The 72,089-nt window shown below is 37.4% G+C and overlaps 2 protein-coding genes across 6 annotated transcripts; both read right to left on the bottom strand.

The window, feature by feature from the left end:
- Positions 1-12,648: 12,648 nt before the first annotated feature.
- On the bottom strand, positions 12,649-40,715 carry SDR9C7 (short chain dehydrogenase/reductase family 9C member 7). 2 transcript variants are annotated; one of them, XM_074269942.1, is made up of 7 exons: positions 40,399-40,715; positions 37,994-38,239; positions 33,649-33,852; positions 29,227-29,621; positions 24,850-25,108; positions 23,237-23,400; positions 12,649-13,766 (listed from the first exon to the last, which is right to left on the bottom strand). In XM_074269942.1, the coding sequence occupies exons 4-7, from the start codon at positions 29,525-29,527 to the stop codon at positions 13,546-13,548; spliced, it is 945 nt and encodes a 314-aa protein (XP_074126043.1). In that variant the 5' UTR covers positions 29,528-29,621; positions 33,649-33,852; positions 37,994-38,239; positions 40,399-40,715; the 3' UTR covers positions 12,649-13,545. The 2 variants fall into 2 exon arrangements, with proteins under 2 accessions (XP_074126043.1, XP_074126044.1); XM_074269943.1 differs by having other exon boundaries at positions 29,227-29,403.
- Positions 40,716-53,113: 12,398 nt separating this feature from the next.
- Positions 53,114-61,472, bottom strand: RDH16 (retinol dehydrogenase 16). 4 transcript variants are annotated; one of them, XM_074269940.1, is made up of 5 exons: positions 61,358-61,472; positions 59,365-59,681; positions 55,384-55,642; positions 54,683-54,846; positions 53,114-53,578 (listed from the first exon to the last, which is right to left on the bottom strand). In XM_074269940.1, the coding sequence occupies exons 2-5, from the start codon at positions 59,675-59,677 to the stop codon at positions 53,361-53,363; spliced, it is 954 nt and encodes a 317-aa protein (XP_074126041.1). In that variant the 5' UTR covers positions 59,678-59,681; positions 61,358-61,472; the 3' UTR covers positions 53,114-53,360. The 4 variants fall into 4 exon arrangements, with proteins under 4 accessions (XP_074126041.1, XP_074126042.1, XP_074126040.1 ...); XM_074269941.1 differs by lacking the exon at positions 61,358-61,472 and adding an exon at positions 59,988-60,116; XM_074269939.1 differs by lacking the exon at positions 61,358-61,472 and adding an exon at positions 59,784-59,922.
- Positions 61,473-72,089: the final 10,617 nt, after the last annotated feature.

The following is a 72,089-nucleotide window of genomic DNA, read 5'->3' as shown; positions in this document are numbered from 1 at the left end:
ACATATATCGTTACAACTGTCTTCAACTACCCATCTGTAAAAATAATTATATCACTTTAGAAATCTCAGGGGCATCCAAGGAATCCCAATAGACTTTGGAAAGAAAATGCCACTTGTATCCAGAAAAAGAACTATGGAGATTGAATATAAATAAATACATTCTATGTTCACTTCCCTTTTCTGCGGTTTTTTTCTCTTCCCATGGTTTTTCCATTTTGTTCTGATTTTTCTCTTCCAACATGATTCATAAAGCAATGTGTTTTAAAAATAAATGAATTTTTAAAAATCTCAGGGACAATGCTGGGGAAACACATGCATATTTTCTATTTACAATATTATATTATGTAAGATATATAATATACAATATTTTGTAAAGATAAAGTATGGTATAGTGGAAATAGTGATGATCATGAAGTTATCAGAATATGACATAGTTCAAATTCTTATAAAATTTTTTCTCGACTTCCGGCCAAGATGGTGGCGTGGAGGCAGACAGCTGCTTGAGCTCCTCGTTTTCTCTCAGAACTTACTTCATGACAAGCCTCTGACTTAATGCTTGACCCAGAAAGAAATCCACAAATTATCACCAAGAGAAGGCATCCTTGAAAGTCGCCAGAAAAGGTCTGTGTTTGCTCGGGGGAGGGTCAATCAGACTGGGCGCAGACTGAGGGCAGACAGCCAGAGCAAGACAGGCAGCTCACACAGCTCAGACAGGAGGGGGAGGGGTGTGATCTCTGCTGTTTCTGCGAAAGGGCTTTTGCCCCAGTGTGGATGCTCCGTCTTGGCAGCAAGCCAGGAGCAGCAGAGAGGGTGTAAACACCTGAGGTGAAGATTAAAACCCCAGAAAGCCAGCGTCTCTCAGAGCCCGGCCACCCCCAACACCCAACTGGACTGACTCGGTGCGTTCTCAGAGCCTCAGAGCGCAGACTCAGTACAGTCATTGCTGTTCTGTTAGTGGCTCTCTGCTGCCCTACCCCCAGTCTGTAGAGGAAGCCCATTAATAACATCAGCCCTATCCCCCGCAAAACAGACCAATTGTTTCTCTTGTCAGTTTGTTTTCTTTGATTCCTACTCTGACAAAATGAACAAAAAATTCAAAAGGGCTCTAACCATTGACAGCTTCTGTGTGGAGAGGGAGCAGACTTCAAATGCTGAGGAGACTAGGAACAGACTGTCCCCAGATGTATCCCCTGAGAGGGATATAAGCTGCTCCTCAATACAAAAGAACCTCATAGAGGAAATCAAAAAGGCTCTCACAAGAGAGCTGGAAGAGAAATGGGAAAAGGAAAGGGAAGCTTGGCAAGAGAGCCTGGAGAAGTCATCCCATGCATTCAAAGACAGAATGGATAAAGAAATCAAATCATTGAGAAACAAGATTAGTGAGCTGGAAAAGGTAAACAACTCCAAGGAAAACAGGATTAGTGAGCTGGAAAAGGTAAACAACTCCAAGGAAAACAGGATTAGAGAGCTGGAAAAAGAAATCAGCTCTCTAAAAAATAAAATGGATAAAATGGAAAAAAATTCCATAGAAGATAAAAACTCAATTGGACAATTACAAAGAGATATAAAAAAAGTGAGTGAAGAAAATACATCATTGAAAATTAGACTGGAACAAGTAGAAATGAATGACTCAAGGAGAAACCAAGAGGGAGTCAAGCAAAACCAGAGAAATGAAACAATTGAAAAGACTGTCAAGTACCTTACCAGAAAGACAACAGACCTGGAAAACAGATCCAGGAGAGACAATTTGAGAATAATCGGACTCCCTGAAAAATGGGAGGAAAAAAAGAGCTTGGACACCATTTTCGAGGAAATTATCAAAGAGAACTGCCCAGACGTTTTGGAAACAGAGGGTAAAATAGACATTGAGAAAATTCATCGATCACCTACTGAAAGGGACCCTAAAATCAAAACGCCAAGAAATATAGTGGCCAAGTTCAAGAACCATCAGACAAAGGAAAAGATATTGGAAGCTGCTAGAAAAAAACAATTCAGATATGGAGGATCCACAATAAGGATAACACAGGATCTAGCAGCGTCCACATTAAAAGAACACAGGGCCTGGAACATGATATTCCGAAAGGCTAAGGAACTTGGTATGCAGCCAAGAATAACTTACCCAGCAAGAATGAGCATCGTTTTCCAGGGAAGAAGATGGACATTTAACGAAATAAATTAATTCCATCTATTTTTGATGAAAAAACCAGACCTACATAAGAGGTTTGATCTTCAAATACAGAACTCAAGAGACTTCTAAAAAAGGTAAAAAGAAATCTTGAGAACTATACTTCTGTCAAAAAAATATGTAAAGAACATATGTACAATTTGTCTTAGAAACTAGAGGTAGAAAAGAGATTATATCATAAAAAAGTATAAAGTGGTGGTACTACATCTCATGAAGAGGCAAAAGTAACCTATTATATCTGAGAGAAAGAAAGGAGGGAGATGAACATAGCGTGTATCAATAGACATATTCGATTTATGGTGAAACTTCTTCCACTTCATTGAAAAGTGAAAGGGAAGGAGTAAGCTAAGGGGAAGGGAATACAGTAATTTCGAGGAAAAGGGGTAAAATAAGGGGAGGATCTTTAAGGTGGGGGAGGGATCCTAAAAAGGGAGGGCTGTGAAAAGCAAGTGGTGTTTACCAGTTGAATACTGGATAGGAGGGTAAAAGGGAAGGAAAGGGGAAAAGCATAAGCAGGGGTTAATAGGATGGCAAGCAATATAGAATTAGTCCTTCTAACCATAAATGTGAATGGGGCAAACTGCCTCATAAAGAGGAAGCAGTTAGCAGACTGGATTAAAAGTCAGAATCCTACTATATGTTGTTTACAGGAAACACACCTGAAACAGGATGAGACATTCAAACTAAAAGTAAAAGGGTGGAGCAGAATCTATTATGCTTCAGGCAAAACCAAAAAAGCAGGAGTAGCCATCCTCATCTCAGATCAAGCAAAAACAAAAATTGATCTAATTAAAAGAGATAAGGAAGGGCATTATATCCTGCTAAAGGGAAGCATCAATAGTGAAGCAGTATCAATATTAAACATGTATGCACCAAGTGGTGCAGCATCTAAATTCTTAAAAGAGAAATTAAGAGAGCTGCAAGAGGAAATAGATAGCAAAACTATAATAGCGGGAGATCTCAACCTTGCACTATCAGAATTAGATAAATCAAACCACAAAATAAATAAGAAAGAAGTCAAAGAGGTAAATAGAATACTAGAAAAGTTTGATATGATAGATCTTTGGCGAAAGCTAAATGGAGACAGAAAGGAATATACTTTCTTCTCAGCAGTTCATGGAACCTATACAAAAATTGATCATATACTAGGGCATAAAAACCTCAAAATCAAATGCAGTAAGGCAGAAATAGTAAATGCATCCTTTTCAGACCATAATGCAATCAAAATAACATTTCATAAAAAGCCAGGGGAAAATAGACCAAAAAATAATTGGAAACCAAATAATCTTATACTAAAGAATGATTGGGTAAAACAGCAAATCATAGACATAATTAATAACTTCACCCAAGAAAATGACAATAATGAGACATCATACCAAAATGTGTGGGATACAGCCAAAGCAGTAATTAGGGGAAGTTTTATATCTCTACAGGCCTACCTGCATAAAATAGAGAAAGAGAGGGCCAACGAATTGGGTTTACAACTAAAATTGCTAGAAAAGGAACAAATTAAAAACCCCCAGACAAACACAAAACTTGAAATTCAAAAAATAAAAGGTGAGATTAATAAAATTGAAAGTAAAAAAACTATTGAATTAATTAATAAAACTAAGAGTTGGTTTTATGAAAAAACCAACAAAATAGACAAACCCTTAGTAAACCTGATTAAAAAAAGGAAAGAGAAAAAGCAAATTGATAGTCTTGAAAATGAAAAGGGTGAACTCACCACTAATGAAGAGGAAATTAGAACAATAGTTAGGAGCTACTTTGCTCAACTTTATGCCGATAAATTCGATAACTTAAATGAAATGGAAGAATACCTTCAAAAATATAGCTTGCCCAGATTAACAGAGGAAGAAGTAAGTAGTCTAAATAGTCCCATCTCAGAAAAAGAAATAGACCAAGCTATTAACCAACTTCCTAAGAAAAAGTCCCCAGGACCAGATGGATTTACAGGTGAATTCTACCAAACATTTAAAGAACAACTAACTCCAATGCTATGTAAACTATTTGAAAAAATAGGGATTGAAGGAGTCCTACCAAATTCCTTCTATGACACAGACATGGTACTGATACCTAAACCAGGTAGATCGAAAACTGAGAAAGAAAACTATAGACCAATTTCCTTAATGAATATTGATGCTAAAATCTTAAATAAGATATTAGCAAATAGACTTCAGAAAATCATCCCCAGGATAATACACTATGACCAAGTGGGATTTATACCAGGAATGCAGGGCTGGTTTAATATTAGGAAAACTATTAGTATAATTGACCATATTAATAATCAATTTAATAAAAACCATATGATCATCTCAATAGATGCAGAAAAGGCATTTGATAAAATCCAACATCCATTCCTACTAAAAACGCTTGAGAGTATAGGAATAAATGGACTATTCCTTAAAATAATAAGGAGCATATATTTAAAACCTTCAGTAAACATCATATGTAATGGTGATAAACTAGAACCTTTCCCTGTAAGATCAGGAGTGAAACAAGGTTGCCCACTATCACCATTACTATTCAATATAGTACTAGAAACTCTAGCCTTGGCAATAAGAGCCGAGAAAGAGATCCAAGGAATTAGAGTAGGAAATGAAGAAATCAAATTGTCACTTTTCGCAGATGACATGATGGTATACTTAGAGAACCCCAAAGACTCTGCTAAAAAGCTATTAGAAATAATTCAGAATTTTAGCAAAGTCGCAGGATACAAAATAAATCCACATAAATCCTCAGGATTTTTATACATTACCAACACAATCCAACAGCAAGAGATACAAAGAGAAATTCCATTCAAAATAACAGTCGATAGTATCAAATATTTGGGAATATATCTACCAAAGGAGAGTTAGGAATTATATGAGCAAAATTACAAAACACTTGCCACAAAAATAAAGTCAGATTTAAATAATTGGAAAGACATTCAATGTTCTTGGATAGGCCGAGCGAATATAATAAAGATGACAATACTCCCCAAACTAATCTATTTATTTAGTGCTATACCAATCAGACTCCCAAGAAACTATTTTAATGACCTAGAAAAAATAACAACAAAATTCATATGAAGAATAAAAGGTCGAGAATTGCAAGGGAACTAATGAAAAAAAAGTCAGAGGAAGGTGGTCTAAGTGTACCTGATTTAAAGCTATATTATAAAGCAATAGTCACCAAAACCATTTGGTATTGGCTAAGAAATAGACTAGTTGATCAGTGGCATAGGTTAGGTTCACAGGACAAGATAGTGAATAAAAATAGCAATCTAATCTTTGACAAACCCAAAGATCCCAAATTTTGGGATAAGAATTCATTATTTGACAAAAACTGCTGGGAAAACTGGAAATTAGTATGGCAGAAACTAGGCATGGACCCACATTTAACACCACATACTAAGATTAGATCAAAATGGGTCCAAGATTTAGGCATAAAGAACGAAATCATAAATAAATTGGAGGAACATGGGATGGTTTACCTCTCAGACTTGTGGAGGAGGAAGGAGTTTGTGTCCAAGGGAGAACTAGAGACCATTATTGATCACAAAATAGAACATTTTGATTACACCAAATTAAAAAGTTTCTGCACAAACAAAACTAATGCAAACAAGATTAGAAGGGAAGTAACAAATTGGGAAAAAATTTTTACAGTTAAAGGTTATGATAAAGGCCTCATCTCCAAAATATACAGAGAATTGACTTTAATCTATAAGAAATCAAGCCATTCTCCAATTGATAAATGGTCAAAGGATATGAACAGACAATTTTCAGATGATGAAATTAAAACTATTTCCACTCATATGAAAGAGTGTTCCAAATCACTATTGATCAGAGAAATGCAAATTAAGACAACTCTGAGGTATCATTACACACCTGTCAGATTGGCTAAGATGACAGGAGCAAATAACGATGAATGTTGGAGGGGCTGTGGGAAAACTGGGACACTGATGCATTGTTGGTGGAGTTGTGAAAGAATCCAACCATTCTGGAGAGCAATCTGGAATTATGCCCAAAAAGTTATCAAAATGTGCATACCCTTTGACCCAGCCATACTACTACTGGGCTTATACCCCAAGGAACTACTAGAGAAGGGAAAGGGTCCTGTATGTGCCAAAATGTTTGTGGCAGCCCTTTTCATAGTGGCTAGAAGCTGGAAGATGAATGGATGTCCATCAATTGGAGAATGGTTGGGTAAACTATGGTATATGAATGTTATGGAATATTATTGTTCTATAAGAAATGACCAACAGGAGAAATACAGAGAGGCTTGGAGAGACTTACATCAACTGATGCTGAGTGAAACGAGCAGAACCAGAAGATCATTATACACTTCAACAATGATACTGTACGAGGATGTATGCTGATGGAAGTGGATTTCTTCAACATAGAGAAGAACTAATCCAATTCCAATTGATTAATGATGGACAGAACCAGCTACATCCAGAAAAGGAACACTGGGAAATGAATGTAAACTGTTATTTTTACCTTCTGAATCCAATTCTTCCTGTGCAACAAAAAATTCGGTTCTACACACATATATTGTATCTAGAATATACTGTAATATATTTAACATATATAAGACTGCTTGCCATCTGGGGGAGGGGGTTGGGGGAGGAAGGGAAAAAATCTGAATAGAAGTAAGTGCAAGGGATAATGTTGTAAAAAATTACCCATGCATATGTACTGTCAAAAAATGTTATAATTATAAAATAAAATAAAAAATTAAAAAAAAAATAAAGATGCTAATTAGTCTCAGAAAAAATTTTTTTCTCCTCAATTCCACATAAATACATATTTTTTGACATTTGACCTTTTAAAAGAATTTTGAGTTCCAAATTCTCTTCTTCCTTCCTTCCCTTCCCTTCTCTTTAAGAAGGCAAGCAATTTGATATAGATTACACATGTGAAATCACACAAAACATTTTCATAATTAGGCATATTGCAAAAGAAATATAGACTAACACAAACCAAGAATAATATAACTTAAAAAGTGTGCTTCAATCTGCCATCAGACTCTTATCAGTTCTTTTTCTAGAGATAGCATTTTTTCATAAATCCTTCAGATTTGTATCCATTTATTGTATTGTTTAGAATAGCTAAATCATTCATAGTTGATCATCATACAATATTGCTGTTACTGTGTACAATATTCTCTTGGTTCAGTTCATTTCACTTTGTATAAGTTCACTTATGTCTTTCCAGGTTTACTGAAAATATCCTGCTTATCTTTTCTTTTCTTTCTTTCTTTTCTTTTCTCTTTTCTTCCTTCCTTCCTTCCTTCCTTCCTTCCTTCCTTCCTTCCTTCCTTCCTTCCTTCCTTCCTTCCTTCCTTCCTTCCTTCCTTCCTTCCTTCCTTCCTTCCTTCCTTCCTTCCTTCCTTCCTTCCTCCCTCCCTCCCTCCCTCCCTCCCTCCCCCCCTCTCTCTCTCTTTCTTTCTTTCTTTCTTTTTCTTTCTTTCTTTCTTTCTTTCTTTCTTTCTTTCTTTCTTTCTTTCTTTCTTTCTTTCTTTCTTTCTTTCTTTCTTTCTTTCTTTCTTTCTTTCTTTCTTTCTTTCTTTCTTTCTTTCTTTCTTTTCTTTCTTTCTTTCTTTTTTGCTGAGGCAATTGGGGTTAAGTGTGACTTAAGGGTCACACAGTTAGGAAGTGATAAGTGTTTGAGGTCAGATTTGAACTCAGGTCCCTATTCACTCTATCCACTACACCATCTAGTTGCCCTCCTGCTTATCATTTCTTAGAATAAAACAGTATTCCATCACAATCACATTTTTATATAGTCATGCTCTAATTTTGGGCATCCCCTCAATGTCCATTTCTTTGAGACTACAAAAAGAGCTGCTATAAATATTTTTTGTATATATAGATTCTTTTCCTTTTTTAATAATTTGGGGAAAAAGTCTGATTTTCTCCCACCCTCCAGTGGGAGGGAGATTCATTTCACTGAATCATTTCACATTGAATAGTATTGATGGGTCAAAGAGTATACACAGCTTTACAAGCCCTTTGGACATTGTTCCAAATAACTCTACAGAATAGTTGGATGAGTTCACAACTCCACTAGTGGTGCATTAGTGTCCCTATACTCTCATCAGTTTAAAAGAAGAAGGCAGTCAATCAAAGGAGGCTATATCTACTTACATAATAGGAATTGTGAAGGCCTCCATATTAAGGAACTTGGACATGGTATAAAAGTCCTTCATGGGCACCTCTACATTAGGAGAACTGGACAAACTCAGACCAGTCTAAATTACATATTTTTCCACTTGAAATTAGTTGTCCCAGGCAAATATGCATTACTAAAAAACAACAATCTTTATTCCAAATTCAGTTCAATTTTCTGTAGTCTCTGGGGAGGCATAAGCGATGTCCATTTACTTGCTTCTCTAGTGCCAAACAGAAAAGTCTTAAAACAGCCGATATAATATCTTATGCAATTTCATATATACAGATGAAAATCACAATTACCTCCAAATATTAAGTTTTGGCAAATTCACAGAACAAGGAACATTTCATAGAGTTCCCCAAGTAAGACAATAAAATAAGGATTTTACAAGATTTACCAAATATCTCTGCGTATGTAGAATTATAGGATCTTTCTCAACTTCTAAGCAAAAAAAGAACAAAAACAAAGAAAACAAAGAAAAATGCCTTCTGCTTTGAGAAGAAGCCTAGTCTACAATGAGTTTTCAATCCATATGGAGCTTTCTGCAGGAATTTGGGATCTGGGGTCAATTTGGTATTGCCTCTTTCTCAAATGAGGCAACTGACTTAGATAGAAATTCTTTCAATAAGTCCCTCAGTATCTAAAGCCATTCAACTGGGATCTGCAAAAACAGTGTTCCTTTCTATAGGGAACAACAAAATACAAAGAGTGCCTTTCCTAGATAGAGGTCCCTATAGCATGGGGCATAGAGATCTAAGCAATTTCCTTCAGGAAGTTGCCCCAAATTCCTGCCAGAGTAAGCCAAATGGAATTGCAAACTTACCTTTAGCATAAGAAGACAATAGATTTAGTTAAAGAAAATTCAAAGAATAAAAATTACTTGTGTTTTTTTGTTTTTTTTTTTTTTTGTTGTTTTGTTTTTTTGGTACATATAGATTCTTTTCTTTTTCTTTTCTTTTCTTTTTTTTTTTAATCTCTTTGAGTAGTATTGCTGGGTCAAAGACATTCCAAATTGCTCTACAGAATGGCTGGATGAGTTCACAACTCCACCAGTGGTACATTAGTGTTCCTGTAATCTCATCAGTTTTAAAGAAGAAGGCAGTCAATCAAAGGAGGCTATATCCACTTACATAGTACAGATTGTAAAGGCCCCCATGTTAAGCAACTTGGACATGGTACAAAAGTCCCTCATGGGACTGCCCAGACATTCTCACCATTAGAAATTATAGGACATTGTGCTTTCACAAAAAGCAAACAATCTAGGTCTGCTTAAATAAAAAAGTGAAAAATATGAGTATTTCTACTAGACAGAAGCAATCTGTTGATTCTAGGTTTCTCATGTTAAACTTAATATTAGTACTTATACAGGACATGATAAAACAGAACTTATTAGTAAATCAAACCTTATAAAGAATTCAATAGCACCAAAATGATCCATTTTTAAACAATTGAGCAACTTTTGCTAAATTATATCAATAGAACTGACTTGTAAGGAAATACTAGTAAGGAAAAAATCAACTGTACATTTATAGTCTTTTTTTTGCTCTATTTCTCTAGGATTTTTCAACATAGGGCATCTCAAAATAAAAAAGTCATGGTTCTCCCCAAAAGTCTTTAAGGGTTCCCTACAAAGCAAAGGGCCCAATTTTATTCTGGGCAAAGCATCACAGATAATGCGAGTTACCATGTTCCTCATTGTTTAAGGGTTAAATGCTTTTTGCATTTGTAAACCTCCAGCCCCCAACATCTCCATGCCCATTTCTCAGACCTGGAGTAAAAGAGAGGGAGCAGGGAAAGCTACCCCTTATAGTTATAGTTCAGTTCATGGCATCTATGCTCTGGATGCAGCAGATAAATAGGGTTTAAAAACAATTGGAAAAGAAAAAAAAGCAACCAATTCTAACCAGGTTTAAAGACAAAGGCAGTCATTCAGAGTTGCATATACCTATCCTGTTCATTCTTCATTTTCAAAAAGGACCAATGACATCATAGGTTGACATCACATATGAATTGGATTTAAGTGAGGCAGTCATCAGCCTCATTCTCTCTTTCAGAATCATGTCCAGTGGCAGGACAATAGTCAAGACAATTGATGATGGCCTGGGATGCAGTGGATGACTGTGCATTGTTTAACCAAGCTCTATATGTTCCACAGTTTCCAGTTGCCTCCACGGTTATTGGAACAAATTGTTCTCATCCACCCATTCCACTGGGGGAAGTCTTCACTTGCTGGGAGTATACATCCCTTAACTCACCCCATGTGGTAGGGGATGTATGTTAGGATGAAGGACAGACTTCTTTCTTTCATCCCTAAAGCAGACGTTCTTTACCTGGGTTCACAGGATCAATTTCAAGGGCATCCTTGATCTTGGATGGTGAAGGAAAATTATATATTTATTTTCACTGTCTCAAACTGAAATATTTCCCTCAAATACTGAGAAGGGCTTTGCCAGACTGCCAAAAAGGCACACAATGATACACACACAAAACCCCCCTCTGTGTTATAAAGTCTCTTTTTCACATGGAATGTAATGATCTCCAGAGAGATGACCAGATTCAAGGAATATACACTATTCAGCTGTTATTTTCATGTATTTTTTTATGTGGATTCTCTGCATCAGAACATGGACTGATTGATTCTCAGCAATCTCCTACTCCCATCACCACCCAGGTGGCTTCTGAGCCATCTCCCCATTGCTCTCAGTCAGTGGGTACCCAGGGAATAAACATTTATTTTTATAGAAACCTCCATAATAAAGTTACTCTGGCAAATCCATACTAAAGACAGTAATAGAGAAAAATCAAACTTCTCTAACTTGTTAAACTAAAGGTGGAGGGGGGTTATTCTGCATTAAGACATAGTGTTAGAAAAGTAAGAGATAATGGTCGTCCCATTATAATCTACACTTAGCAGATCTCCTTTAAAACACTTCCTTAGGGTCCTGTGTTCCATTCCATTTTTCAAAAGACCTTGGCCAGTCTCTGAGAACTCATAGAAGAGCAAGCAGAAGGATGAAACTATGCCATATGAGAATTGGGTAAAAGAATTAGAGTTGTTTATCCTGGGGAGAAGATAAAGATGGGGTGGAGGAAAAAGGGAAAAGAAGTGCCATGAAATTTCTCTTTAAGTATTTGTCCTTTTATGCTTATCCCAGAAACATAAAAGCTGATTAGCACTTTTCATTAGGGTGTGCACCCCCAGGGATTTTTTTTTTCTGGAAGAATAGTTTTTGAATACTCACTTATAAAGGACATTTTTATCCATTAAACAGACTTAAACTAAATTGTTTAAATTAACAGCTAAAATTTACTTTCAAAAATGCAGTCTTTGCAAAGAACTCTTTTAAATATAATGTTTCATAATTTGGAATCTAGAGATCTCTAAAAGAGTCTATGCATAGATTTTAGGGTATCTATAGACTTGGATGGGAAAAATTGTTATTTTCATTAACCTCTAATTGAAATCTATTGTTTCCTTCAATTATTTAAAAATATTATTCTGAGGAGTTTGGTTTTCCCCAAACATGGACTAAAATGGTCCATAATCCCCCCAAAAGTTAAGAACCTTTGTTTTATGTCATCAAATCTTTCCCTTTATTCTAAAATAGAAAACATTTTCATCTTCCTAGCTGGATCATGCTCCCCTAGCCCTGCATTTGTACATGTTAAACTGATAATAGAGTTTAAGTTCCTTTTGGCCTTCCTATCCTGCACAAGCCTGAACCCCAATTCACATGAAACCGAAAATAAATCGAGTAGAGAAATCACAGGGGGAAAATGGTTAAGTTGATTTTGCCTGACTTTGCTGTTGCAAAGAGGGAAGCTAGTTCCTAGTTGGGGAAGAGGAAGTTGAGGACAGGAAAGAAGAGGGTTCTCTGTATCTATATCCTCTCCACTGAGCTCCAATAGTCACAATCACCATGAATCTGGAAGAAGGACAGGGACTCAGAGAATATAGTCATTAGATCTCTCATTAAAGATGTTCAGATTAATCCTAAGAAGACCACTGGTGATTGTGCAGGGTCAGCTAGTTGACCCTCATTGTTTTATTGAGGGATTTGGCCACAGAAATATTTTCCAGCTCTGAAATTTGGTTCCTAAAGTATTTTTAAGGCATAGTTAAGAAGAACTGAATTTAAATGCTGCCTCAGACACTGCCTCTGTGATTTCCAGGCAAATCACTTAATCTTTCTCTACTTCGATTTCTTCATTTATGAAATGGGATTGATCACAGGCCTACCTCATAGGATAGATGTGAGAAACTTATTCTGAATCTAAAAGTGATATACAAATCAGTGAGAAGGTCCATTATTTATGAAACATTTTAAATTCATTATTTTTATTAATTCTGTGTCTTTTAACATCGATTCCCCTAGACAATAAGGTCCTTAAAGGAAGAGATTGTAAATGTTTATTAATATGCACAGCATCCATCTACAGAATAAAACACTGGAAAATTTTAGGGAAATCATTTCAAGGTTTTTACTTGAATAACATGATTGTAGTGTTGTTTCACAACTTCCAATTTGGAGGGTTAGAGGATGAGATTTTTCCTTATATTCAAAGACTGAAAATAGAAAAAAGATATTCCAAAAAATTATATCCTATTGCAAATTACTCCCAACTTCATCATCATTCTTCAGTTTGGGGAATTGGGAACTGATTATATTTATTGGGTAAATATTTGGAAGGAACTTGTCCTCTTCTTGATTTTGACATTACATTTCAGCAAAAAAACTGAGGAGACTGTGTCATTGGCTCTCCTGAGAAAGCAATGCGTGTAATGGAAAGACCACCAGCTGAAGAATCTGAAGACCTAGGTTTGGATCTCCCACCTCTGCAACAAACTTATATGTGCAACAATGGAAAAATCACTTCAATTTTCTGGATCTCAGCTTGCTTATCTGTAAAACTGAAAGAATAATACTTTCCCACCTATCTCACAGAGTTATTGTAACAAAATGCTTTGTAAACCAAGAAAATACTATGTAAATGTAGGTTCTTCTTCTTCTTTGTGGTTTCCCAGCATGATAGAGGGGTTCTGACCCTGGGAACATTAAACATTAGCTTGGTGAGAGATGCTCCTTATGAAAGACATAAAAAATCCTAGGGAGAAAATGTGTGATGAAGAAAATGGCTCCTCACAATCAGCCACACTGGGACTCCCATGCACTTTACCAGATACCAATACCCCTTCTCAGTGCCTCAGAGGACACTGTCTGCTGGCTTTGGGAGGTATCGGCTCAGAATGAAGTCCGTCAGCACTGTGGGGAACTTGGCCAGTGGGAGGTAGAGGAGTTTGGCGTCCAGGCCAGGATTATAGCGGATCCGGGGATTTCGAGAGGTAAGGGCGTGCTCTAAACAGTCTGTGACCTCACTGATTTTCGGTTCTGCCAGTCTGGTTATATTTTTTAAGTTTTTCGTGTCTGTATTAGAGGAAAAAAGAAAATTAAAAGTTCAGTGATTCTGTATAAAATTGTTTTTCTTTCCTGATTTTTCCTTTGATGCTTATTTCTTCTACTTGGTCTATGAGATTCTAAAACTCTCTGCCAATTACTCCCTCATATCTCATTATTATTTCATTCATTCATTCAATTAAACATTAATTGCATCCCAGGTATGTGCAGAGATGCTGAGAAAAACACAAAGGAAATTTTAAAAAAATGACTCCTGTCTTTAGGAGATTATAATCCATTGGAAAAAACTGGACATACTACATATGAAATAGCGACAAATAGATCTTAAATCAGATGACCTGGGAAGGATCACTGTTTCATGTGCCTTTAATTAATATAGCTTATAAATTTCTGTTCTGCTTCTTGCTACCTATATGACTTTGGGAAGGTCCTTAGATATCTACCTCCATTTCTTCATCTGCAAGTTGAGACCCTTGACTCAAATTTTACAGAAAAAAAATGGAGGTCATTTGCTATAAGTTTCCTTTCTCCCTGTTCCTTATCTCCAATCATTCATATGTCATCTTCCATTATCTTCTCCTTCTTCTCTGTCTTACATGATGGGGTAGCCTTACTCCTCCTGTCTCATCCCGTTTCCTCCAACAGATTAGCCCTTCTGCCATCCCCCCTTTCATTTATTTTCAATATTTCCATATCTACTGGCTCATTCTCTACTGCCTGCAAACATAACCATGTCTCTGCCAGCCTGGAAAAAATCCTGACTATTCCATCCTCACTGACTATTATCCTATATCTCTTCTGCTCATTGTCACTAAACTCCTCAAAAAGGCCGTCTACAATATGTCTCTTTTCTTACAATCCAACTTCTGACCTCATTATTCCACCAAAATTGTTCTCTCTGAAGTTACCAATGACTTTTTATTGCTGATTCCAATGGCCTTTTCTCCATCCTTATTTTCTTTGACCTCCCTGCACCCTTTGACACTGTTCTCTATACTCTACACTGCTTTGTTCTGGTTCTCTTCTCACCTATCTAATCACACCTTCTTTGTTACCTTGGCTAGATCCTAACTGGAGGTGTCCCACGGTCTTGCAGGAGTCCTTTTCTCTTCTAGTCTATACTACTTAACTTGGGGAATCTTATCAGTTCTCATGGATTGAATTATTGTTTTTATGCTGATGATTTTCAAATTTACCTGACTTCCAATTTCAATGCCTTTCGGAAAGCTTGACATGAATGTATAGTAGACATCTTAAACTCACTATCTAAATCTCCTCTTTTTGCATCTCTAATGCTTAGCACAATTCCTGGCATATAGTAAGCACTTAATAAATGTTTATTAATTTAGTATAAAAGAGACCCTCCAGTTTATCAATGTTGCTTTCATTGGAGAGCATGGGGTGGGGGAGGAGAGAGGGAGTTTTGAGGAAACAATGATATAGACTGGTAACCCAAAAAACTGAAGATTATATAGAAAGGACAATTTTTCAAAGGACACTGATAAATTAGAGGGCATCTGGAGGAAGAGGATTAAAATAGTGGAGAGTCTCATGATCATGTCTTCTGAGGATGATTAGAAGGGCCTGTGGATTTTCAGAGAGGAGAAGAGAAGGCTCAGGAAGGACTTCATAGATGATTTCAAGTATATGAAGGGCTTGCTTATGGAAGAAGACAGAATGAGTCTATTAGGCCTTAAAAGTTAGAACAAAGAACTATGAAAGTTGAAAAATTTCCTAACAATTAGACCTATCAAAAAATGGAATGGGCTCTCTCAGGAGGAAGTAGATTCTCAGTGAAGTTCTTCCAGCAAAGGCTAGAAGACCATTTGTTAGGTACAGTATGAGTGTTCTCCTTTGGGTCTGTGTTAAGTGTCCAGGATTACAAAGCTAGTAAGGGTCTGAGACAGGATTTGAACTATATCTTACTGGTCTTTGGGTTCCTTTCCACACTAAGAGTCTAGATTCTATCATCATCTTTACCACAGTAGTAATGTCTCCTCTCTCTCTTCATAAATGTCTCCACAATGTTTCCTATTCTTACCTATTGGACATCTTCTTACGTCTTCCAAGTACCAATAGAAGTCTCATCTAGAGGTTGTCTCCATGGCTCATCCTATTCTCACAACTTCACACCTTCCCAATCCTTATTTTTTTACCCAGCTCACATAGTTCTCCTCATTTATAATTTTCATATGCGACTCCAAAATTCAGGAATCAGAAGAAGAAACATTCATCCAACTTCTTTGTTCAGATATCTCCAACTCCTAATCATTAAATTTTACAGCTTCCCATGAGGATAGGAACCAAGTAATCCAAAGACCTTATGCACATAAATATAGTTACTGCAGTACATTTTGTGAGAGCAAAAAATTGGAAACAAAGCAGATGCCCATGAATTCAGGACTATTTACATAAATGAAATACAACATTTGAAATAATCAATATGAAGAATATAGATAATCATGGAATGGTTTCTGTGAACTGACAAAAAGTGGAATAAATAGAACAAGGAAAATTATATACTCAAAGATTACAACAACGTAAGTAGATAGAACATTAATAAAACAACTGAAACTGAATATTGTAAAATTATGATAATCAAGTTTTGTACCACCCCCAATTCTTGGCAAAAGTGGGGGAGGACTGTGAGTGTAGAATATCAGAATTTTTTTACATGCTGGGTAATTTTGTTGAACTTTTAAAGAATTCTGTATTATAAGAGAAGAGTCTCTGAAAGGAATATAGTTAGAAATGTAGATGATATGAAAACAAAATATATTAACAATTTTTTTTTTTTTTTGTAAAAGAAATCCATCAGTCCAACTCATTGATTTTATGGATGAGGAAACTACAATGCAGAGATTTAAAATGACTTGCCAGAAATCATGGCAATGAGTGGTTTAGGGATTGTTTTTAGACTGGGCTTGTGATTTTATTTGTAGAGAAGTGTTTTGTCAAGAAATTCCATCTCTTGTCTGCACCCTCCCTTCTCTCAGTCTCTAAATATCTTATAGACATTGAGAATCACTTGAGGCTTAGAAAGGTTAAATAATTTATCCAGAGTCATAGTACCTGTGAGAGACAGGATTTACATTTGAGTCTTCCAGACTCCTGATAAGCTCTTTGTTCAAACATCATGTTGATTTGGTTATCACCAAAACTAAGGAAGGAAACTAGCAGTGGCTATGGTGACATCTTACTGGGTATAGTGGTCAGTAATTTATTGTCATCCTGTGATTTACAGAACATATAAGATGTGCTTTTCAAAAGTAAGTTACAAAGATCAAACTAGAAAAAATAGTTTCTCAATATAAAAAAGATGATATTTGATGACATAAAAGGAGTCATCATTTGAACTACAATATGTGAAAAGCACCATGGTATAGTACAGAGAAAGCTGACCTTTGACTTAGGAATCCTAGTTTCCAGACTTGTATAAGACAATTATTAGCTGTGTGACTATGGCCATCAAGTCATTTAATTTTTCAATGCCCTTAGAAAACACTCTAAGATGATAGTTACAGAGGAGTTGCAGATCTTTCCACCAAAGAAATCACAGGTCCTGACACCAATAATTTCAAATTTTTTTAAGTAAAAGACTTTGAAAACTATGAGTGTATTCAAGTCAAATAGTATATAATTTTCCTATTATTGTTCTAGAGTGAATACTTGTTGGAATACACGGGAGAGCTGTTGGAATACACGGGAGCCACCTGACAGTGGCTGCTGGAAATCCAACCCAGAATGGATCTCCTCTTGTGAGAAGATGATACAAGAAGACTGAGAAGCAGTGGCTCTTCTCTGATCTCTCTGACTGAGAGGCCGTTGCCTTGTCTGACCTCTCTCCTCTTCTCTGTGCCACCAATTTATCTCATTCTTAGTCCACAACACCTGTGTCAGCAAAGGTTGCCTTCCAACCTTTAACAAATACTAGTGAAAATCACTGCACCGAGAAGCCTTGCTCCTCCTGCTAAGATTCCAAATGTATAAGACAGAATAAAAGGTCATGCGGAAGGCTCACCAAATAGAGATTTGCCTGACTTAGTTAGGGGAGTCTAGGAGAAGCTTTCTTGGAGCAATGGGTTAGAAGTCATAAGAGACCTCTATGAAAACTTGTGTGAACTTAACAGGTTAATATTGTGGTCCATTTTGAATAATCCTATATCACTTGGGAAAATTTGTCAATGAATCAAACAGAATTTATTGTGGGTATTAAATACCAATCACTCTGCCAAATTATGGAGATATAAAGATGTTGAGTGAAACAATCCCTCCTCCCAAGAAGTTTATATCCTACTAGGGGAAGCAATACAGATTTATTTATTGTGTAGGTGTGTGTATCTCTCTATATAATATAAAACAAAATAGTTTGAGAAAGAAGACCTTAGCAGATGAGGAGATCAGAAAAGACTTTAATAATATTAGAACAGAATGCTTAAGCACCTTTCTAAAGAAAGAGAGAAATTCTATGAGGTGAAAATGAGAAAACTGCCTTCTAGAGAAGATGACCAATATAGACAGGAGAGGCAGTGTAGTGTGTGAGAAACAAAGAGAAAAATCCATTTGATTGATTACAAAATATAGAAGCGAGACTATTGCACAAAAAGGCCAGAAAGGTAAGTTGTAGAAAGGTTAAAAAGCAACACAGAAAAGTTTATATTTTTTGCAAAGGTAATAAGAAGCCACAAGAGTTCATTGAGTAGGGTAGTGACATGATGAAATCCATGCTCAAGTAAAATCACTTTGCTTTCAGTGAGGAGAGACCAATTAAGAGGAAGTTTTAGCAATCTAAGCAAGAGAGCATAAACTCATAAATTAATTTGTTAGTTGTATAAGTAGCTGTATCAGAATATTAATGCCAAATATTTGTTTGGTTCTTTATAATCTGCAAAAGCTTTCATGTACATTATCTAACTCCCCTGGGCTTTAGTTTCCTCATCTATGAAACAAGAAGACAAGACAAGATGACCTCTGAAAATCTTTCCAGCTCTAAGTCTGTGATTCTTGACTTCCATTGTTGATTTTATTCTCCAGATGAAAAAACTGATAGATGAACATAGATAGAAAGCATTAGTTGGTCCTATTAACATCATATCAGGAGTGCTAAAGCTTAGAATGGGCTGAAGTTGGCTAGGTAAGTTGAACTCAAGAAATTTTTTTTTTTTTAGTTTCTATAGAGAGAAAGAGAAGGAACAAAGAAGGAATTGCTTGAAGTAGATGGGACCATAATAGCTAGTAAGTAAGCAGTACTGAGTACAGAATAAGCAGAACTGTCCAATTGTTTTTATTCTTCTGCTAAGAAGACTTTTTTCCCTGCCAAGAAGACTTTTACAGTAGAAATGATGAGGTTTTTTTTACATCATTGGATTATTGGGCTATTGGGGAATTAAAAAGTGGAGAGATAACAAGAGATACTGAAATTTTTAAAAGTCTCTCTTACTTCAAAGAATAATGTTAAATGATCACCTGCACAAAAAGAATTCATAGAACTCAAAAAAGATTTAAAAATCAAATGAGAGATATTGAGTAAATTTTTTAAAGAAAGAACAATACAAGAAAACTAAAAAAGATTATGAAAAGAAAGTCTATCAACTGGGAAAAGGAATCTTAAGGAGGAAAAAAACTCTTTGAAAATCAGAATTGTGCAAGGGGAAGCCAGCAAAGTCATAAGGGACCAAAAAATAATAAAAACAAAATAGAAAGAATGAAAAAAAAATAGAAAAGAATGTGAAACATCTTAGCAACTGATCTGGAGAACAGATTAAGAAGAATAAAAATAAGAATAACCAGACTATTTGAAAATATATAATAATACAAAAAATAATTAAAGAAAATTGTTCTGAAGTGTTAAACAAGAAGGGAAATTAGAAATTGAAAAAAAAAATCTACTAATTACCACCTGAAGGAGATCCTACAAGGAAAATTTACAGGAATATCATAGCCACATTCCAAAACTCCCAGCTCAAGGAGAAAATATCATGAGCAACAAGAAGAAACAATTTAAATAGAGAGAAGCCACAATTAGAATCACAATCTAGAAGCAGCTACATTAAAAGAGTATCTTGAGACATTGTATACAAAGGAGCAAAAGAACTAGGTCTGTGGCCAAAAATATTATGCCCAGGAAATTTTGAGCATAATTTCGAATGAAGAAAAAAAAAATTGAAATACAGTGAATTGTTAGACTTTCAGGATTTTGTTGCAAAAAGATCCAAACTTAATATTATTAACATATCAAATATATAATATTAATTATAATCAGTTATATAGCTCTGGGAAACAGAAAGTTGCAAGCCCTGGGGCTAGTTGGATTGAGTAGTAGCCTTCACCTCAGCCATAGGAATTTTCACCTCTTGGACAAATGTGGGGAATCAGGCATCTATAGGGGAAGACTGATGAAACCTTTGCTGAGAAGGAATGCCAGGTCCAGCTGTGCTGCTAATATATATTAATTATATTAATAATATTTTAATATAATTAATATATTAATTTGCCATATAAGATCCGAGAGAAATATAAAATAAACATCAAAGACTAATTACATAGGACTTAATAAGGATAGACTTTACTTTTTATACATGGAAATATAAATCATTTATGTAAGATTGTCATTAGTAATTGGGTATTTAGAAATCCTGGAGTAGAGTTGAATACGGTGTGATTCTAAAAAGCAAAATTGTGTAGGAAAAAATAAAGAGAATAATTATCTTATACAAATAAGGTGTGAGAGAAAGAACTGACACTGAGGAATTCGATGGGGGAGGAGAGCTGGTGGTTCTGGAACTGACTCTCACAATACATACATATTTAGAAGGATATAAAAGTTTTCTAAATTGAGAAAGAAATAAGGGGATAAGGAATAGGGAAGAGAAAGAGAAAAAGGAGGGATTTTTAGAGGGAACCCTTCTCTCATCACATATGGGTCAAAGAAAGAACAACATATACATTTAGAAGGGGAAAAAAGTCTTCTAAATTAATAAAGAAATAAGAGGATGAGGGAACAGGATAAAGTGGGTAAAAAAGGGTGTGTAGATTAGCAGGAATAGGACAAAGAAGAAAGAACATGTAAATTTGGAAGGCTATAAAAGTTTTCTAAATTTATATAGAAACAAAGGGGGCAAGAGGAAAGAGGGATTAAGTAATAGGAGGGCAAGATAGCAGATAGTAAAGCAGATGAGTTAGGAGAAATAAGAAATAAATATACACAAACATAAAATAACGATCAGGATTAGAATTTATTATGTAAAAAAAGCTAGAGTAGTAATCATGATCTCAGACAAAATTAAAGCTAAAATAGAGTTAATCAAAAGAGAAAAACAAGGAAATTATGCTATATGTCAGCCATGTTAATTAAAATTGTTTAGGACTATGTAAAATAAGCAGACAGCATAAGGTTGGAATATTGCTGTGGTGTATAAAATGATGAGTTGATGGAACTGAAAAAATAAGGCAAGATTGCACTTATAAAGGAAGATGTTATCCACCTTCAGAGAAAAAAGAGGACAAAAAAAGCAAAGATAGATGCATATGAATGTATATATGTGTATGATTATAGATATCTATCATCTGTGTATATGTTTATGTATAGATATATATATATGTGTATGTACTCACATATGTGTATATGTGTGTATGTATATAATATCTAAAATCTCTATCTATCCTTCTGGAGAGGAGAGGAAGGAAAAAAAATAAAATGAAAGTAAAGTTAAAAAAGAAAAGTAAAATAAGAACAAAATAAAATAAGAATAAAGTAAATTTAAAAAAATCATAAAGTAAAAAGTACACAGCAGAGAATAAAAGAAAATCTACAAAGAAAAGATGGACAGCTTTGAATACAATGTATAGTATTTATTATATAGACGTTCTTGAAATGGATATTTATTGTTTTATACTGAATCTGCTCTTATGATCTGTTGTTCACATGGCAATATGTTTTTTCTTTTCCTATTTTGTATTTAAGTTTAAAATAAAAAAATTTTTAAAAAAAGAATTCATAGATTTGATAGCTAAGCCACTGACAGTAATATCTAAAGAAAAATCTTGGAAAATAGAAGAGATACCAAAAGATGAAAGAAGAACAAATTTTGACTCAACCTTTGGAAGAAAGACACGAAAATTATAAACCAGTAACTTCAATTCATTTTCCTTTGAAAATCCAAAATTAGAATTTTAAATCGATAGTTAAGGAATATCTAGTGAGGAGAGGAAGGGCAGATAAGTGGTGCTATATAGTACATGGAAAGCTAGGCTGGGAATCAGGAAGAATCTTCTTCCTAAGTTCAAATCTGACTTCAGAAATTTATTTGTTAGATGACCCTGGACAAATGACTTAACCCTGCTGGCTTCAGGTCTTCATCTTCAAAATGAACTGGAGAAAGAAATGACAAACCAATCTAGTATCTTTGCCAAGAAAAACCCCAAATGGATTCATGAAGAGTCAGACATTACAGAACAAGAAGTAAGGAGAGATCATACAAAACTAATATTTACTTTAAAAACCACAATAACAATGTTACTTAATTGTAGAGCACTAGTATGCTGCAATTAATTTGCCTATTTTTTTTAATACTTGATAAAATGTACCATCAATGTTATTTTTTGTGGGGTTTCTTATCTATAAAATAGATAAGAACATAGTTGGATTCCAAATAAGTCTAAAGGCTAGACTCAAACAATAATTGTTAATGTCAGTTTGATAGGAGATTACTAGAGGGTTTTTTAGCCTCTTGATTTTGTGATTTGCTTCATGCTGTTTAATGTTTTTTATCAGGGACAGGAATAAATAAAAGAAAATTGTGCTGATCAAAGCCAGGGGTGAGCTGGGATTGATGATAGCTACAATCCAAAAAGATCTTAATAGGCTAGAGTATTAGTCTGAATCTAACAAAGAAAACAATATGGAAAAATGAAAAATCATGGCCTTGGGCTGAAAAATTCAACAGCATAAGACTGGGAAAGGCACAGATGGATGCTATACCATCTGAAAAAGTTCTAAGGTTTTAGTAATAGTTACTAAAGTGAATATAACCATGGCCTGCACTGAGAGGCAGAGTTCCCAGGAAAAAGGGGGTCATGTCAGTTCTGCCATGGTCAGATTTCTTCTGGAGCACTGCCTCCGTTTCTAGCACAATGGTTTAAACTGGAGGTAAGCCCAGGGGGATGATGGGATGGTGGAGAAGTTGAAGGGTTTGAGCCAAAAGAAGAAAAGATAGGGATAGAGGAGGGATGTCAGGATGTCATGTAATCAAGATTACATGTGAGCAACACAGGCTATCCATTTATGACTTCCTTTCCTTTCCAAGGCTATTGTGTCAAGTTCTTTCCATCCCTCTCCCCTACATTTGTTTAAAAACGGTGGGGAAGAGCTGAGTGATTGGTACTGTCTGGAAGCCCCAGGAGATAACCCTGCTCACCTTCCTCCCAGTCCAGCCCCAACTCCTCCCTCTTCTCCCCACCATATAGGGAGGGACACTTACAAAGGTAGTAATACTGCTCTCCGTAGCTGTTCCTTGTCTCCTGGGGGAGCCGCTCCCACAGCTGTCTCATGCGTTGTTCTATGTTTTCCGTGCCCAAAATGGAAGTCCGGTAGTTTCCAGGCTCAATGATGCAGACTTTCACGCCAAAATAATAGAGCTCCCTCCTAATAGGAAAATCATAAACTTAGTTCAATGTGCTCCCAGTTCCAAAGACTTTCTAGATTTTAACAGGGACAATTGTGTGTGGGAGAGGGGTGTCTCCTTTCTACTTCCAGATACCCATGTTCTCCAATCAGCAGAATTTCTACCTGGAGAACTTCCTAACACACACACAGACACAGGGACACAGGAAGAAACTCATGCAAATGACCCTTTCTGTGCTTAACCATTTCTAGCAATTAGAATGGGTAGGGCCATCAGGAATAAGAATTAGCTACTGCATCCAGCCACCCACTGTTGACCTCCTACACCCAACTTCCTTCCAGTTTCAGGGTTTAGAAAGGGATGATTGGGAAAAGATAGAATTGTGGGAGTGTCCTTTCTTTGGTCCTTACAGGGATAAGATCTTCAGAGACCTTAAATGCTCACCTTCCAAAGCACCTATTTAAGGATCAGTCAGACAATCCTTACTTCCCATCCCCACTTTATCTAGCTGTCACCAGATTCTCCTACTATGTTTCCTCCCTTTTAGCCATCTGCCAGGATGCCAGGGCTTAGCTAGCATGGGCATCTGAGTATCTGCCCCTTAGCTTCATATCACAGTGCCCTCCTATTCTCTAGCACTTTATCTCTTTCTCAGGAAAAAAAAGTAAAAAAAATCAATATCACCATTACTACTGGAAAATGCATGAAACATTATTGTTTCACAATCCTTGTGACTTACCAAACTCCTTTCCCTAATGACCATTTTCATATGTGTTATATTGTCTGGTAGAATGTATGTTCCTTGAAAGCAGGGACTGTTTCATTTTGATCTTTGAATCACTTGTATCTGCACTAAATCGTCACTAAAACAGTGCTTACAAATTGACTCAAGCTTGATCTTCTCAATATGGTGGCTGAACCTTCTACTAGATGGAGTTCTTTCCTATTTTGGATCATGTAGAGAGAAAAAGATAGTTCAATTCTCCTCAACTTTCTATTCCTATTTCTGTTCCTGTATAAACATTGAAAAATTCTTTACTGAGAAAGGATACAGGGTGAAATCTAGATGATGAAAAAATAAAACAAAACAAGAGATATTCAATAAAGATCTATTTCTTTTTTTTTTTCTTTCAGAACTTGACTTTTATGGAAATGTTTTGCATAACTTCACATGTGTTTTTTATGTTAAACATGGTAAATATACATAAATCCAATATAGGCATACATATTTATACAATTATCTTGTTGCACAAGAAAAAATCAATAAAGATCTAATTCCTAAAAAGAAAGATCCAAATGCAAGCCTTTGCCTTCTGATTTGGTCCTATACAAGGAGTAAACAATGAACCACATTCCTTTTTCAGAGCTTTCCAGACTGGAAACCATGAGGGGAACTGGCTTTTTGCCACTTAATGAAGGACAAAGCAGGGGATGGACTGGGTTGGGTAAAAGGGATGAAGTCCCTTCACCTGATGCTATCAGAAAAGGCTTCCACACCAAACTTAGAGACACAGTAACCACCGCCAATGACTGCCACACGGCCCCCACTGCTGGACATGTTGACGACCCTGCCCCGGGCTCTCTTGACCATTGGAAGCATGTTCAGAGTCACCTCGATCATTCCTATCAGGTTCACATTTATCACTTTTGCAAAGTCCTCCTTGGTCAGCCACTCAGTGGGGCCACTGGGTAGGCCCACTCCAGCATTATTCACCAGGCCCCAGAGCCCTGAAGAAAGGGAGAAGTAAAAAAGAGAAGAAAAATGTTTATGGAAAATGCAAACAGAGCAGTGATTTCATCAGAATAAGGAAATTCTTAGCAATCTATGCTATTACTTAATAGATTAGTTGTAGGGAGTCACCTGTAATGCATAACGATTAAATTATTTGCCTAGAGTTATATGGCTCATAAAGGAGGGAAAATTTGAATCCAGATCTTCCTGATTCCAAGCCCAGGATTCTTTCTTAATGCATCACAGAACTGAACAGACTTCTAAGATTACCTTTTTATATCTATATTTTACAAATGAGAAAATTGCGACCTGGAGATTTAAATCCAAATCCCAGCCCCAGAGGCCATGCTCTTTCTAGTAGATATGAATTTGTATGCTAATAAATTAATATCTCATGACACTCTGATCTCTAGCAGCTCCCCACAAAAACTCACATTTTTGCTACTTCAGGGTTATAAAAGACTTCCTCAAACAATATCTTATTTGCTCCTTGCCATAACCCTGTAACATGAATTATTCAGTCATTTCAGCAGTGTCTGCTGTGACCCCATTTGGTATTTTAGTGGCAAAGAGATATTGGAGTGGTTTGCCATTTCCTTCTCCAGCTCATTTTACAGATGGGGAAACTGAGGCAAACAGTTGATTTGCTCAGAGTCACACAAACTGGTAAGTGTCTGAGATCAGATTTGAATTCAGGAAGAGGAGTGTTCCTGATTCCAAGCCTAGTACTCTGTTCATTGCACTACCTAGAAGCCCAACAGTGCACAGTGGGTATGGACATCCCACTATAAGTGGTTGCCCATTAGTTAAGAAATGGCTTAAAAATTCTGGCATATGAATGGAAAAGGGGCAATTTTAGAGAAACCTGAGAAGATTTGAATGAACTGATGCAGAGTGAACTGAGAAAAGCCAGGGCAACAATTTACATAGTAACAACAATATAAAATTGGCCCTGGAATCAGGAGGACTTGAATTCAAATCTAGTCTTACTAGCTGTGTGATCCTGTGAAAATCACTTAACTCTGTCTCCCAAAAATAAAATAAAACCAACAAACAAAAAATAGCAACAACATAAGACCAACAATTTTGAGACACTTAAGAACTCTTTATCAATGAAATGAACCATTATGATTCCAGAGGACTCAAGAGAAACCATTCTATCTACTTCCTGACTGAAAAGTAAAAAAGTCAGGGTGCAGAATGAGAAACCTAATTTTTGGACATGGCCAATGTGGGAATTTATTTTGCATATTTGGAATAAAGATTTTCATTTTTGTTGCTTTTAATGGAAGCAGGAAGGAAATAGATTTTTTAAAATCTAAAGATAAATATTTTTTAAAATTAAAGCAATGGAAACTAAGCAAGCTTAAAGGAAAGAGGGCTGAGCTCAGTGTCAGAAGATATAAGTATGAATCTTGACTTTCCAACACTTTAGCTGTCTGACTATGGGAAAGTCACTTCCTCCTCAATAAAATGAAGATTAAACTTTTTTTTTTAATCTCATGATACAAATTTAAATTATCTAATTGATTATTATAAGGAAAGTTCTTTATTAAGCGTGAATTATGATTACTGTTATTATATAGATACCAGAATTTTGGGACTGGACTTTATACTAAATGAAAAGCCACTTTTTTGGGGACAGGGAAGGAGATGGGGTAAAGGTCTCCAGGATCACACTTGGCAAAATCAAGACTTTGGGTCTCTTGTTCCCACCTCTTGATCTCACACCTATAGGAAAATGAATAAGGCCTCCTCCACCTCCCACTTGGTTCCTAAAACCTCAGTCCACCTACTGAGGAGAAGGGAATCTATGCTTGGGGGACAGAGTGAGTGTTCCCACTTAGGATGATTTCTACTGTCTCACTGATTAGGCAGAAAAGTGGCTAGGTCCTCCTAGGTCCCTTTTAGGATGCAGACATCATCATTATTGTTAACTGATGGATGACAACAGTCATGTTAATGAGAGACTGGGGCACAGTTGAAGAGACAACTACTCTTGGAATCAAGATAATTTTTTTAGGATACTTGCATTTAGAATAAGTGGAGATCTGCTTTGAGAGAAGCCATTTCCTCATGGGAAATCCTTTGCATCGATGAAAAACACAGATATAAAACAAAATAATTTATGTGAAAAATATATTTTTGTTGTTGTTCAATTGTGTCTTCATGGACCTCATATACCATACTGTCCGTAGAGTTTCTTGGCAGAGATATTGAAGGCAAATGGAAGTTAAATGATTTGCCCAGAGTCACACAGCCAGTATCTGAGGCTGGATTTGAACTGAGATTTTCCCAACTCCAGGTCCAGTGCTCTATTCACTGAGCCACCTAGATGCCTCCTTAAAAAAATAAAAAATCTGTTTTAGGTAATGCCTTAACATTTGCAAAATACTTTCCTAATAACCCTGTGAAGTTAATAGCAAATGATTCTTACTTTTTGGGTAAAGGAACAGGAACTTTGAGAGGTGAATTAGCTTGCTGTGTGGGACAGTGTGCCTGTTCCCACATAAACTTCATTCCTCTCAACCTACCCCATCTCTAACATATACTTTTCTCTCTCTGAGAGTCTCTGAGGGGGAGAGTCCTAGAAAGACCAGTCTGGTAAAGCTAACCACATTTCTTTTGACTCGTTTATTTCAAGTTATAAGAGATCCTCATTCTCAGCTGCCCTTCCTAGTCTCTGGGGCTGAGGGAGCCAGCCTGTCAACAGCAAGCCTTATTTTCTCCCCCACACTGATAAGGAGAAAACAGTGAGACTTAAGAGGTACATAATATTTCTCAGACTTGATAGAATTAATCATTACTGTAAGTGCCAGGAGGCAGGGTGGGAGCAGGCTGACCTTATTTAATTTGAGGGTGACAGAGATTTGTCTCAGTCATGAGTCACAAAGAGAGGTAGAAGTAGCACCCAGAAATCAAGGATTCCAAGTCCTGTTTGTTGGTCATTTGACACTAGTGCTAACCACCAGCAGAGATGTGCCGGCCCCTTGGAGGGGCAGGATGGCACATGGCACATTGCCCCTCAGCCTTCTAGCTTCTGAGACTGGAACAACTGTCATCCCTCCCCATCTCTTCACACAGGATGCTCCTTCTTAGGTAATTCAAACCTGATACTAACCCACCTTGTTCCTCCAGGGACAGGAAGGAAGGGAAGAAAGAAATATCCTTTCATTAAGTGCCTTTTGTGTACCAAGCACAGTATTAAGCACTTTACAAGTGTTATCTCATTTGATCCTCACAATCTTGGGAGATAGATGCTATGCTGATCTCCAGTTTACAGTTGAGGAAACTGAGGCAGATAAAAGTTAAGTGACTTGCTTAGGGTCCCCCAGCTGATAAGTGTTTGAGGCTGGATTTGAATTCAGATCTTCTTGACTCCCCATACAGAGCTCTATCTATTGCCCTAGCCCTAAAACACTTAATTTCTAAACCTGGCCAAGTATCTGTTCCTTTTGACCTAGATCCGGAACAAAGCTTTCCTTTCTCTCTGTATGGATAAGAAGAAACAAAACTCTCTGAACCCTCTCATCCGAGGCACACAGAACTTCCCTCTCTGGCTGCTGCTCAGTTCCACCAGAAAAAGAATTATGTTTGCAACAGTAGGAAGAAAATGGGATTAGCCACTCAGAAAAAGAATTTCATGGTCAAGGCTGTCAGAGTCTCAGGGATGGGAAGAGCACCTGCTCCGAAACTCACGAGCCATTGATTTAAATAAGACCCTTCAACTCTTTGGACCTCAATAAAAGGTGTAAAATGAGGTGGTTGGACATGATCTCTAAAGTCCTTATTCTGTCCCACATAGCACCTCTCTTACCTCCTGAACCAGAGTCCAGCCTGAAAGCACAAGGAAATACGATTTATTCTCTTTAGGTTTCCCTCTGCTTCTGCTACCAAGAACATAATTAAAAACCAGTTCCTTGAAAGCTCTAGAAATATTTCTATAAGAATCAAAGTTTGAATGTCCATACTGATTCTTCCCTTCACTTGATGACCCTCCCTTTTCCCATAGAGCTGCTAAAAGGACTCCTAATGTGAAGAGAAGAGGGGGAGAGAGGAGAGGAGAGAGGAGGGGAAAAGAGGGATGAAAAATAGAAGTTGGATCACTTCACACCTCGATCTCCCACTTGGGCATTTACCCACTGGGCTGCTGCCTTGATGCTCTCTGTCTTGGTGACATCCAGAAAGGTGATCTGAAGCCGGTGGGAGCACGCCCTTCGAAGTTCCTGGGCTCCCTCCTCAGTGAAGCAGGTGGCCAACACTCGCATTCCTCGCTGATCCAGTTTCCGAGCTAGGAGGTTCCCAAAGCCAGAATCACAGCCAGTGATGAATACATACTTGTCGGGGAGATTTGGGACCAAATTAAAGTTCTTAAACCATCGGTACATGAAGGAAATATCCATAATGCCACCCATGGTGCCAGGGTTTGGGGGAGAGGGAACCCCCAGGCTCTTGAGACAGCTGGTGGCTCTGACCCAGGGAGGCTCACCCCAGGCTCTCTGAAACACACTGAGAAGACAAAAAATTACCCTCCCTTTCTCTTCCTCGCAACAGGTACTACTGGGCAGGACCAAACATGGTTGTTTTTTTTTTTTTTAAATAGGCGGGTACCATTGACAATTAATTTGGATGCAAGAAATTCAAGTCTGACTTGAAGCCCTGTCACCGCTAATAGCAGCTTCCTCCTTATTTCTATCTCTCTCTATCTGTCCTCATTGGGACATTAGTGATGACAGGCAGCTTGGGTTATGCCATGAATGTATAGGCTGTCTACCCTTGTGGAATGATTAGAGCAAAAGTGTACATAAAATTCAGAAAGTTTGCCACATCCAGCTGGTGTGAGCTCGGTGCTGTCATTATGAGCAAGTAATTATCAAGGTCAATCTTCTAGTGAAAAGAAGATTTAAATTGTACATCCCAAGGTCCACTTGAAAGTTTTTTTGGATCATCTGCTCTCTAGATTTATTTATGCATTAGCTCTCCTCTATTACAAAATAATGGAAGAATAATTGTATTTATATCATTCTGGCTCACTCTTTTGGTCCAGTTGGAAATAGAAGATCTACATTTTTGTAGGGCTGAGAGACAGAGGTTCATAGTGATTAAGGGAAATTGCCCTTGCTCCTGTTAAAGGAAAAAGAGCTAATGATCAGATAAAAAGTCTCAATGGGTCTGTATTGGATCTTTGTAGCCATATTCTGGATAGGCTAAGGCTCTCTAAGGAGACCAAGACCGAATCATTTTCCAGTGACTTCAGCCACTACTGTTCTCTCTCCCTTGCCTTGGAGATAAGTCCTCTTTGTTAGTAGAAGAGATGGCACATGGTACATTGTCAAATAATTTTTTATTAATGTGTTTAATTAGGGTACTGGCAGGCAATAGGAAGGAAAGTTGGAGTTTGTGACAAATTGAGTAAAGTAGGGAGGAGTGGAGAAGGGAAGTTAGGGAAAGGAAAGAATCAAAGGTAAGTCAGGTTTCTAGCCTAGGTGACTGGGAGAAGACTAATCCATTAATAAAAAGGAGGAAATCAGGAAAAATCAGCAGGGCCAACAAATTTCCCCCATTAAGGGAAAGATAATGATTACAGAATCAGAAAGTCAGAAGAGGACTCAGTGGCCATATAATTCAACATGTATCTGAATAAGATATATTTTCTTACAACACCAACATATTCTTCTTTACAACATAAGATAGGCCATTCCCTTTTTTGCCTAGTTCTAACTATTAGAAAGTTGTTTTTTGTTTTGTTTTGTTTTGTTTTTTTACATCAAGTCTAAAGCAATCAACCCCTAAGCATTTTTAGGCAATTGTATAAGGTGTTCAAATAAAACCTGATACTTCTAGCATGAGGGCTTGCTGGGTCTTTATCCATTTTTGGCATCTCCCTCTCACTCAACTCTCACCTAAGACTTCAAGAAGCTGTAGCATGTACAGTGGTCACACCTGGATAAAATTGTCATGGCAGATGGGTAACCACCAGACTTCAAACCTATTTTTGAGTTAAAGGGATGTCTACCCCAAACACATGAAGAATTTCTCAGTCAAATGGGTAGATGAGATTAATTTGTTCCAGAAGCCATTAAAATGGTCAAAGCAAGCTCTGTAGCTACCAAGAGCATAGTCAGACTGCAAAGAAACCAAAGTTAATCGCTGCATCCCAGGTCTTCACCAATCTTGTGATTTTTTTTTTTGTGTGCTGCCACTGGACTTTGATGATTGTGGGATTTGATAACAGCAAGGGATTGGTCTAATTCATAGTCAGACCAGAACATTGGCTTCCTCTAGGAAGATGGACAACATATGAAAACTCACTAATGTACAAGAAATGTACAACTGGGTAGGGGATGTTGGGGTAATTCTGTCCTGGTATACCTATCTCTTGTCCTCAAGTATATCTATATCTGTGAGAGTCCCCTTTTGGAGGGCAGACTCTAAGAGCTGGGGCAATGACTGATGATTAAGAATCCTGCCTCCCCACTTTTTATTCTGGGTGGGACAGAGTGAGTTGTGCAGGATGAGCAGTAGGAATGAACAGTATGAGTATGAATGGATTGCAGTCTTTATGAAAGGTCTCATTACATTGTCTTTCCTCTAAATTTACCACTTTTCTAAACATCCCCTTTCCTGTCAAATATACTACCATCTTTCTACATGAATTCACAAGCTCCGTGTTATCTTCCACTCCACTGCTCTCTCTCACCTCACATCTACAAGCAGTTATGAAGTCTTGAACAGTTTTATACTACATCTCTCACATTTATCTCCTTCATAAAGCTATTTCCCTCATTGGGGCCCTAATGCCTTAATCACTGAATATGCGCAGGCTCAATCAGACTATAAGAACTGTTAAAGACCTTAGCTTCAAAAGTCCTAGGTCTCCCATTTCATCTAGAGCCATCTCTAGTCGTCCTGATCTATGTCTGGCCATTGGACCATGATGGCTCTGGAGGGGAAAGAAAGGGAGATGATTTTGCACAGCCTTCCCTCCCTTAAATCCAATTCAATTGTGTGCCATAACATTACCCAAGGTCATGATTCTCTTCAAGGATATGAACAATATCTTATGGTAACTATTTCAATATCTTCCTAATTGATCTCTCTATCTCAAATTTCTCTCCTCTTCCATCCATCATCCACACAACAGCAAAGTGTTTTTTTTTTTTTTCTAAAGCAAAGGTCTATGTTACTTGCCTCTTCTCAATAAACTCCAATGGTTTCCAATTGATTCTAGGATCAAACATTACTTTATCTACAACTCATCCCTTTGAGATAAATGGGGAAGTAGATAGAGAGCTGGCCCTGAAATCAGGAGTTCCTGAGTTCAAATCCAACCTCAGACATTTACTACTACATTTACTAAGACCCTGGGAAAGTAACTTAATCCTATTTGTCTCAGTTTCTCCATCTGTAAAATGAGATGGAGAACTCCAACTCCAGTTCCAACTCAAGTATCTTTGCCAAGAAAACTCCAAATGGAATCACAGAAAGTCAGATATAATTGAAATGTCTCAATAATAACATCCCTTTAAAAATTATGGTTTTTGGTGCTATCTAATGTACATAATTATGGATGTATAGTCATACCTGTATATAAATTATAAATAATTATGAAAACATAAGTATATTGGGTGGGAGGTTATGGGCTCAAAATTTTTATTTGGAGATCTCACTGCTGTATTGAATGCTTACTAGCCATATTAATGTGGCCAAGTCATTGAAACTTTCTTACCCTAAGTTCCCTTTTTCATAAAATGAACAATATAAAATTTGCAGTACCTCCTTCAGAGGGTTATTTTGAGACTTAAATGGGAAAACATTTTAAATGCTTTGAAAACTTTAAATTATTTTATGTAACAAATTATTCTATATAACACGTAACTGGTACTAGGCCCAGCTTTGCCACACAGAAATTGAGGTCAAAATCTTTTTTCTCTGGCCTAATGTTAGAAATTGAAAAATGATTTAAAGCTTAGCTTTAGTTCCTATTTAGAGTATCCAAAAAAAAAAAAAAAAAAAAAAAGAACGTAGAGAGAAATTCAATGTAAATTAACTTCTTCCACAATGCAAATGGGGAACCATTGTAGCTTCAGTATATTGCAGGTCATCCCAAGAAATTAAATGGGAATTTTTGGGAAAGCAGCAGATGATACTGAAGACCAAACAACACCAAAAGTTTAGAAAAGTTTAGAAACTCAGAAATGCATGAAGTATATGTATAGTACTGTATAATATCAACATATTTTATCTTTTAATACCATAATAATTCAGATTTCTTTTCTGCTACGAAGGGAGAACCAAAAAATTTTACACATATATCCAGATCATGGTGTCCCTAATGCCTTCTATATAGAAGGGGTAATTGTACTATGTAAATCAGGTTTAGGACAGCTATCTTTTTCCTCACTAAATATGTACATATATAAGATATTAAAAGCATGTGGATGACAACAAACACCAGTAATAATTATTGTTAAACTATTCCAGGAGACTCATTCTTAATATGTCAAAGTGTGGGACTATTGAATCATCATTTTACCTTCTCCTTGGTTTTGTACAGTCCAAATGGTTTCCTTCAAATTCATATCTTCTAGCATAGTAGGCTAGGGATTGAGCCCATCTTTCTGAAAGAAGTAATTCTTCCTGCTGCCAGGCAAAGAATTCAGGATTTCTTGATCTCTCAGACTCAGCAGATTGCCTGAAAGACTGGAAATTGCCATTTCAGGATGGCCATTCAGGTTATCTATACTTGGCAAAGAAATAGAAATTAGAAAAGTTGATTATGGGTCCAAGGCCCAGGCAAAGTCAAAACAACTACATATGTTCATAGTTCAACATTTGTACTGGCAGGGAGAGGAGTCCAGGCCCTTCCTCATCGCTATAGGGAAAGGTTTGAAGAGCCTTTACATTTTACTTCTCAAAAATGGAAAGGGAAAGCTGATGATTAATCCCAAAGTTCATAAGGTCCTCCTCTTGTCAAAGAAGGTGAGGAGGATGCCAAAGTAATCTCTGATTTTATTATTCAAAACCCATACAGCAAAAACAAGTCCATCAATCAGCCTCAACATGAAAATATCCAGTTCATACAGTGATCTTCAAGGACTTCTAAATTAAACAAATCTAAACCTAAAGGATGATTGATATGAAATAAAAAATGTACAGGCCTTGTTCATAACTAGTTCCAACATCTGATTGATTAATTCAATATAAACGTGTTCTTACAAAAAAGCTATAATGCAAACTGATTGACACGGTGGACCCACATCCTTATCTATAAATGACTAGATGATTCTGAGGTTTCTACCAATTCTGAGATTCTATGATGTTAGTTGACCACTGAAAGGAGGATCATGGAGAAGATCTTTGAGGAAGAGACATACTACTACATCTACTGAGCTACAAATAAAAAGACAAGAATTAGCAAAGGAGACAAAGAATGGTCAGAAAGATAATAGGAGGACCAGTATGATGTGAAAAACATTCTCAAGGCCCTCCAATAATAGTCATTTTCCTATTTTGCCATTTTGCCAATCTGATATGTATGATATAGGACTCTGTGTGTTGCTTAAATTTGAATTTCTATTGTCATGACTATAATTGTTTTGAAGCATTTTTCATATGATTGTTGATATTTTGGTTTTCTTTTACAAAATGGCTATTTGTGTGCTTTGAGCATTTATGTATTAGAAAAAGGGTTACTGTTCCTGTGCTTTTATGTCAATTACCAATATATTTTGGAATCAGACCCTTCTCAGATAATTTCCCCTCAGTTTACAGCTAACTAGTACAGATATCTGAACTAGTAATGAGCAAGGTTTATATGTTTCTCTTTTGAATCACTCAGTTTCTGGCTTTAAAAAATCCTTCAGAAGTTTAAAAATTCTTGAAGGCCATTGTATGAACTGGAGTGATATAATAGAAAGTTTGTTGAGACTAATTGAGGGACTTGGTTATGCTCCATGGGTTTTGTATAATGACACCATTATTGCCTAATGTTTTTGTTCATTTACTCAATTCTTGATCTATTTTGGAATCAGATCTTTATCTGGTAATTTATACCACTTTCCCCCATTTAGTTTTAACTCTTTTTTTAGTGAAAAAAAAAAGTCTACTTTATGTAATCAAAATTGTCCATTTTATCTCCTAAGATTTTCCTTGTTTAATCAAGCTCTGTTCTATTGTCTAGAGTTGTGAAAAGTATCTTCTTCCTTACTCCCAGTTAGTGTATGATATATTATTGTATATCTAAGTTCTGCATCCATTTGGAGATTATAGTGGTGTATTGTGTGAAAGGCTGGTCTAATCCAGTTTCTGCCAGACTGTTTTCCAGTTTCCCAGAATGTGTTAAATAATTATTCTCTTCCTGATGAGTTTTAATAAAGACTTGCTGCCTAATTGAATGAATGAATGACTAGTTGGAATCTCTGTTTTTACCATACATTACTACTACTACTACTACGACAATGACTACTACTACTGCTGCTGCTGCTACTATTGTGTTTGACTCTGAGCCTTGTGAAGGTTCTTCCACTGATCTCTTTTATTTTTGGATTTTTTTTTAAACCAGAGAGTTTTGATGATTGTACTTTGTGGTGAAGTCCTAGTACTAACAGACTATGCTTCCTTCCTATTTTGTTTTCCAGTAACTGCCTTGAAATTCTTGACTTTTTATTCATAGCTAGAGAAATGGGCAACTAGGTGGATCAGTGGTTAGAGCTCTGGGTTTAGAATGAGGAAGACCTGAGTTCAAATCCAGTCTCAGTTCCTAGTTCAGTTACTTTGGGCAGGTCAATAGCCTGTCTGTCTCAGTTTACTCATTTGTAAAATAAGGATAATAAAACTTATTCCCATAGTTGTTATGAGCATCAGGTGAGATAATATTTGTAAAACACTAAGTACAGTGCCCAGAACACATTAGGCACTCAATAAATGCTCATACCCATTCTAGGATCTGAGCTCTTCTGTCACATACTGGGACAGTGTTCCTGAAGGCCTGAGCTGTGCGGCCATTGCGGCCTCCGCTCGCCACCCACCCCAGCCTCTGGCATTGCTACTGCCCTCCTGTGCCTAGTAGAGTACTTGGATGCTGCTGACTGATCTCTTCTTCTGGGGCTGGATGCTTTAGGACAAAGTTCTCTAGCTCCTGGCTGCTTCCACAGAGTTGATGAGATCAGGGAGCACCTCATAGAAGGATTTAGGAAACTGGCCAGTCATACCAGGACTTGGTTCCCTTCCTATAAGTAGCCATTTTCTCCCAGGCAGCAAATTCCTCCTGGCTCCGGTCAGTCTCCACTGAGGAACTCATCTCAGATTTACAAGGCTGCAGCCAAAATTAGAAGCTTCTTCTGTGCTCAAAGGCAAAGCAGCACAAGCACCCACAAAACCAGTGAATGGATTTATTTTCCATGTCCAAGCAATAGAAACTTCTGCCCTCCTGCAAGAGTAAACTTGGAGTTTGAGCTCCCAGATGTGCATAGAAGCCTTCCTGGAAGTTCCAAGGAGGGAGGGAGGGAAGGAAGGGAGAGAGAGACAGAGAGAGACAAAGAGAGAGACACACACAGAGAGACAGAGACAGAGAGAGACACACACAGAGAGACAGAGACAGAGAGAGACAGAGAGAGAGACACACACACACACACACAGACAGAGACAGAGAAAAACAGAGAGACAGATAAAGAGACAGAGAGAGTTTCAAGTTCATGACTTGGAATGGGAGTAGAAACTTGCTGAACTGATATAGTATCCCTGATTGTTTTCAGCTAACTAGATCGGGGTACAATTGGCATGTTTGTCCATATCCCCAATTCTTGGAATGTTTCTGAGAATCTGGGGCAGAGATAAGCAGTATCCTTTCAAGTGCCCTCCCCAATGACTTGCGCCAAATAAGTGTAAAAAAGTCTAGTAAATAGCGATTGCTTCTCAAATGCCAAATTATAACAAACACATGATACTCAAAAGATTCTTTCAGTTAGGTTATTATGCAATTGGAATTTGTTCTGTCACTGTTTGAGGTCACTCAGACCATGGCTGACTTTGCTTAGCACAAATGTGGGACTCAGGAATGTTTAATTATGCCATGACCCACAAATGCACGACTTCCATGTTTGTGGGCTCCGAAATTCCCCTATCTGATTGCAATCTGTTATCATTTCATCTCTCCCTCTACTTAGCAATGCCTGTCCCTTCTTGTTGAGCCTTATCATGACTTCCATTCCATTTGTCCCTTAGTTCTTTTGCAGACCACCATTGCTGTACCAGTTACACTTTCCTCCATTACCCATCCTAACTCTTTGGTAAACTTTTTTTTTTTTTTTTTTGCTAAGGCAATTGGATTAAGTGACTTGCTCAGGGTCATACAGCTGGAAAGTATTAAATGTTTGAGTTTGGATTTGAATCCAGATCCTCTTGACTTCAGGGCTGGTGCTCTATCCACTGAGCCACCTAGCTGCCCACTGGTGAACCATTTCTACTTGATGCTATCATCTTCTCGAGCCCCTCACTCCTTTATTGTATTGCTAAGTCTCAGCCCATCATCCCCCTGATTCTTTCCTACTCTTGTACTTCTGGATGAGCTAGAGAAAATCACAAAACTATGCTGGCTGGATTCATTACAAATTTATATTACATACCTCACCTGGGCCCTTACTGCAACAAGATAATCCTATTACATCTCCCTAAATGACTCATTATCCCACTCACCACAGAATTTTTTTCAAATCTTTTTATCCTTAAACCTCTCACTATCTCCCCCCACCCCAGAACTGAGAAACTTGGTCCATAGTTCACTGAAAAAAAATGAGGTCATTCACTGAGAAGTCCCTTTTTTCCCCTTCTCTTCATCTCACATCACCCAAATCCCGTCTGCCATTGTCTGTGCCTTCTACCTGCAACTCATATAAAGAGATAGCCTTTCTCTTCACCAAGGTAAGCTTCTCTCCATGAAGAAATGACCCCATTTTGTTCCATCTTCTCCAGCAGATTTCCTCTTCTTTACTTCTGGCCTCTTCTCTACTTCCAGGTGGTGCAGTAGAAAGAGAAGTGGGCTTGAAGTCAGGAGGTCTCCAGTTCAAATCTGGTCTCAAAAACTCACTGGCTATGTGACTCTGGGCACTGATTGCCTCTTTCCTCATCTGTAAAAGGGGGAGAATAATAGCACTTATTATTCCCAGAGTTACTATCAGGATAAAACGAGATAATAATTGTAAAGTTCCTGGCTAGTTACAAATGCTAGTTACTATATTATTACAAATATGCTCATGTTGCCTTCATCCTCAAAAATTGCTGAGGTGATCTAACCATCCTCACTAGTGACCATCCTATATCATTCCTTAATTTTGTGATTAAGTTCCTTGAAAAGGCCATGTAAAAGTCTTCATTTCCTTTCTTCTCATTCTTTTCTTATTTCACTATAGTCACACAACTGAAATTTCTCTCCACAATCACCGGTAATCTCTCAATATTCATCCTTCTTGACATTTCTGAAGCCATTAACATTGTCAGTCCTTCTCCTTAATTCTCCCTTTTCTACATTTTCAGATACTTTTCTATACTGGTTCTCCGGCTTCTCTAATTGCTTCTTCTCTGTCTCCTTTGCTGGATCTTCATCCAGGTCATATCTTCTATGGAACTTTTTCCTGGAAACTCTTCTCTTCTCTCTACTATTTCACTTAATGATCTAATCACCTTTTATGGATTCAATTATCTCAATGAAGATAATTAATGAATTTACTTCTCAAGCCCTAATTTTCCTGCCTACCTTCAATCTTCCATCTCTGTCAATTAGATGTCTGAACTGAACATCCCATGTTGTATGGGCAGATATGACTCCATTGTGACCCCATTTGAGGTATTCTTGGCAAAGATACTGGAGTCTTTTGCCATTTCCCCTTCTCCAGTTCATTTTACAGATGAGGAAACTGAGACAAACAGGGTGACTTGAGTAGGCTCACTGGCTGTGGCCCATCCCTGGAATGTTCTCATTTATTATCTCAGCTTTCTGGCTACTTTCATGACCCAGCTAAAAATCCACCTTTTATAAAAAGCTTTCCTGAACCTCTTTAATGCTGATACTTTTCCTTGGTTGATTGCCTCTACTTGCATGGTTTTACCCACCCTTAGAGTGACATTGCAGGCAACAAAGGGAGCCTAGAGGAGACTGCTTAGTCACTTTCTTTTTTGGTAAGATGGAATGATAGAGATGGATATCAAGAGATTTGTGGTAAAACATATTAGGGTGTCAAAAGTTGCCAAAGATTGGGTTTGTTTTGCACCTAGTCATTTGAATGTCTTCCCCATTAAACTACATTAAACTACAAGAGCAGCTATTGTGTCCTAGAGAGTAGAGATTTTTTTTTTTTTTTTGCCTTTCGTTGTACTCCCAGGACTTAGTGTGTATGATAGAAGCTTAACAAATGTTTGTTGACTCATATTTCAGCTACTTTTTTCTTTCAAAAAAAAAAAAAAACATCCAAAGGCAATTGGGTGATACTATCCATGAGCAATACAAAAACATCCTTTCTCAGTTCAGAGTAAAGTTGTCCTTTTCTAAAGGATGTATATGTACAAAAATATAGCAGCTCTTTTTGTGGAGTCAAAAAATTGGACATGAAGGAGATGTAGCATATGTTGTAGCATATGAATGATAGTGATGAAATACTATTGTGTTATAAGAAATCATGATCAGAATACTTTCAGAAAAATATGGAAAGACGCATTATATAAAGCAAAGTGAAATGATCAACTGTGAATGACTTAACTATTTTCAAATATTCTATGATCCTAGATAATTCCAAAGGATTAAAATGAAAAAATGCTCCCCAAAAAAGAAGTGATAAGAGTCTGAATGTAGATTGAAGCATGCTTTAAAAACTTTATTTTTCATTTCTTGTCTGTTTTCTTTCACAATATGACTAATATGGAAATGAGTTTTGCATGATTGCACATGAATAATGTATATAAAATTGCTTGCTTTCTCAGGGAGAGAATTTAGAACTCAAAATTTTGGGGAAAAAAAAAAACACCTTAAAAATAAAATAGCTACGTGGTCCAAAGTAAAGAGTGTTGGGGTTGGAGTCAGGAAGATCTGAGTTCAAATCTAGTCTTAGATACTAGTTATATGACCCTGAGCAAGTCACTTAACTCTGTTTGCCTCGGTTTCCCCATCTGTAAAATGAACTGAAGAAATAAATAACAAACTATTATCTTTGCCATGAAAACCCCAAATAGGGACACAAAGAGTCAGGCATAATTGATATGACTGAACAACAAAAATATTAAAAATGATTTTTACATGTAATTGGGGGAAAAATAGTGGATAGAGCACTGTCTCTGGAGTCAGGAGGACACCAGTTCAAATTCAGCCTCAGATATTTGCTTCTTACTAGTTCAGTGACCTTGGGTAAGTCACTCTCCTAAAAAAGAAAATATTTTAAAGAAGTTTAAAAAACCAAATGTTAAATTTGCCCTTTTCTAATCAGGAAAAATCTCAATCTAAAAAAAAAAAATAAATGTAATCCCTTTGAACTGCTTTGAAGGTAAATTGAATTCTGATAAAATCCACCCCAAAGCTTAGGCGTATCAGTTTCTACTTGCTAGTTGGTTATAAGCAGTTTACTCTCTTAACTTCCTTAACTTAACTTGTGTTAGGGATTGGCCAGATGTACCCAGAGCTAAAGTTGACCTTGGAAAGAAATGTGGTACTCACATGTCATTAGCAGTTGACAAAAGGTTTTTTTTTTTTTTTTTTTTTTTTAACCTCACATAATAAGGATATACAATAAGGACACTATCCATTTTCTCTGAATTTGTCTATTCTCCTTGTCCCTAGTCTCCATATGAAAATGTTGTGTGGTCAGCAAAGCAGACACGGTGATTTTAAAGGATTTCAGAGGTCTATCAAGTCACATGGTCCCCTGAGTTACATAGGTAGGACTTTTTACACTTTTAGGGGACATTTTTTCCCCCTTAATGCCGTTAGCTCTGGAAGGGAGGTATGGGTCAATTTGGTCCCTAGCTTTGTCACCTTTTAGGGAAAACTAATCTATTGAGAGGATAGTGGTCCTATCACAGGGTACCTCAGAATCAAGCACAGAATAACCTCCTGAAAAATGAAGGTCCAACCAGGCTTATCTCCTGTGGCACGGTCCACTTCAGTGAGCGGATTATATTTTAGTCCTAAAAGATTACAACTTATAAAGGAAGACCTCAGCGCAGTGGATAGAGCACCAGCCCTGAATTCAGGAGGACCCAAGTTCAAATCTGGTCTCAGACACTTAACACTTCCTGACTATGTGACCCTGGGCAAGTCACTTAACCCCAGCCTGGGGGGGGGGGGGAAAGATGTTCGATATTAGGATAAAATGAAACTCATAGATCATTCAACAGTTAATGGAAGAGTTACTTCACTAGAGCAGGAGAAAGATACCCAACAAGAATAGTTTTTGAGGACACACTTCAGCTGAGTGAAGCTAGCTTCCCTAGATCCAGAGCTACTCAAAAGATAAGAAAGTGATGGCAATCTAACCAAGTCTTAAGATGATCTCAATTCCTTTTGCTAGTCAACCTTTCATTGTTCCTATCACAATTTATTAACTAATTTAGATATTAATTTTTTAACATTGATTAGACTCAACAATGAACAATTAATGTCTAATTATTTGTTTATTTTTGTAAGAATGTTTGTACTTGTATTGATGTAATTCTTATATCTGTTTTGGTAAATGGATTTCCAGATTTAAACATTCTGTAGTTTGGTTGTTTTTTTTTTTAAAGTAATTCATTTAAAAACAATCTCTTCCTTCTAGGCTTTGTTGGTAATAAATAGAAAGGATGATGATTTTGAGGGGCTTATCTTGTGTCTTGTTACTTTCTGGAAATTATTCATTGTTTCAATTAATTTTAATTGGCTGGTTAAGGTTTTTTAGGTAAATGATTACATCATTTGCAAAATTTTACAATTTTTTTTCTTTGTCTATTCTTACTTGCAATTTCTTTGTCTAGCTTTTTTTGGGATAACTAGCATTTCCAACACTATATCCAATAATAGTGGCGCCAATGGCATTCCTGCTATCCCTGAAATTTTTTTTTTTAAAGACTGAGTCTGTTCATCTTATTCTGACTGGGAATGCAGGGGTTGCTCATGGCTCGGTCCTAATACTGATGGGATCAGAAACTCTGACCAGCTCCATTTCCCAGCTAAGTCATTTTGCTCTTCCTTAGACAGCCTCGTTCCTAACACACACACACACACACACACACACACACACACACACACACACACACACACAAGCATGCATGCATTCCTGGAGGGCTCTTCCTCTAGGTGCCTAATTTAGTGTGGACACAGAATAGCTTAGTCCACTGCAGTTCAGCACTCCTGAGCTCAAAAGATTTACCATTCTAAGCCTCCTCCATAGCTAGGGTTCACACCGGAATGAAACTACCTTTTCTAACTAGTACTATTGGTGGATGTGGTGAGTCCATAAATATTCCATAGTGTGTGGGTACTGAAGCTATATGCAAGTATCTATCTACGTATATGAACATATATAAACACATGTGTGCACATACCTATATACATGTTTGCATATTAGAATTTACATGTATGCAATATTACGTGGCATGCATGTGTATGTACACCTTCTGTAGGTCCCCACTTTCCTTTAGGATAGCATTTTGTAAGATCTCAAAAGGCATCTGGTGTCCCCTGAGCTCTTGAGTAGCTGAAGGTCAGTAACTGGAACAACAATGGTACAAGCAGACCAAGAAATAAGCCGATCTTTGGAGGAAAAAAAAAACTGCCCACTGAGAGAAACCACTTGAAAGAAAAGAGTCCACATGACATCCAGAGCTTAGAGAGACATCTTTATACTTCAACGTCAACAGGAAGGAGGGGATGGAGGAATAGGAGATTCTCTTGTGTATATATACAGAGTCTGACCCAGAAGCAAATTAGAAATGTCCTCATGAAAGACATGGAATAGTCACTGAATATATGTGCTTGTTCTGAAGTGGAGGAGCAAGAGGGGAAGGTTCCCCCATCATGGATCCACAGGGGGATGCTATACAATGCTTTAAGTGACATAACCCCCCAAAATCTTATAAAAGTGAAATCAATTTTGAGGGCCATGCTTCTTTTTCTTTCAAAGCTTCTCTTCAAAGCCTTGGCAACCTCCTTCCCCCAGGAACACTTCTACCCTTCAGACCCCTCAGTCTTCAGTTCCATTCTGTTTAAGGGCAGCCTAATATAGACTGAACTTGGAAGCAGATGAAACCGTCTCTGATAATTTACTAGCTATGTGACTCTAAGCAAATTATTTAATAACTGAGCCTCAGTTCTCTCATTTGGAAATAGGAATAATAATTTGTAATGTTTTCTTAGAAGACTTAGATGTGATTAGGCACATCTCTGAGATTTCACTGAATTGCAGAAAGCAGCTGGGTATTCAATGATGCAGGGAAACCAAGAAGTAGCTAGAGAGGGCATTCTAGGAACGGAAAGTAGCCGGTGAAAATTCCCAGAGTCAAGAGATGGAATATCATTGGATTAAAGAGTATATATAAGACTGAAAAGGTAAAGGGTTAAGGGGAGAATGTTACAAAGGGCTTTGAACACCAAAGAGAGGATCTGATATTTGATCCTACAAGTTGTAAATTCGAGTTAAGTGAATAGAAATGTGACATGGTCAAGAATGAGAAGAGCCAAGGTGAAGGGAGAAAACAGTAAGGAGTTAAAAGTAGGGAGAAAAAGGAGAGACTTTCATCCTATACTGGGATTCTTGATTATTTCCCAATTACAATTACACTAAATTACATTTTTAACAATTACAATTATTCTAATTACAATACGTTCTAAACTGACTGGCAATCCAATGAGGCTTAGATCCTGCTACTGACATCAGGTGTGATGTTAGAACCTAAATGATACCATCCGGGGCCCCTGGGATGCCACTAGCCCAGGTATTAGGATGAAGCAAATGTGGCAAGCCCCAATAATCTATCCCTGTCTCCATAGTGTGAAAATAGTTATTATATATATATATATATATATTATATATATATATATATATATGTATATATATATATACACACACATATATATTTAGTTATATAAATAGTTCTATTATATATATATATATATATATATATATATATATATATATATATATATATATAAAATATTTGTGTATGTATGTAGTATATTTATAATATTACAGTTAGAGTCTATGGAGCCATATTTACTTAAGTGCTGCAAGTAAAAATGGGAATCATGGGAGGAAGAGATTTGAAATGGTAATTGTGGTTACATATCATATAGTTCACATTATTGGATATATTTTTAGTATCACAGTGCTTTGTATTACAAGTAAATTGTTTTTTTCTCACTATAATATGAGGTCATGGAATAAATTCTGACTACTCTGTGTGAATTTCAGATAAGCAGAATAGCTTTGAAAGTTACCAATTGAATTTCTTATGTATTTTAAAAAAGAAAAACAAGGTTTAAGAGATTTTCAATTTCATGCACTATCTTCTGTATTTCATTATGTATATGAAAATACCCATTTTATTTGGTGCTTAAGTTCAAAATAAAAAAAAAAAACTCTAAAAAGAAAATGAAGGAAGATGTTTGGAGGGGGGGGAGGGTTAGTGCATTATTAGTAATAGTTTAGAATGCCAAACTGGAAAAATTTCAAAGGAATTTGGAATCCTATTCCAACCTTAAGCTTTAAAAATGCTAGTTAATTATAAATACCTGTTATTATGACTCTTCTTTAGTCTTTGTCACAGGCTACAATATTTTTTGAAAGGTGACTTGATTCATTGCCATTTAAATTAATTTGATTATAAGTCGGATATCATTTCGTCATAACAAATAAAAAGTTGTTTATGGTTTTAGCCATGTAGTATAGCAAATAGAAAGAATAAAGGACATGGAGTCAGAAAGCCAATCTCTAAGAACAGCTATGTGGCTATGGGCAAGTCATTTAACTTCTCTGAGTCTCAGTTTCCTGACCTGTTGAATGGGAATAAATCTCACTGGATTGTTCTGAGTTTCTTCAATCAACTTGATGAAATTAAAGGAAATAGTGTCTTTTGGAAGTATCTAACTCCTCTACTCCCACACTCAGGGTAGACATATGCATTGATTCCTTGTTAAAAGGACATAAGGAGAGGGGAGGATTCTGGGCAGATGGCAAAGTAGATTGATAAATTTCAAGCTCTCCAGATTTCCCTCACAAATAGAACAAGTTTGCACCCCAGAGCAAACACAAACTGGTGAAAAATCAAGAAGACTTGGAGTAGAACTGGTATTCTTCAGGTACAACATGAGAAGATCTGAAGAAAGATTCAGGGCAGGAGATTACCCAATATGGAGTGCAAACTCCTCTGGGCTAGCTCTGCAGAAATATTAAGTGGGGAACTATGTGTGGCTGGAGCCTAAGCAGGAACCATAGAAATTTCTACCTCTTGGACAGCTTGTGGAGTCATGGTTTGAGTCCCAGAGGGCCAAGTGAACTTCATCTGATTGGATACACCAGGCCCACTGTGCTGTAGAGAGCTGGCTCTGGACTAGAATGAACCAGCCTCGCAGAAATATTAAATGGGGAACTATGTGTGGCTGGAGCCTAAGCAGGAACCATAGAAATTTCTACCTCTTGGACAGCTTGTGGAGTCATGGTTTGAGTCCCAGAGGGCCAAGTGAACTTCATCTGATTGGATACACCAGGCCCACTGTGCTGTAGAGAGCTGGCCCTGGACTAGAATGAACCAGCCTCTGTGAGTACAGAGGCAGCTAGGCAGGGACACTGCTGGGTGTGGCACTTGCTGGAGGCAGGAGCTCTTGGTTTGGCATTCCAGGTCAGAGGGAAGAGCTGAAGTGAAGCTAGAGGCACCATGTTTTCCACTCCAGGATTACAGGTACTTATACTAATAAATGTTATTTTAAAAAATGAAGCAGCAAAAAAAAAGAATCTCACCATAGAAACATTCTATGGGAACAGAGAAGACCAGGGTTTATCTTTAGAGGAAGATATTGAAGTAAAAAGAGCTTCTTCTACCCCAAAGATTAATGTAAAATGGCTCCCTGCCTAGTGAAAATTTATAAAAGAATTCAAAAAAGAATCTTAAAATCAAATGAGAGACATTGAGGGAAAAAAATTTAAAAACCCACCCAAAAAAACAATAAGATTGTGAAAAAGGTTAACCAACTAGAAAAGAAGAAGAGTTTCAAAGATGAAAATAATCCTTTGAAAATTATAATTGGTCAAGGGGAAGCCAGTGAAGATATGAGAGACCAAGAAATAATAAAACAGATTATAAAGAATGAAAACATAGAACAAAATGTGGAGCATCTTATAAGAAAAACAACAGATCTGGAGAACAGATCAAGAAGAGAAAATATAAGAATAATTAGAGTACCTGAAGGATGTGACCAAAAAAAAGAAGCCTGATAAAATAATGCAAGAAAATTGTTCTGGAGTGATAGAATGTGAAGGGAAAGTAAAAGTAGGAAAAATCTAACAATCACCACCTCAATGAGATCCTTTGTGGAAAAAAAGAGGCATATTATTACGAAATTTCTAAACCTCAAAATCAAAGAGAAAGAAACAAGAAAAAATAATTCATATATACTGGAGCTACAATTAAAGTTGTATAACAATTAGTAGCAGTCACAATAAAAGACCACAGGTCCTGGAATCATATATATTGACAAAAGAACTAGGCCTGAAGCCAAAATTATCATATCTAGCAAAATTATCTATAATATGGAATGAGAAAAAAGAGACATGAACCTGCAGATTGTTAGGACTTTCTATCAACCAAACCTGAACTTAATAGAAAATTTAACATATAAGAGCCAATATCAAAGTCAATTTCTAGGAATTCAATATAGACAAATTGTTTATGTTTTTTTACATGAGAAATGTATACCAAAATTGACATCAACAATAGGGTGGCTCAAAAGAAAGACTGAGGCAGAATTGAGGTTAAAATAGTAATCAGATTATAAAATGAGGTGCAAATGAAGACTAGACACAGAGCCATTAGAGGGGGAAAGAGAGTTTGTAGTTATGAAAACCTATTCACATCTGGAATGGGTTAAATAGACAACATTAAATGTATAACATTAAGGATATAGCACTCTCCAAAATCTATAAAAAAATAAGGGGGCAGGGATAGGTAAACAGGGAAACAATGGGTGAGGGAAGAAGACAAGGAAGGGATCCATGGATGGGGGAAGTTAAATAATAGCAAGGCAAGTTATTAAATTAAAGCATAGTTAGTAAGGATAGGAAATTTGTGTGTGTGTGTGAGAGAGAGAGAGAGAGAGAGAGAAAAAGAGAGAGAGAGAGAGAGAGAGAGAGAGAGAGAGAGAGAGAGAGAGAGAGAGAAAGAGAGAGAAAGTGGGAAAGAGAGGGAGAAAGAGAGAGATATATGTGTGTATGCATGTGTGTGTGTGTGTGTATATATATATATATACACACACACACACATATGTATACATAAATATATTCTTTCTTAACTATAGCCTGCTTGGAGGAGGTGATGACAAGGGGAAAAAAGAATAAAGTAAAAAAGGTGTGCAGCAGAGAACAAAAGAACAATTTACAAGGACGTAAAGAAGAGATGGACACTCATGAATATAATTTCTTCTACTAATATATTTACTTTCTTGAACTGGTAATTTATTGTTTGTATTTTGAATCCTCTCCAATGTTCTACTGGGCATATAACAATGTTCTCTTTTGTTTTATTTTGTTTTGTATGCCTTTTCTATTTTTCTTATTCTTATATTATTATTACAAAATAAAATAAAAGGAAAAAAAAGGACACAAGGAATGCCTCTGATTGGTCCCTAGTGACCAGGGCTTATTTCAAGATAATTGCTAATTGAAGAGACTTGTTAAGTTGAGATCTCTATAGGAATTGGCTATAAACAAAATCAATGCAGCTAAGTAGAAAGCTGGGAAACAATTTTTACAGCTAGTGCTTCTTAGAAAGACTTCATTTCTAAAATATATATAGGCCTGAGTCAAATTTATAAGAATTGATAAATGGTCAAAGTATATGAAAGGATATGATGCAGAAATTTAAACCATTTCTCATCATATGAAAAAATGTTCTAAATCACTATTATTAGAAAAATGCAAATTAATACAATTCTGAGGTATCACTTAACACTTCTCAGATTGGCTAATATGACAGGAAAATATAATGATAAGTGTTGGAGAGGATGTAGGAAAACTGGGATACTAATACATTGCTAATGGAATTGTGAAATGATCCAACCATTCTATAGAGCAATTTGGAACTCTGCTCAAAGGACTATAAAACTATGCAAACCCTTTGATCCAGCACTATCTCCTGGGCCTGTGACACCACAATTTTTGATGCCATTGAATACGATGTATTCCTGGTTCTGCTTGTTTCACTCAGTATCAGTTCATGTAAATCTTTCCAGGCCTTTCTGTTACCAACTTGTTCATCATTTTTTATAGAACAATAATATGCCATTACCTTGTTTAGCCATTCCATAAATGATGTCATCAACTCATTTTCTAATTCTTTGCTACCACAAAAAAGAACTGTTACATTTTTGCACATGTGGGTCCCTTTTCCTCCTTAAGATTTCTTTTGGGGCAGGGACAGCTAGATGGTTCAGTGGATAAAGCATCAGCCCTGAAGTTAGGAAGACCTGAGGTCAAATCTGCTCTCTGATGCTTAACACTCCCTAGCTGTGTGATCCTGTCAAGTCACTTAACCCCAACTACCTCAGCCAAAAAAAAATTCCTCGGGATACAGACTCAGTGATGGTACTTGTCTAGAATTACCTCATTGCTGAGAAGAACCAAGTCCATCACAGTTGATCTTCATATAATCTTGTTACTATGTACAACATTCTCTTTGTTCTGTTCACATCCCTTGCACCAGTTCCTTTAGTCTTTCTAGGCTTTTCTGAAATCGTTATTTCTTATAGAATAATAATAATCCATTACATTTATATGCCATAACTTATTCAACCATTCCCCAACTATTGGGCATCCAGTTTCTAGCCACAACAAAAAAAGAGTTACTACAAACATTTTTGCACATGTGGGTCCTTTCCCCATCTTTTATGATCTCTTTGAGATACAGACCCAGAAGTCCCTCAGTGCTGGCTCAGTAGACCAGAAAATCAGTGGGGCAGCTTCTAGTTCCAGCTTAGAAGGCAAACTCTAGATAACCAGGCTGTTTTCTGAACAGAGCAGGCAAAGTGATCCCCTACAAACACAAGAAGGCACTGTGCTCAAAGCCGAAGCTCGGAGCTGCATGGGAAGCTTGGGACAGCACTCCATACACTTCAGGAGCAGAGCTCAATCATAAAAGTAAAAGAAAAAGGAAATACCAAAAAAAAAAAAAAAAAAAAAAAAAGGAAAGAAAATGAGCAAGAAACAGAAAAGAACCTTAACCATAGAAAGCTACTATGGTGACAGAGAAGACCAAAACACCAACTCAGATGAGGACAAATGTTTGCAAAAGTAATCTCAAAAAGTGATATGATTTGGTCTCAGGCCCAAAGAGACTTCTTGGAAGTGCTCATAAAAGACTTTAAAAGGCAAATAAGAGAGGTAGAAGAAAAACTGAGAAAAGAAATGAGAGAGTCAGCTTGGAAAAAGAAGGGGAAAAAACTGAAGAAAACAACCCCTTAAAATATAATTGGCCAAATGCAAAAAAAAAAAAAAAAAAAAAAAAAGCCACTGAAGAAACAACTTTCAAAAGTAAAGTCAACCAAATGGAAAAAAGAGATACAAAAGCTAACTGAAGAAAATAACACACTAAAAACTAGAATGGGACATATGGAAAGTAAAGACTCTGAGACAGTATGAATCAGTCAAACTAAAAAGAATGAAAAAAATGGAAGAAAATATGAAATATCTCACTGGAAAAACAGCTGACCTGGAAAATAGATCCAGAAGAGACAATTTAAAAATTATTGGCCCACCTGAAGGCTATGACTAAAAACAAAAAAAAACAAAACAAACAAACAAAAAAAAAAAACCCTGGATAGCTTTCTTCAAGAGATCATTAAGGAAAAATGCCATAGAGATAGCTCTATAAAGACTGAATATGCCATGATTGAAGTACCTTTGATCTTTTTTTGTTTGACTTTTCTTGAGTTTTTTTTCTCTTTTGGTCTGATTTTTCTTGCACAATATGACAAATATGGACATATAATTAAAAGGATTGTACATGTTTGACTTATATCAGGTTGCTGTTTTGAGAAGAGTGAAGTTAAACAAGGGAAGGAGAAATATTTGGAACACAAAATCTTACAATAATGAATATGGAAACCATTTTTACTTTTTTTGGAAAGATAAAATACTATTGAGAAAAAAAAAGGTTATGTCTTTATTAAATCCTAAATAAAATGAAGGAGATGACAGATGGGGAAAATATCAAAGAGATGTTGGATGAGGGAGAAGGAGGAATAGGAGAAATTTTGGTGATGTCTTCAATTTTGTTATTGTTGTTGAAATATGAAGAAAAGTCCTCAGGTAAGTGGATAAAAGAAATGCTATGTTGGGGGAAGGGTGGTGAAAAGAAAAGAGATTTAAAACAGCTTCTGTAGTAGTGGAATAAAGGAAGAACTGGAAGGATTTCTTTGCTATGATAAGGGCACATTTGAAATTATGTAACATAAAATTTTAGTGGACCACAATTACCATGGTTTTGTTATTTTTGTAAATTCCATCTAACAGCATTTAAAGAGAAGAAAAAGTGGTGAATGGTGGGACTAATTGAAGGTTAGGATTTGGCAAGGTATGATCAGCAAAAGGACAAAAGGGCAAGGAATGCAAGTGTAGAGAATACTGTAAAGTCAAACTAATGACTCACCAAGGGGTGATGGACTGGAAAGAACTGAGGGACAGAAGGATTTCAGGTCACAGTGATGATGAAGAACAAAGTTAGGGATCTTAAGATATAGGGAAATATGCAAACATGGGTTTAGGGGTACAAAAAGATTTGGTGACTGCCTGGAGAGAAGCAAGGAATGATAAAAGATTATAAGCAGATAAAGGAATGAGGAGCTCATGAACAAGGAAGTGGAATATTTGTCAGTAATACTAAAATTAAGGGCATGACTATCTCTGTGAGGCAGAGTGGAAGAGTAGGTTATGAGATGGACGGTCTTGGAAATTTAAGGGAGCTAAAGCAACATTAAGATGTATGTTAAATTCTCCTAGTGTGAGGACAGTTGAGAACAAGAAAAACAAAACAAAACAAAACAAAACAAAACAAAACAAAACACTATGAGCTAGGAAAGAAGGATATCCTGGAAATGGTCATTAGATAAAGGCTACTAGAATCTGACAAATTTGGATAACATGAACCTCAAAGGACAGAAGTTAATTTGGAATTGTGGTTGAGAATTTGAAAGTGGCAATGGGAAGCAAGGAGTTTTCCAACTATATAATCAATGAGTCAGGGAATATTAGTCAAAGTGAAACCAGTATTAGCAAGGATTGAATGCCATCAGCAAAGAGCTAAATCTCAATGATTGACAGAAGACAGAAGGAGAGAGAAGGAAAAGAAGTTTGCTAATGTGGAGCAGGGATTCCAGAGGACTCAGCAGAGTCTGGGAAGATCTTAAAGTCAGATATTATATAAATATGGAGGGAGAAGAGAACAGAACAGGAGGAGGATGGGAATAAGGAAGTAGATAGTTAGAGATGGGGAGTTTGTACATAGGCAGTCAGGGATTTAGAATCACTGGACTAGAGAGTCACATGAACCTCTGAGAATGAGTCCAGAAAGAATATCTGTGGTGGAGAGATCTATTAAGGGAGGCAGATGGAGACTGTTCAAGTTCTCTCTCAAGGTTCAAGTACCCATGTAGTGGTTGGGGTCTAGGTCCGGCTGAGGGTTTATGGTCTCTGCCAGGTCTGGGGAAGGCCTGGAATAGATGAAGTCCTGGAGTTGGGTAGCCTGGATATAAATGAATTTTTGAGTGCTGGTGAAAGCCCTGGGTTAAAGATGGAATTACCATTTTCTTGGTGGTAGTAGTGGGTAGGGGTTAACCCCCATGATGAATAAATCCAGCCTGTCTGAATTTGAGGCTATGGGGTCCCTGAATCATGGGCTAAATAATATCAGTAAGTAAAATGCTTTGTAAACCTTAAAGGATAATATAACTTCTGACGTTTATGTCATAGAGTCAGATACTACTGAAAAATAACTGGACAACCCACAGGACATTCAGTTTTAGATTCTGAGATTTGGAACATAAGATTTGGTGGTGGTATAATTACCCAGACAGGAAAGCTTCAACCAATCAATCAGTCAATCACTCAGTACTTAGTGAGCACCCACACTATGTGCAAGACATTGCACTAAGTTTGGAGATCTGCCTTCAGGAAGCAAGGTGATTCATGCCATTTTAGAGAGGCTAAATCTGAGGTGCAATTAGGTCATCCCAGTAAATTGGTCATGTGAAAATCAGTGGAGAGAATCTCTGAGGATTGCGAGTCAGCTAGACAGAGAGGACAACAGCCAGTCTGAGTAGATGCAGTTCCCAAGTAAGAGAATGTAGGAAGAGAAGGAAAAAGAGAAGGCACGTTCTTGAGGGGAAGAACCATCAGTGGGGGTTATCAGTCTGTCCCAGGTACGCTATCCCACCCTGCTGGGCCAAAGCTTCTCTGGACACCTGTTATTTCTCTTCTTGGAACATCCATACGCTTTCTTCTTCTCTGCTATTCTACCATCATTCTGCCTTGTATCATAGTTATTTATGTCTGTGTCTTTCCTGTTCTGCTAAGCTCCTCAAGGCTGCTAGATGGCCCAGTGCATCAAATGTTGTATCCAAGACAGAAAGATCAACATTCAAATCAAGCTTCAGGAGCTTGTAAGCTGTGTGGCCCTGGGAAAATCACCTAGCCTCAGTTTCCTCATCTATACAGTGGGGATAATAATAGAATCTATCCCTCCCCCCCACGTTGTTGTGATGATTAAACAATATAATATTTGTATTTTGCAAATGCTGTTTTATTAGTAGTATTATTACTAAGGACAGGAACCAGGTCTTACTCATATTCACATTCCTACCAGTGCCTAGCACAGAATCTTGTGCATAAGAGGTACTGAATAGATGTTTACTGGGTTTTATTCTCTCTAGGACTCTTCTTCTGCCTCCTGCACACCAAACTCTGACTTAGGAACTGCTTCTCCCCTTGCCTTATCGTTTGCTACTCCTTCCGTCTCCCCATGCCGTCACAAGGCACAGGCGGGCTTGGGATAATTCCACGAAAAAATGTAATCCACTAGTCTAGTGGGCAAGTAGGATAGGGGAAGAAAGAACAGAGTGGCATCCCAGCCGGCTGAGTAGCGGGTACGTGGATGATGAGAGGTCAAGGCGTGCTCCAGACAGTTGGTCACTAGGGAGAGGTCTGGTTGGCAGAAATTCTGCATGTCATGAGTAGATTGGAGAACTATGGGAGAAAGAGAATGAAAAGGGGACGGTTAACCCTGCTTGGATTGTACCGCCCACCATTCTTTTCCACCCATCCCTCTGCTTTTGCATGACCTCTGGAATAAGGGGACAAAATCCTAGTCCTTGTTTGCATTGGCAGAAGTCACATTCCGTCCCATAGCTCAGGCCCAGAGATGAACCCACATTCCCCAGACCGTGTACCTGTACTCAGCAACCAAGAGAAGGGGAAAGCAGCTCGGGATCTTATATAATAATAATTTTCACTATCATTATATATATTTCATTATCTATGTAGCTATAGCTATATGCTGTGAGGAGTTTACAATCTAATCCTGAGTTATGAACCCGCAAGTCTGAAGTTCATGTGTGGTCACAGACTCTCTCTGGCTCTGCAAGCTTGGGCTAATTACTTCTGTTTGCCTCAGTCTCCTCAACTAGAAAATGAATATCACAGTGGCACCCACCTCCTAGGGTGAGTGTAAGAGCCAAATGGGATGATAAGGATAAAGGGCTTAGCACAGTGCTTGGCCAATAGTAAATGAGATATAAATGGTAGCAGTTAGCTATTACTTTGCTGGGCTGTTGTGAGGATTGATTATTTGTAAAAACAAACAAACAAACAAACAAAAAATAGCAAAAAAGCAAAAAAATAAAACAAAAACAAAACCCAAAAAGCTCAGCGCAGAGCTGGTAAGTAATAGATGCCATATAAATGCTTATTCCCTTCTGTGCTTCTCTTAGCAGTGCCTGGCACACAACAGGTGCTTAATAAATGCTTGTTGCCTGACAGAGACACTTCTGTGTGGTTATACGAGAGGTCAGGAGTGCTGTACTCTAATCCTAGCTCTGTCTATAACTGGGAGCCACCTCTTAGAGCCTCCTTTTCCCCATGTGTACAATGTGGACTCCGTGGTTTCCATAACACCTCTGATATTCCTCCTTTAAGCCTCCCTCCCCCCATTTCATTTCTTCTGGCTTCACATGGCTCAGTTTCTTTAGCTCCGGAGCCCATGGAGTTTACTGGCATGGAGGGGGAATGGTCTCTCTTTCTCTCTCCCTCCTCCTGCCAGCCCAGGGCCCTTCCTGGAAGGGGAGGACTCACAGGCATGCAAGAACTTCTGGCCATAACACTGCCTGACTTCAGGGTCCAAGCGTTCCCACAGCTCATGGTAGCTCTGGGAAAAAGTCTTCTCGTTGGTGATGTTGGTCTTGAAGAAACCAGGCTCCACCATGGCTACCTTCACCCCAAAGTGGCGGAGTTCCCGCCTATGGGAGGGACAGAACCGGAACATGATTTGAAAGGCTCTGTCTGAAAGAAGAGGCTGGGGACAGAGAGGGAGGGGATGGGAGAGGCTGGGATGTTTATGAGTGCTTTCCTCTGTAAGGTAGGTCTTGTAAACATTGTTGTCCCCATTCTACAGATGATGCTACTGAGGCTCTGAGAGTCTGTGACTTGCTCAGGCTCACACGCCCTTTAAACTGCCTCTGAGGGCTGTGATGGGAAACCTGGAAAAAATCTCGTCTGCCAATGGGCTCTGAGCACCAGGTGAGCTGTTGTCACACCCCCTCATCACTTCCAAATAATGTTTATCAGGCCTACCTTAAAGGGCCATTATGAGGAAAGTACTCTGAATAGCTCAGAGATATACAAACATGATTATTAACACTAGCATCATTTTTATGATTTTATTAGCAGTGGGCAGTAACTAGGACAAAAGGGATGGGACTTGGGGGAACTATGGAGAAGGGAGTGTGAAGAAAAAGGGCCTGTAAGCCCCCTCTGGTTCAGGGGAAGGGCCTTACCTGAGACTGTCGGAGAAAGCCTCTACCCCGTACTTGGAAATGCAGTAGCCACCCCCAAAGAGAGACAGGCGACCCATCACGCTGGACATGCTGACGATCCTGCCCCGGGCCTTCCTCACCAGGGGAAGCAGATTCAGGGTCACCTCAATCAGCCCAATGAGGTTCACATTGAGCACTTTCAGGAAGTCCTCTATGTTCAGCCACTCATTGGGGGCCGAGGGCAAGGAGATGCCGGCATTGTTCACCAGGCCCCAGAGCCCTGGAAGAGCGGAAGCCTCTGCTGAGGGATTAGCAAGTACCAGCACCGCAATTCGCTCCAGTTCACACCCACCGGAACTCATCCTGGGCATTTTTCTGGGTTCTTGGAAGGAGGAGTCAGTTCTCTTCCCTTCTAAGAGGTTGCACTCCAGTTGGGAAAGAGAAGACTTGAAATTACAAGCCTGAAAGAACCCTTGGGAAATCATCACCTGTTTCTCATTTCTCAGATAAGGAAATCAAGATGTGAAAATAACAGGTTCATTCATGGTCACAAAAATGGTTTGTTGCCTCTCCTTAAATATGCTTCCACAGAAAACAGTTCTGAGGGGAGCGTGGGGACCTGTGGAAGTCCCATGGAAATTCAGAAGCAGGGACAAGCTATAAAGGGCTTAACTAGGGGAGATTCTATAGAGAAGGAGAGTCCACTGAGGTAGTGGTATACGAGCATGCAGATATGGTGAAGGGAATGGTTTCAAAGAAATCTCAAAAGACTTGTGCAAAATTTTCAAATTCCTTGAAGAAGGGATCATCTCATTTGTATGTGTAGCCTCAAAGGGTAGACACTTAATAAAAGCCTGCTGATTGATTAATCTATGCTCCTGTGAAATCCTGACTTTATAGTTTATTAGCTAGGAAATGGAGCTCACCCTTCTGGCCTCAGTTTTGTCATCTATAAATGAAGAGGTTGGACTATTAGAGGATCTTGATTTTTCTTGCACCATGAGCCCTTTGGATTGCACCTATAGATCCCTTTTCAAAGTGATGTTTTTAAACATATAAAATAAAATACAAAGGAAATCAATATTGATGGTTATCCAAATTTTAAAAAAATACCTAAGATCCAATAAAAGAGATAACATACCAAAATTTATGGGATGTAGCCGAAGCAGTTCTTAGGAGAAGTTTTATATCTCTAGATGCTTACTTACATAGAGAAAGAGAAGATCAATGAATTGGGCATGCAACTAAGAAAGCTAGAAAAAGAACAAATTAAAAATACAATGTCTAGGCTAAGAACTCTTGCTAAATGATCTTCAAGATTCTTTATAGCTCTAAATATTATTTTTCCATGATGTTCAGGAAAAACATTCCACTGCTCTTGAAATCACCCGTGGTCCCTTTATTCCCTAAGAATTAGAAGGTCTTTCCAAAGGTCTGACCACCTTTTCCAATGCAATTGATTTTTCAAATGAAGATTTCTAGAGAAGAAGATACCTTCTCTCTCTTTCAGCAAAATCAGACCTTTGAAAGGCCACCTCCTTAGACCTGATAAGATAACTACCCTTCAAACACAGAAGTCTGAGAAGTCTGGAGCCTTTACCTCTTTCACCATTTGGCCTTTCCTGCCCTACCTCTTTTAGCCTTTACTCTTTTCAAGCAGCACCGGGAGCTGTGGGGTCTTGTTTTGTTTACAGGACTGTAGAGATTTAGATGAGAAGATAATTTTATCATTAGGCCCAAGCAGAGAACCAACAGAAACAAGAGGTAGAAGTGAGAGAGGGAAAAGAAATTAGTGAGAGTCCTCAAGCACTTCTGGCAAAGCTGAGCCCTGGGAAGTGAGTTCTGTCCCTCCTCTCTCTACAGGAATTTGTTTTCCTGTTGCTGACCAAAGTTTTCTGAAAGGCCTGGCACATGATGTGCTATTGACTCAACCTTAGCTTCTACTAAAGAGAGCTCTGTCCATCCAACCCAGTTTCCTCACCATTCCTAAAACATGTCAATCCCCATTTCCATCCCCAAACTTTCTGCTATTTCCCATTCCAAACTCCTCTGGAATGTGAGAATCATGGCTCAGGGACTTTTGTCACCCATCCTATCTAGCACTGAGCAGGGCACCTAGCAAAAATAATCTTGGTGAAGTGGAATCTTTTTATTGGAGCAGCTGTGTGACTGGGCTAATTTCAGTTCCTCTATCTATTAAACTGTATAATCATATTTGCAGTAGCCAGGGGTAGTGAGGGCTCATCAGTCAGGAAGTACCAAATGTGCTGAAATCATGCATGTGAAAACACATTGGAAACCAAAAGATCCCATATTAATGGATATCATTATTGTTGTTAAGGGACATTTAAAGGCTTTTCTGTTGGGAGACGGTAATTGTGTCTACTGCCTCCCTCTCCTTCCCCCGCCCCCCTAGCTCAATTCAAAACTTTAGAAAAGTTTTCAGGGAGCAGAGGGATTTTGGGGGAAAGGAACTATTTAAGAGCGGTCAGGAAAGGAATCCTTGAGAGAAGTTTGTACATATTATTGTCTCTCTCACTAGATTATAAACTCCTTGAGAATGTGCTTGTGACAGCAGAACAATTTTCTGCAGGAGGGGAGTATCAAAAAAGACACACCATCAGTATAAATGCAAATTTCTAAGGGCTGGGTTCAAAAAAACAACAGGCCCACTCTAGGATTAAATAGTAGGCAATGGAGTATTTGCTAGATGGTCGATTTACAAGTGATACAAAATTTCTGCCAATTCAGGAGCTAAATTAATTGGCCCTATCATACTGATGTCACCTGATTTTCTGCACTTTGACTTGCTACCATTATCCAAATTCAGGAGCAACTTGAATTTCTGTACTTTCCAATTTAAAGAAATGAAAAAAAGCAGAGAGTAAAGTGAAAGTCCAGAACATAAAGGAAATCATCCTAATTATCTGAATAGGGTCCATCCAGAATCAGCTACACCCAGAGAAGGGGAAATGAGTGTAAACTGTTTGTATTGTTTTTCGTCCCAGGTTATTTTTACCTTCTGAATCCAATTCTTCCTTTGCAACAACAACTACAAAAATTTAGGTTCCGCACACATATATTGTATCTAGGATATTCTATAACATATTTAATATGTATGGGAATGCATGTCATCTAGGGGAGGGGGTAGGGGGAAGGAGGGGAAAATTCAGAACAGAAGGGAGTACAAGGGATAATGTTGTAAAAAATTACCTATACATATGTACTGTCAAAGAATGTTATAATTATGAAATTAATTTAAAATAATAATAATAGATGAACTCCAAAAAAAAAAAAAAAAAAAACCCACAAAAAACCAAAAACTGAATAGGATCCATCTCTTAGACATGCTTCTTCCTCCTTTCCTCTTTACCACTCTCATTGGTGGACTAACAAAATAGCCTCATAAGAAGTCTCCCTTTGATTTTTCCCTCCCCAAAGCAACAATCTAATCAAGTTATTCCTCTGCGTAAGAATCTTCAGCCTCTCCCCATTGCCTTCAAAATAAATATAAACTACTGATCCTGTCAATCAAGTTTCTCCATAGTACTGTCCCCCCCACTTCTATCTTGGGAACTCAACTTTCTAGCTCACCTTGATTACTGAGTCTTCATTCTCATCCTACTATTTCTGTTATCTGTTCAGCTCATACTACTTTTGCTCATCCATATCTGAATTGGACTCTCTCCTTCCCAACATCTGCCTGTTGAAATCTCTCCTCAATGAAGACTTATTTGACTACCCTAGCTAAAAATGATTACAGCTTCTTACACGTTTCCCACAGAGATTTTGGTTCTCTCTGTTGAACTTATTTCACTATTTTTTAAAATAATAAATTATTTGAGTATGTGTAATCTCCATAGGAGCTTGTAAAAGCTCGTTAAAAGTAAAAACTGTATCTTATTTAATTTAGCATAGTACTTTACACATAGTAGGTGCTTTTCAAATGTCAAATTGAATTTTTCTCCAGAAACAAACTGAATGAAGAAATCTAGGTCATACCTTTATTTCCCACTCGCTGCTTCACCCATTGGGCAGCGGCCGTGATGCTCTCGGTCTTGGTTACATCCAGGATCACCGTCTCTGCTCTGCCAGAAGTCTCCCGCCTCAGCTGCTCAGCTCCTTTTTCTGTGAGACAGGCTGCTAGCACCCTCAGACCTCGAAGGTCCAGCTGCTTGGCCAGCTGGTTCCCAAATCCAGAGTCGCAGCCCGTGATGAAGACATATTTGTCCTCGAGATTACTCACCACCTGCCTCTCCTGGTACCGGCGAAAGAGATGGTAAAGGCCGATGAGGCAGGCCAGGTAGAGCCACATGTCTCTAAGAGACAGAAAACAGAGCACCGTGAGACAGGGTCAGTGAAGGAGCAACATTTATTCCTCTGAGTAGCTCTGATTGTGTTCCTTGCCATGAGTCACTAACCTTTTTTACAAAACAGGAGGCTGGCTTCATTGGTAATACTATACTGATGTGGGACCTGATTATTTCTTCAGTGATTTGTTATCTCTACTCCAAGTCTAGCCTCCCGAGGGCCACCCAGAGAGAAAACTCCACCCTTCCCTCTTCCCCCCAATGGGATCTCTCTCGACTAAAATCTTCCCTGGAAAAGAACTGCCCTAGACTTACGTCCTTCTGAAAATTCATTCCTGTGACATAACTTAAGTTTCTAAATACTGCAATATACAACAGACTTCCCTTAAACTGTCAGTTTGAACATTTCTTCAAGGAAAGGACTGTTTTCTCAGCTTTGAATCTCCAACACTCTGCACTGTAGGACTTGGTAAATTTTTGCTCAACAGAAACTGACTTTTCAGTGGCAAGGAATAAATACCCATTAGCCAGAGCTAGGGCAAAAGTATAAAAATGAATTGGCTGCCCTTTATCCTTTGAGCATTGTCTCCCTCTCTATTTTCTGGTAAGCTGATGGAAGGGGGCCAACTTAAATCTGAGGACCTACATTCAAATGCTAACCAGTCCTACTACTTATGCCCTCTCACGAATAAGTGACCTTGATCTTCACCCACATCAGCTCCTTGGTTCCTTTATGATAAAATCAATACACTGGTCTAAATGAATCCTGAGGAATTCTACTCTAAAGCTAGAAGTCCTATTCACTCCTTCCCAATTAACTCAGTCCCCCTAATTCTCCATAGCACCACCCTTCAACTTGAGATAGGAATTCTCCTGGAAAAGGGGGAAGGAAACAGGAAAGAGCAGGAAGAAAAGAATGGGAGAGTAAGGAGGGTAACTTCCTTGGATTCCTTTGAGGACAAGTTTTTTGCAGACCTTAAAATATTTTATAAAATGTTCCCAGCTAATGCCTGCCATCTAGGGGAGGGGGTGGAGGGAAGGAGGGGAAAAACTCGGAATAGAAGGGAGTACAAGGGATAATGTTGTAAAAAAAAAATAAAAATACCTATGCATATGTACTGTCAAAGAAAATGTCATAATTATAAAACTTAATTAAAAATGAAATAAAATAAAATAAAATGTTCCCAGATGCTGCTGCTAATCCTCCGGCTATTTTTCCTGTTCTCCTTTGATATTCATTCAAATGCAGATAGAAACAGTCTTATTGTTGTTGATAAAGGAATTTTTTTTAAAGAATTTTAAAAGAATTAGGTTTGGGGGGGGTTTGTTTTTTTTTTAAGAGTATTAGAAGATGGCAATTGCCCTTCCCTGTTTCTCTCGGGGACCACAAAAGAGGCAGCACTTGTCAGAGGCAAGTCAGAGAGATGGACAAGTTTCTCAGCAATAACCTCTCCTTTCCATGTCAGTTCTTAGTCTCCCTGTCCTCTAGAGGCGTAGTGTGTGAAAAATGGTGGGTAAGCAGGAGAAAGGTCTTTTTGTTCCAAGCTGCAGCTCATAGTCCAAGGCGTCCTACTTCTCAGGCTGGAGGGTGACCAGAGGAGTTGGGAGTGGGGAGAAGGGGGAGATCAAGGACTGGGCGGGCTAATTAATTAATTGTAATACCAATCCCAGGGAAGAAACATTACCTGACTTAAAAGTGTCCAGGTCTGGATCTGCAATTATTTGAATTTAAGATCGATCCTCCCAGAAGAACTGAAGCCCCTCCTCCTTCCTGTAGCAATTGCCCTGATGATCTCTGCCTTGAACTTGGAGGGAAGGGGTAGGGGAAAAGAAATCCAGTAGTGATTGGGAAAGAGATTTCGATTGGGGGGTGGGGAGCAGTGCAGTGGGAGTGAGATGGAACGAGTCCTGCAAGGGAGAGAGACATTTTAGTAGACTGAAGGGAAGTAGGCTGAGATGCAGGAGCTCATTTTTTAAAGTGAAAAATTGCATATTTTATTTTTTCCAATTACATGTAGTAATCAACTTCTAAAAGACTAACTTATTTTTAACATTTTCTTTTAAAATTTTGAGATTCAAATTATTTTCCTTCCTCCCATTCCTTCTCCCATTCACTAAGAAAGCAAGCATTATATCAATTATACATATAAAATTATCCAAACATTTTCATATTAGCCCATATTGCAAAAAAGCAAGAAAAATAAAGCAGGAAAATTATATTTCAACTTGCACCCAAAGTTCATCAGTTCTCTATGTCTTTTTGGAAGTGGATAGAATTTTTTTTTCCCATCATGAATCCTTTAAATAGTCTTGGATCATTGTATTGATCAGAATAAGCCAAGTCTTTCACAATTGAACATCATTACAACATTGAACCATATTGCAAAAAAGCAAAATAAATAAAGTGAGAAAAGCATACTTCAATTTGTACTCATTGTATTGATCAGAATAAGCCAAGTCTTTCACAACTGAACATCATTACAGCATTGCTGTTAACTGTTCCTAATGATCTCCAAGCTGTTCTAACTTCACTTTGCATAAATTCACATAGGTCTTGTCATGTTTTTCTAAAACCATTCATCATTTCTCAAAGCACAATAGTACTCCATAACAATTATATGCTACAACTTGTTCAACCATTCCCCAAAAGATGAGTATCCCCTTGATTTCCAATTCTTTGCCACCACAAAAAGAGCCACTCTAAATGTTTTGCATATATAGATCCTTTTTCTTTTTCTTTGATCTCTTTGGGATACAGACCTAGTGGTGGTATTATTGGGTCAAAGAGTATGTAGAATTTATTAGCCTTTTGAACAAAGTTCCAACTTATTTCCCAGAAAGGTTGAACCATTTAACAACTCCATCGACAATTCATTAGTATACCTATTTTCCTCTCTTTCTTTCCAGCATGTTACTTTGATAGGTGTGAGGTGATTACCTCAGATACTTGTTTTAATTTGCATTTCTCTAATCTATGGTGATTTAGAGTATTTATTTTCCATATGACTATATGTAGCTTTGATGTCCTCCTGAAAATTGCTTCTTCATATTCTTTGACTTTTATCAGTTGGGGAATGGCTCTTGTTTTTATAAATTTGAGATATATTTATTTGAGAAATGAGGTCTTCACCAATTTACTGTAAATTCTTTTGTATTCATCCTCTATAGTATCTTTTAGAAAATGTAATATCTCCTTTAATAAGAATTAGGATTATCCCTTTTAATTAGAGTCTATTTTTGCTTGTGCACTGTCTGAAATCATGACCACTACCCCGTCTCTTTTTTAGTTTATCCAAAACATAATTGATTCTGCACATTATTTTAACTCTGTGTATATGTCTTTCTGTTTCAAGTGTGTCTCTTGTAAAGGACATATTGTTCAATTCTGGTTTCTAATTCATTCTTCTATCTGCTTCTGTTTTATGGGTAAGCTCATTCCATTCACATTAAGGTACGATTACTGTGTATTTTCCTTACTCATTTTGTTGTTGTTGTTGTTTCTTCCTTTTGCTCCCAACCACTCACTGCTCCTTAATCACACTCTCCTTTATTATCCCTTGTAACATGCCCTCCTGGCAGTTACAATTACTAGTCTGCTCTAGGCCCAACAGAGTACCTTTGACCACTGATCTTTGTAGTGTCAACTCTACTCGGCTCACCTCCTCTGAGACTTTCAAAGGTCTCTGGCCACGATCTCTTGAATCTATAGTTTAATAACGAGTAACACGCTCAAGAACAGCCATGTGTAATCTTAAAAGCCTTTATTATACCTACTCACATAATGATCTGACTTGATGCCTGACTTGTTGGTTCCCTAGTGAACACCTGGTCAGAAGACCCATGTGTTCACTACCAAAATCCTTACCTCTCTGGGCTATCCATCCACTTGGCTCAGGGAGCCAGGTTAAAAAGAGCGACTGCTGCCTGCAGTGGGCTTATAAAGGGCCTGTGAGGTCACACACACACAGACAACCAGCAAGAGTCACCCATTACAAAGCTATCTCAACGTGGCCAAGATCCCACCCACTGGGCAGTCCTATATCCACAGAAATTACTTCCTGGCCTCAATCTCCTGTTGCACTGTGTCTGCCCATTTAAAGGGCCCTTACAATTCCCTTCTCTTGTTTTGCGGAAACCGCACATCTCATCAAGCTAAACTTTTAGCACCAGCTATATATAGTTCACTTGATCCATGAGATGACAGAGTGTTATGCCCAAGGAGGTACAAAGCAGCAGATCAGTAAACAGAAGTATGACAATGAGAACCAGGCTCAACCAACAGTGGCCCAAGTGTTCAGCCCATTCATCAAAGTCATACTCGAGATAATAAGCCAAAGAGTTTGGATGCCAATGAGGTAGGATGTCAACACTGAGGTGGGAAGTCAACAAGATAAAACATCACAATTCTAGTTAACAATTAAATACCCGTGAGGTAGGTTGTCACAATTCTAGTTACATTTATCACAGTCCTAGAGCAATTCTAGTTTCTCACAATTCTCTATTGCACTTGTCACAATTCTAGAGCAATTCTAGTTTCACAGGTGCACATAAGCAAAGTCATGTCCAGTAACATTGTCTCAATAACAATGGCAGGTGGGTGTGTTGGTTTTTCACCCACTAATTTAAAAGCATAGTCCTTCAATAGAAAGCATAGGGCAAAGCCTCTCCCCAGGCCACCATATGGCAAGTAGCCACAGGAGGAGCAAGCAGGCCCCTTGTCCATTTACAGTCTTTATATTGCATATCACCCAAGACAGTCCATTTCAGCTGCTACACTGGAATTGTCTGCTGTCTCTGGTGTCACCGTCAGGAGGGGCATTGCTGCCATCAGCTTCTGGAGGGCTGCTGACATCTGGCTGGTCCCTCTGGGATGTTGTCTGGTCCTTCTCTTGGATCCCAAGTTCACAAATGTCTCTGGTGGGGATGAACTCTGCTGCTGGATCTGCACCTAGGAAGGAATGTACCCGGGGCCCAACTTGGGCCTTTCCAAATGCCATCCAGGCCTTTCCACATCACAGTGGAAACAAAGTTGTTGTCAAAAAGATTAACAAAAGTCAGACAAAAGTTAGTCAGTCTGTCACTTAGCTGCACTTTCTGTGTATGCCCGAAGTGCATTGCTAAGGTAAAATGCAAAGAATTTTAAAATGTAAAACCAAAATAACTTAAAAATATAAAATCAAAATAGTAATGTAAAATCAAAATACTTTAAAGATGTAAAATCAAAAGTGTTTAGAAATGTAAAATCAAAATTTAAAAATTGCAAGCAATCACATATATGTATTGCCACATCTTGTGCATATCCCAAAATTCCCTTCTCTTGTTTAGAAGAGAAGATCTTGGGGATAGTCTGTGCAGTAATGACTTTACTAATAGGATTATAAGAAATGCCAATGGAATGGGCAAAGTCAAATTCAATGCAAAAACACCTAAAGGCAAAATATTTGTAAGCCAATCCATAAACTGTCTTAAATGCATGTGAAATTTCTACAATGGAAAAATGGTTGCTCACATGTCTAGCTGCTTCTCCAGATTGGAATCAAGCCATAATGTCCATTGGTCTTAAAACATTAAATTTCAAACCATAAGGGTTTTATCCTTAGGGAGTATAGAAGAGTAAAAGAAAGATAAGCTGTGTAGCCTTCTGCCATGCTCCTAGCTTCCTCTTTAGTTATCACAATTTGCAAATATAAGATTCTAACAGCCTGATTGTAAATGATTTGAAGGTCCACTCTGAAAATGGACACGTAGGGTATATTTATCTGAGCGCTTTCTCACTCGCTCTCGAAGTTCTTAACAGAGCTGATACCTTTTCAGTGGTCTGCCACTCATACAGTTAATGAAAAAAGAACACTCGGCTATATCCCTGAATTCTTTTGCCTAAAATCAAAGTTTGAGTTTCTGATACTGAATTGTACTTCAGGAGTGTGAATCAATAAATCTGGTATTACTTTTCCTCCTGGGTCAAAGATCACATGTCCATTTTCAGAGTGGACCTTCAAATCATTTACAATCAGGCTACACAGCTTATCTTTCTTTTACTCTTCTATACTCCCTAAGGATAAAACCCTTATGGTTTGAAATTTAATGTTTTAAGACCAATGGACATTATGGCTTGATTCCAATCTGGAGAAGCAGCTAGACATGTGAGCAACCATTTTTCCATTGTAGAAATTTCACATGCATTTAAGACAGTTTATGGATTGGCTTACAAATATTTTGCCTTTAGGTGTTTTTGCATTGAATTTGACTTTGCCCATTCCATTGGCATTTCTTATAATCCTATTAGTAAAGTCATTACTGCACAGACTATCCCCAAGATCTTCTCTTCTAAACAAGAGAAGGGAATTTTGGGATATGCACAAGATGTGGCAATACATATATGTGATTGCTTGCAATTTTTAAATTTTGATTTTACATTTCTAAACACTTTTGATTTTACATCTTTAAAGTATTTTGATTTTACATTACTATTTTGATTTTATATTTTTAAGTTATTTTGGTTTTACATTTTAAAATTCTTTGCATTTTACCTTAGCAATGCACTTCGGGCATACACAGAAAGTGCAGCTAAGTGACAGACTGACTAACTTTTGTCTGACTTTTGTTAATCTTTTTGACAACAACTTTGTTTCCACTGTGATGTGGAAAGGCCTGGATGGCATTTGGAAAGGCCCAAGTTGGGCCCCGGGTACATTCCTTCCTAGGTGCAGATCCAGCAGCAGAGTTCATCCCCACTAGAGACATTTGTGAACTTGGGATCCAAGAGAAGGACCAGACAACATCCCAGAGGGACCAGCCAGATGTCAGCAGAAGCTGATGGCAGCAATGCCCCTCCTGACGGTGACACCAGAGACAGCAGACAGTTCCAGTGTAGCAGCTGAAATGGACTGTCTTGGGTGATATGCAATATAAAGATTGTGGGCCTGCTTGCTCCTCCTGTGGCTACTTGCCATATGGTGGCCTGGGGAGAGGCTTTGCCCTATGCTTTCTATTGAAGGACTATGCTTTTAAATTAGTGGGTGAAAAACCAACACACCCACCTGCCATTGTTATTGAGACAATGTTACTGGACATGACTTTGCTTATGTGCACCTGTGAAACTAGAATTGCTCTAGGATTGTGATAAATGTAACTAGAATTGTGACAACCTACCTCACGAGTATTTAATTGTTAACTAGAATTGTGATGTTTTATCTTGTTGACTTCCCACCTCAGTGTTGACATCCTACCTCATTGGCATCCAAACTCTTTGGCTTATTATCTCGAGTATGACTTTGATGAATGGGTTGAACACTTGGGCCACTGTTGAGCCTGGTTCTCATTGTCATACTTCTGTTTACTGATCTGCTGCTCTGTACCTCCTTGGGCATAACACTCTGTCATCTCATGGATCAAGTGAACTATATATAGCTGGTGCTAAAAGTTTAGCTTGATGAGATGTGCGGTTTCCGCAAAACAAGAGAAGGGAATTGTAAGGGCCCTTTAAATGGGCAGACACAGTGCAACAGGAGATTGAGGCCAGGAAGTAATTTCTGTGGATATAGGACTGCCCAGTGGGTGGGATCTTGACCACATTGAGATAGCTTTGTAATGGGTGACTCTTGCTGGTTGGCTGTGTGTGTGTGACCTCACAGGCCCTTTATAAGCCCACTGTAGACAGCATTCGCTCTCTTTAACTTGGCGCTCTTTAACCTGGCTCCCTGAGCCAAGTGGAGGGATAACCGAGAGGTAAGGAGCTTGGTAGTGAACAGGTGGGTCTTCAAACTAGGTGTTCACTAGGGAACCAACAAGTCAGGGCATTATGTGAATAGGTATAATAAAGGTTTTTAAGATTACTCGTGGCTGTTCTTGAGCGTGCTAACCGGTTATTAAAGTATAGATTCAGGAGATCGTGGCCAGAGTCCTTTGAAGGTCTCAGAGGAGGTGAGCTGGGTAGAGTTGACATTGCAAAAGTCAGTGGTCAAAGGTACTCTGTTGGGTCTAGGACAGACTAGTAATTGTAACTGCCAGGAGGGCATGTTACAATCCCTCCCTTTCTCTTATCACCTTCCCTTTCTATTTCCCTCTTGGGCAAGTTTCAATTCTATACCCATCTGAGATTGTATATTATTCCCTCTTTGAGACAATTAAAAGAGAATGATGTTCAAGCATTGCTTGCCACACACTTCCTCCATCTTTCCCTCCATTGATAAAAATTTCCTTGCATATCCCTTTTAGATTAAAAAAAAAAATCCCCACTTTGCCTCTTCCTTTGTCTTCTCCCAGTGCATCACTCTTTCATTTTTAAATGTCAAATTTTCTATTTAGCTCAGGTCTTTTTATCAGGAATATCTGAAAGTCTTCTACTCCATTAAATATATATTTCCCCCCAAAAGATTATACTCAGTTTTGATAGGTAGGTGATTCTTAGTTATAATCCTAACTGTTTTGCCTAGGATTTTCTAGAGAATATCATATTACAAGCCCTCCACTCCTTTAAAGTGAAATTTCTAAATTTTGTGTGATCCCGTGTCTCCACAATATTTTAATTGTTTCTTTCTTGCTGATTGAAGTATTTTCTCTTTGACCCGAGATCTCTGGAATTTGGCTATATTATTACTGGAGTTATAATTTTGGAGTCTCTTTCAGGAAGTGAGAAGTGGATTTTTAAAATATCTATTTTATTCTCTAGTTCTAAAATATAAGGGAAATTTGAAAATTTCTTGAAATATGATATCTCCTATTTTGATCATGACTTTCAGTTAATCCAATAATTTTTGAATGCTCTCTCCTCAATCTATTCTTCCAGACCAGTTGTTTTCCTGATGAGATATTTCTCATTTTTTTTTTCAGTTTTTCCCGTTCTTTTGATTTTGTTTTGTTTCTTGATGTTTAATGGAGTCATTAGCTTCCACTTGCCCAATTTCAATTTTTCAGGAATTATTTAAAAAAAGGAGTTAGGGACAAGATTGAAGAGTTAGTAAAGATCCACTCTCATCTTCCAAGTCCATCTAAGATTAGGCATTATTAGATAGGCATAAATTAGAAACAGAAAACTAAATCCTGTAAACTCTTCCATTTCTTTCTTTACTCAAGTTGCCTACCTCTTCCTTATTTTCTTAAGATACAATTTTTAATCATTTTAAGCTGATCATTGATGAAAAAGCCATCTTATGAGAACATTTGTATTTTTGTATGGGTGCTATATATTTTCAAGTTGAAGAATAACACGATCTCAGGAGAATCAAAACTTAGTGACCAAACAACAAAGATATACTAGATGAGGTTTAAATAGAAATATGACCAATCTTGATTTATGGGCACAAAGTGACATAAAAGATATTCAAGGACATGTATGAATAGACCAGGAGATAAAAATCTTAAAGTGCCATAGAAATGTCTGCTATTGATATTATTGTTGCTATTATTGTGTTTCTCAGTAAAAATTCCTTTTGAATATTTTGAAAACTTGTAGTGATCAAGGGCTAGGGACCTCCTGTTGATTGTGGGCACTTGCAGGAAAGCAGAATCCCTGGCTATGGGCTCTTAGCTATCCATCAGCTTGGCTTGGCTACCCCAGGTTAGGGAGCCAAGTTAAAGAGCGCCAGGTTAAAGAGAACGACTGCTGTCTGCAGTGAGCTGTGGGCTTATAAAGGGCCTGTGAGGTCTCACACACACAGCCACCCAGCGAGAGAGCTGTCACCCATTACTAAGCTATCTCAATATGGACAGGATCCCACCCACAGGGCAGTCTTATATCCACAGAGATTACTTCTGGGCCACTCAAATCTCCTGTTGCGCTGTGCCCGCCCATTTAAAGGGTCCTTACAATATTCAGAGGAAGATATTGAAGCTAAAAAAAAGTCATTCCTTTTTCAATGCAAAACATTAAATGGTCCCAAGCCCAAAAAAGAGTTCTTAGAAGAATTTTAAAAGTCTTAAAAAAAACAAGAGATATTAAGGGAAAATCAGGAAAAAAAAAAAAGAGAGAACAAGCTAAGAAAATCAAGAAAATTATGAAAAGAAAACCAACCAATTAGAAATAATAAAAAAGTTAAGGAAAAGAATAATTTTTTGAAAACTAGAATTGCACAAGGAAAATCTAATGACATTCTAAGACAGCAAGAAATTATAAACAAAATTTTAAAAATTGAAAAATAGAAGAGAAAATAAAATATCTCATCAGAAAAACAACTGATCTGGAGAATAGATCAAGGAGAAATAATATAAGGATATCTGGCCTATCTGAAAATTATAGTTAAAAAACTAATCTTGAAACAATATTACAAGAAATTATCAAGGAAAATTGTTGTGAAGTTCTAGAACAATAAGGAAAAGTAGAAACAGAAAACATCTATTGATCACCATCTGAAAGAGATCCCAGAATGAAAACTTACAGGAATATCATAGCCAAATTTCAAAGCTCCCAGATTAAGGAGAAAATATTGGAAGCAACAAGAAAAAAACACAAAAACAATTTAAATATCATGGAGCTACAAAAAAGATCATATAAGACCTAGCAGCTATTATGTTGAAAGACTGAAGGTCTTAAAATACTATATTCTGTAGAGCAAAAGAAGTGAGCTAAAATCAAGGGTGACTTATAAAGCAAAGTTAAGCATAATTCTAAATGAAGAAAATGAATAATTAACAAACTCAAAGACTTTCAGGTTTTTGTGACAAAAACCTCAGAGCTTAAGGGAAAATTAGACATATAACATCTAGGAGAAATATAAGGCAAAAATTAAAGACCAATTATAAGAGACTCAATAAGATCAAAATTGTTTACTTCATATATTGAAAACATTAGTGAAGTGAAAATATTAGCAATTTTATGATTGTTAGCACTATTTGGATAATTTGAAAGAAAGGCATGGACTGAGCTGAGTATGATAAGGTTGATTCTAAAAAAACTGTGTAGGGAGAGATAAAATGGAGTGATTATTTCATACAAAGAGGCATGAAAGAAAAAATTGATACAAAAAAAAGCTATAGAGAGGGTAGATAGTGCTGGAACCTTACTGTCATTGGGAATGGGTTAAAGATGGACATAGATATAGATATAAATATCTAGAAGAGTGTAAAAAGCTTCTAAATTCAGAAAGAACTAAGAGGGGAAAGGGATAAGGTAGGGGGGAGAGAATAAGAGGACTCTTAGAAGGGCAAGGTAATGGGTAGACGTAAACAGAAGAGTGAAAGGGGACAAAGTAAGTAGGGTAAGAAGGATAGTGAGGAAAAATAAGAAGGAAAACACACAGAAAGTAATTGTAGCTTAAAATGTGAATGAGATGAATAATGAATGGAAATGGATAGTAGATTAAGAATTTGGATTCAATGATATGCTGTTTTCAGGAAATATAAAACTGAGAGATACACATAAAGATAAAATATAGGTCAGGAGTAGAATTTAATATGTTAAAAAAAAAAAAAGCAGAGACAGTAATCACAATCTCAAAGTTAAAATAAATGTAATCAGAAGTGAAAAATGGAGAAACTACATTGTCAGCAATATTATTCAGTATTGTTTTAGCCCTTTTGAAATAACTAGACAGTGCAAAGTATTTGAGCACATACTTGTCAAAATACATGGGAGCTATATGAACATAAATATAAAATACTTTTTATACAAACTCAGATTTAAATAATTGATATTAAATAATTGAAATAGAGATTTATTGTTCATGGGCATGTAAAACCAATATGTTTAAAATGACAGTTTTACCTATTTATTAAATGCCATCCCTATTAAATTGATAACAATTATTTTACTGAGTTAGGCAAAAATAACAACAAAATTCATTTAAAAGAACAAAAGATCAAGAACTTCAAAGAAACCAGGGGAAAAAGATGTAAAGGAAGTAGATTTAACAGTATCAGACCTTAAACTCTATTATAAGGTGAGAGCATCTGTAAGAGATGACCAGCAGGATGAATTCAGGAAGGCTTGGAGAGACTTGCATGAACTGATGCTGAGTGAAATGAGCAGAACCAGATCACTATACACTTCAACAACAATACTGTATGAGGATGTATTCTGATGGAAGTGGAAATCTTCAACATAAAGAAGATCCAACTCACTTCCAGCTGATCAATGATGGACAGAAACAACTACACCCAGAGAAGGAACACTGGGAATTGAATGTAAAATATTAGCACTACTGTCTATCTACCCAGGTTACTTATACCTTCGGAATCCAATACTTAACGTGCAACAAGAAAATTGGATTTACACACATATATTATATCTAGGTTATACTGTAACACATGTAAAATGTATGAGATTGCCTGTCATCTAGGGGAGGGAGTAGAGGGAGGGAAGGGAAAATCTGGAAAAATGAATATAAGGGATAATGTTATAAAAAGTACTCATGCATATATACTGTCAAAAATGTATAATTATAAAATTAATAAAATAAAAAATAAAGTAAGAGCATTGTA

Source organism: Sminthopsis crassicaudata, chromosome 5, assembly GCF_048593235.1.
Source record: "Sminthopsis crassicaudata isolate SCR6 chromosome 5, ASM4859323v1, whole genome shotgun sequence".
Taxonomy (NCBI): Eukaryota; Metazoa; Chordata; class Mammalia; order Dasyuromorphia; family Dasyuridae; genus Sminthopsis; species Sminthopsis crassicaudata.
The sequence above is the reverse complement of the archived record's forward strand: the minus strand, read 5'-3'. Positions and strand labels throughout refer to the sequence as shown.

Coding starts and splice junctions, on each gene's coding strand:
- SDR9C7 (XM_074269942.1), bottom strand. CDS start 29,527: ATGGGTGGCATTATGGATATTTCCTTCATGTACCGATGGTTTAAGAAC. Junction 25,109..29,226: donor TGCCCAAGTGGGAGATCGAG/GTGTGAAGTGAT, acceptor CCCTTTCTTCAG/GGCTCTGGGGCCTGGTGAAT. Junction 13,767..23,236: donor AGAGCAGTATTACTACCTTT/GTAAGTGTCCCT, acceptor CCTCTAATACAG/ACACGAAAAACTTAAAAAAT.
- RDH16 (XM_074269940.1), bottom strand. CDS start 59,677: ATGTGGCTCTACCTGGCCTGCCTCATCGGCCTTTACCATCTCTTTCGC. Junction 54,847..55,383: donor GCTTTCTCCGACAGTCTCAG/GTAAGGCCCTTC, acceptor TCCCTCCCATAG/GCGGGAACTCCGCCACTTTG. Junction 53,579..54,682: donor CCAGAAGTTCTTGCATGCCT/GTGAGTCCTCCC, acceptor TTTCTCCCATAG/TTCTCCAATCTACTCATGAC.